Genomic DNA, 63,343 nt, shown 5'->3' on the forward strand with positions numbered 1-63,343 from the left:
ATATAAATTTTGATTGATTGAGCTGAATTTCTATATTACAAATTGCATAACTCGGAAGATAAAGCTCAAAAACATATATCTGCAATTGATTCTCTTGTTTTTTTATTTCTCCTTTCCAACTAAGTTTTCTATTTTTGTATTAAGCTAACCATCTCCATGGCAGAGCAAACAACATCAATTTATATTTTTTTTTAAGAAAAGAAATTAAATGATTAAACATGGGTCTATGATGCTTTGAGGGTCTCCAACATAATTAAATCTAGGATGCTAGTATGTATCAAGAACTTAAGCCCAACTCATTTGGGAAGGAAAGGAAAGATACCCTTTTCTCTATTACTTTGCCTCTCGTTCAAAGAAGATACTAGTAAGTTCTAAAATTAAGAAAGAAAACTGACTTTTGGATAATGCAAAAACAAGTCTCAGGATATTGTCACTTTTTAAGATAGATTTCACTTGTCATAAAATTTCATGAATCTAAAATCTTCTGGTGGTGCTCTTTGTGACAAGCAGATGGTTGAATCAAGATTTGAGGACCTTCTTGATCACTCTAAGTTACTTCTTCAGAAGAAATGACTATTTGGTACACTTGATTACTTCATCACAAAGCAGCTCCCACATAATGTTACTTGGGCTATTTGGTACGCTTGTTATTTTTTAGCATGGATGTTTTCCATAATGTAACTTATTTTTCAAGTTTTATATTGCAATTAGATCTTTTTAAATTCTATTTTTATATTTTTTGGCATCTTTTTAGAGTTTCTGGTGAATTTATATTGGACCACAAGTAATATTTCCTCTTATGATCTGAGCAAGTTTGTAGAATAGATCTGCTTGAGGATATCATTGAAAATGCAAGAAATAACAAGGTAGTCTTGCTAGTTTTTCAATTTGTTTATTATGATCATAAGCTACTAATAGTGCAAGTTTACAGAAATTCTTTCTTATTTAACTTTTTGTTATTAAGAACCCTTCCTCATAATCTTAGGGCAGTGAAAACAAAACCACCTTGCTGTTAAACCTTTCTCATACTCTGTGTGAGAAATTTGTGCTAAAATTTCTCTGGTTTGGTTAATTTTCTCTGCATTGTTTAATTTTTTCTGTGGTGTTCAATTTTCTCTAGATAAATAGAGGGATTTGAATGTTGATCCAGATAAATTTGATGTTAGTCCAGAGAAATTTGAATATTAGTCCAGAGAAATTTGTGAAAGGTTCAAGGGTTTTTTATGTTAGTCCAGAGATTTAGAGAAATTTGAATGTTTGTCCAGAGAAATTTGAAAAAGGTTTATGGGTTTTTGATGTTGGTCCAGAGATCCAAAGAAATTTGATGTTAGTCTAGAGAAATTAGTCCAGAGAAATTTGAATATTCAAAGTCTTGAATCTAGAGAAATTCCAAGAATTGCTTTGTATGTTGAATTCATTATGAATATAGACATAAATATGGTTATTGAATCAAGTCTCTTTTTGTAGTATAAGAATAATGTTAGATCAAATTGCTGAAGACATCAAACTATAGACAACACAAGTGAATTTCTCTGGTTGAAGGGGATTTTATCTAGGATTGAGTAAATTTCTTTGGAGTGGAGATGGAAATTTCTCTGGGTTGAATACAAAGAAATTCTCTGGTGAGATTTTCTCAGTGAATATGCATCCAAATCACTGAAGCCATCAAATTGCAGATAATACAAGTGAATTTCTCTAGTTGAAGGGGATTTTCTCTAGGGTTGAGTAAATTTCTCTAGAGTGGAGAGGGAAATTTCTCTGAGTTGAATCTAGAGAAATTCTCTGGTGAGATTTTTTCTGTGATGTGTCCAGAGAAATTTAAAATTTTCTCTGTGATTTATCCAGAAAATTCTCTGGATCGAATTTTTTCTGAATCGATGTTGAGGGACTTTAGACATCATGAAAATATTGAGTGTCCTTTATACTATAAAATCTTTATACCAAGGACCTTAAAAAAATTCCTCTAGTTACCTACTAAAACACTACCAAAATAAAAAATAGGATTACACGGAAAGAAACTCTCTACTAATAAGACTTAAGAGATCAATAAAAAAAAATTAGAACTAATTAAAATATTTATTTGCAAGATAAAATTTACTAATAAATATCTCTAAAAAAAATTAGCGTGTGAAAATAAAATTACTTCATCTGGTCTAGCCTCTAGGGGAAATTAATTTTTTGAGTTATGCTAGAGATTCCAAATAAATTATCAAATATTTTATCAAACATCTCACATAGATTTGGAACTCACACAAATCACATGTGTATCGGTCCACATCCATGTAAAATATTTGGTAGACTATTTGGTAATTCATCTGGGTTGGGTTTGTAGCATTTTCCTAACTGTAGAACCAAATTCCTCCACGAATAGAGAGGCAGAGAAGAGAAGGGGGGTTTAGAAAGAGAAAGCTTAGGAGTAATGGTGTCTAGGTTTTGGATCTGTACGTTGATCTTCGTTTTCTCTCTCATCGTTTCATCGTTTTCTTGGAAAGAGTCCGTTCTGAGTCTAGATAACTCCAACTTCTACGAGACGGTTGGCAAGCACGACTTCATCGTCGTCCATTTCTACGTTCCATGGTATGTAATTCAATTTTGTTCCATTAATTCTCTTCGTATTGCTGTTGTAATGTGGATGCATTTGATTTTTATGGTTCTTCACTCTGCTGATAATTTGTTGTCACTTTAAATTCAGAATTATGCACTGTTTGGTTTATTCAGTGAAGAAGACTTCCAGATTGAAATAAGAATTCGAAATTAGGGTTGATAATTTGGATTTTTCTGTACTTAGAGGCCTTCAAAATGAGAACAGTTATAACATTATGGGAAATTATATGCCATATGTAACTAAAAGGTGTAACGTTATGGCTAATTTTGCTTGGATTTTAGGTTAGTGCCATTTAGTGATCATTGCTGCTGACTGAAGAGAGGTTTAACACTTGCATGGTGATGTTCATGAATGTGTGTGCTTGTGCTCTTCTTATGTGTTTAACACTCTTTTGTTTGGAGATTATAAGTAGTGCTATGTCCCTATCCATGGGTTTCCAAATAGTTTCCTTTTGCTTATTATGTACAGTTGTTCTTGATGATGGGTAGGTTTGTTGTGCTTTGGCCCTTTTGTCGACTTTTGGTAGTTCTGGGAGCCAGTAGCGATAACAGGTCAAGGGATATCAAAGAGAAAGTGCTGTTAGTCAAGCCTGCATTTTTAATACCGTGGTTAGTCAGTATAGCAAGTAGAGATTCATTCCGCGTCACAATAGAAATTTCTCCTTTTTTTTTAAGCGAAGGTACCCCATCTAAAGGGGCATAGGAGAGTCGGGGGAGGAAAAACCCAGTGGGAAGTAAGTAATGAGGCTAATCACCCCTTTCCCCCTGAAGGGAAGAAGTAATGGGCTCTCCTTGAGCACCATAAAGACTCATATGCTATGATGTATTAAGAAGAAGAAAAAATCAATAGCTCAGAACACACGAGTGAACTCTGTTTTCTGCTTCTGCAGGCGAATCTACGATCCTCAGCCATCTTCCCCTTCTGACTATGTGAATTTACCTCAATGCTTCCAATTGTTTATTTGATTTCCCAATATTAGAAGGAACAGAATGAAACTACTTCCCCTTCTGGAGACATAAAAACAATACCCACACCAATTTTTTCATATCTGAATAAACATAAAATACTTGCAAGCCAGACACATTAACTTTTTCTGGTTGCAATTATAATGTTTGTGTTTTTATGAATGCAATTACTATGGTTACATGAAGTTCTTATTGAAATATTAAGGAAAGCTTTATCTGGTATGCTTCTTATTATTTGTGTTCTGTTACAGGTGTGGCTTCAACAATAAGTTTGCTTCAGAGGTAATATTGAAAGTATCCAATTTCATAGGGGGTATAGATAAGATTTCATCAAGTTTGATTATTTTGTTGATAGCAATATATATACTTCATTCACTAACTAACAATGAATTATATATATATATATATATATATATTGATTTGTAGTATGAGAAAGCTGCAACTGTACTGAGTGGCTACGATGCTCGAATCACCCTAGCAAAAGTTGATGTCAATGAAGAAAAAAGCGAGGGACTTGCAAGTGAATTTAAGATTTCAAGTTACCCAACAATTAAGATCTTGAGATATGGAGGGAACCATGCTCAAGATTACCTAGGACCTCGGGATGCTGACGGTATTGTTGCTTATTTAATTAAGCAAAGGGCTCCTCCTCCTGATGAATTAAAATCCACAGAAGATTTATATTCAGATATGTACCTTAGTATTCCTCTGTCCCACTTTGATCCCTTATGAAAACTTAACTTTTCAAGGGGAGACTTTTAATCACTAAACTTGAATTTAAATTTTAAAATATTAAACTTAAAAATACTTTATTATTATTTTAAAAAATATATATTTATAATTATTTATAAATAACAATTTTGAAAATTTTAAATTTTAATTTTTCAAAGTCGACATGAATTTTGGAACGATAAAAATAGAATAGTGGACACACACACAAAAAAAAAAAAAAAAAAAAAAAAAAAAAAAAAAAAAAAAAAAAAGAAGAAGACGGGGGGACTATGATGTGGACATACAAAAGGAAAAAAAACGAATCATATACTGTAGTAGGAGAAATAAGGTGTGCACCCTTAAAAAGAAACATCTTGTAAAAAATGTTTCGCTCTTTATGTTGATAGTTATACTACTTTGAGGTAAAAATTACGAAGGGCTAATATGGTTTGCATCTCTATAATGATTTTTTTTTTATTATTATTATTTTTGTTTTTAATCTAGTGTATCTCCTACTCAACCCAACTCAAACTCTATAATGAATCTTTTTTTTTTTTTTTTTTTTTTTTTTTTTAATCTAGGTATCTCCTATCCAACCCAACTCAATGACCCCGTTTGGTGTAGCTGTTAAAACAGCTTATAGATTATAGCTTAACAGATTCTAGATTATGGCTTTAATCAGAAGTTGTTAATCTGTTTGGTGTAGTTGTTGGATTATAAATTTAAGTTGCTGAGTAATGTTTGTTAAATAAGCTGCGAAATAGCTTTTTCAATTAATTTTTATTTTTTTTGTCTACATTTCTCATAAAAAATAATAATAATAATCTATAGTCCATTTGAGTCTTTTTTTATTTTTAAAAAAATAAAAAATAAAAAAATTTAAGAGTATAACTATAAATTAACATGTCCACAGCAGAAGCTGATAATTAGAAGCAAGGGGTGAGCAGCTTCTCAGAATCAGCTTTTTTGAGTTAAAATAAACTGTTAGAATCAGAAGCTGTTTGAAATAAGTTTAACCAAACAGTTCAAAATAACTTTTTCAAAGCTAAAAGTCATAAATTGACTCTGAAAAGCTGAAACAAACACCCCCAATACAATTGGGCCTGAGTTGTAATGAAAGTTGCAAACTATTGTGTTATGTTATAAATGTTGTGGATATTTTGTTTTTGGTGTGTTGTAAATATTACAAAATAAAATATTACGGATCAATTTGATGGGACAAATTACAACATGTGTTTTTTTTATATAAAATATTATGATTATATTACTGTCGTTGCGCCTTGGGATGGATACCTTGTCATTGTTGAATATCAGATACAAGTAAAGAGGATTCAAGTCTAGGTAAGAGGGTTGGGTCAAAAAATTCTTATAACTAATTTGAGCAAACAAAATTTCATATATTTAACTAAAAACATAGTAATTTGAGTGGGTTAGATTGAACCCTCTAGTGCAATTGTAGTGTAGCCCCCTATTGTATGGCTTCTTCTTTATATTGTTTGGCATTAACAACGTTGACATCTAAGGTCTCGTTTGTTTGGGATTATAGGGAGGGGATTAGGATTGATAGTGAGGTAAGATTATTGTATGGGGTGTTTGTTTTGAGAGATGGTGAGAGGACTACTAAGCCCTTGATATTAGTAAAGGCCTTGGAAGGAGAATTGGGAAGGAGGAGGTAGAGATGGTATTAGAAAAATACTGAGGGGATTAGAAATTTTTATATTTTTTTATTTTTTATATATTGGGAATTTTTTTTAAAATATTAATGTTTAATTTTTTATATTTTTTTATTTGTTTTATTATTTTATATAAAAATAATTTAACAATTCTTATACTACAACTATCATCAAAACAAACACAATTACTTAATCCTCTCACTATCAATCCTCTCACTAACAATCCCCTCACTATGAATTCCCTCCATTCTACATCTGAAAACAAACGGGGCCTAAAGGACAAATTGTAAGTAGGTGAACAAACAAAATTTCATATATTTAGTAGTCGTTTGATTTTGGCTTTTTTAGTTAGTTTTTTGAATTTTTTATTTTTTTAGTCTGAGACTTTTTTAGTCGTTTGGTATTTTTGTTTGGCTTTTTTGACTTTTTAGCTTTGGAATGACAAAATTATCCTCTACTTAAAAATGATGCTTTTTTGACTTTTTATTTGTATATGGGTCAATCTAGTAATTTTGTAATTTTTTTGTCTTTTTGTGATTTTATAATTTTTTTTTTCATCTTTTGTAAAATGGTTTGCCAAAGGCTTAATAAGTAAAAAAATTCATAACTTGAATGGGTTGAATCGAACCCTCTCACGCAAGTGTAGTATCACCCCTTATTGGGGGGATTTGTTTCAGCTTTTCAGAGTCAACTTATGACTTTTAGTTTTGAAAAAGTTATTTTGGACTGTTTGGTTAAACTTATTTCAAACAGCTTCTGATTCTAACAGCTTATTTTAACTCAAAAAAGCTGATTCTGAGAAGCTGCTCACCCCTTACTTCTGATTATCAACTTCTGCTGTGGACATGTTAATTTATGGTTATATTCTTAAATTTTTTTATTTTTTATTTTTTTAAAAATAAAAAAAATGACTCAAATGGACTATAAATTATTATTATTAGTTTTTATGAGAAATGTAGACAAACAAAAAATAAAAATTAATTGAAAAAGCTATTTTACAGCTTGTTTAACAAATACTACTCAGCAATTTAAATCTATAATTCAACAGTTACACCAAACAGATTAACAATTTCTGATTAAAGTCATAATTTATAATCTGTTAAGTTATAATCTATAAGTTGTTTTAACAGTTACACCAAACGGGGCCATTGTATGGCTTTTTCTTTATATTAATTGGCATTTATAAGAGGGCCAATAGTAAAGGGTAATCCAAAAATTAGATTTATTTTTTAAATTTAATAATGTGACAATGTATTAAAATATTTAAGACAATTTTTTTTTTTCATATCTTTTTTAATTATCAATCAGTTATATCATTTACACATAATTAAGTCTATAAAGTGAATTTATATATCATTTTTCAATAGTAAATAAGTACAACCGTTACAAAATAATTGCTCTACATCATACAAATGAGAATCTATTCTAGTGCAATTCTAATACACAAGAAAGATTCGTAACAAACACATGAATGGACTTATACCATATACGTAAGAGATTTGCACTATTATGAAAATGACATTGTTTCTCTATTGCTCCAATAAAATGCAATTTCCCTTAAGACTTAGGCTAAGTTTGGCATCCTTCAAAAAATCTAAAAAGTCAAAAAGTCACTATCCTATTTAAGTCACATCATCTTGTTTAAGTCACATCACCTCTCTAACACATCACTTCAAATCCAACCCAAATCCAACCTATATTTCATAAAAAGTCAAAAAGTGCACTTATTTAGTCTTCCCAAACTTGGCCTTAAGATTAATTAGTTGAAGTGCATCAAATTGACTCGGATACCTTATTATAATAAAAAAAATAAAAAACTTTATAACAAAATCCTTCCTATATGTTTGATAATTATTTATAAAATATATATTTGATTTAAACCACATATAAACAAAAGGGAGAATTGCAAAAAATAGTAACAACACAAAATAATTGTAATATCATAAAAGTAAAAAAAATTATACATTATTATACAATTTTTCATCTCTTTGTAATTATTTTGAGATTATATCATTTTTTTTTTTTTACAATTGTCCCTAAACAAAATTGTAAGAATTTATGTATTATTGATTGTTGTATTGATATGTATTATTGATTGTTGTATTGATATTTATTACAATGATTCATGATTCCTATATATAGAAGAGGGTGAGTGTGTAGTAGGTGAGGAGTAGGTGAGGAGTAGGTGGAGAGTAGGTGAAGTAGGTGAGTGTGTAGTAGGTAGTAGTGGTAGGTGTGTAGTAGGTGGATTTTAACAGCCCCCCGCAAACTCAAGGGGGATAGGAACTAACCAACTTGAGTTTGGAGAGAGTAACAAAACAAGAAAATACTCTGAAAAATAAAAAATGGATAGGAGACACTGTATGGTCGTATCAGACCATTGGTGAAGACACTGGATGGTGGTGTCATAACGTTGTAGAGGACACTGTATGGGGGTGTCATAACGTTGTAGAGGACACTGTATGGTGGTGTCATAACGGTGTAGAGGACACTGGATGTCGGTGTCAGACTGATGTAGAAGACAGTTTATGGGGTCATGTCGGACCGTTGTAGCAGACAATGTTGTGACAGTTTACAGAGTCTTGCTGGACCCTTGTAGAAACTAACCGGAATCAATGTCGGGACAGTTTACAGAGTCTTGTCGGACCCTTAAAGGAGCTAACCGGAATCAATGTCGGGACAGTTTATAGAGTCTTGTCGGACCCTTAAAAAGTCGCACCCTCAAAAGGTGTGCCCAATCTGTCAAAAAAGGCGTGCCATCAAAAGGCGTGCCCAATCCATAAAAAGGCGTGCCATCAAAAGACGGGCCATCAAAAGGCGTGCCCAATCCATAAAAAGGCGTGCCAGATATGATGGCGAGGCACTTGAGTGCCTTGGCTGGCGCGCCCGTTTGTCGTCTGGCGTCAAGTGGCGCGCGATACGCGTGGCTGCCTCGGCTATTTAACCAAGACGGAGGCTGAGGCTGAGGCAGAAGCTGAGACAGAAAAACTGAGAGAAACCTCTGAAAAATTCTTCGTTTTGCTGAAAAAGATACTCTGTAACACTCTGTTGCCTAGAAAAATGGCTTCGTCCTCCCACGGTCTGCTCACTCTCTTTCTCGACCTCAACGAGTCAACAAGAGAGATAACTGGTGCGGTGGCACTGGAACCTCAACCAAGCGCCCCGGAGTTTGCTCCGTTGAACTTTCCTATGCGGTCTGTGGAGCAAAGAATGGCAGCGCAGTCGGATGTGGAGGCCAATCAGTATACATTGAAGTCATGTGTGGAAACCATGACTGCGGTTACAAATTTGTCGAACCGGCTGCAGAGTAGGACAAATGAGGTACAGCAGTTAAACGCCCAACTGGCTCTGCTCCAACGCATGTATAAGGATGCGCGAGCAGAGTTAAGTGTGCTAAAGGCGGAAAATAAGGAGCTGAAGCGGAAGACCACCGTGATGTTCCGATTTGGAGGTCCGCCATATGCTGCAGTGGAGGAGTATGGGGGAGTGAACGTGCTCGGTGGACAAGGAAACACGGAGGCAACACCGGCAAGGGCCGTCCAGGACAGAGGCAAGAAGAAGAGACCGGCGGCAGAGTAGAGAAGAAAAATCCCGCCTGTGGATGTGGTTGTTTGGGTTTGTTGTTTTTTTTGTTTTGTTGTTGTTTTTTTTTTTTTTTTTTAGTGTAAAATTGTGATCAGGGCGAAGTCCCGATAGAAATAAAATGAGTGTATTGTGCAAATCCGAATGGCTTGAAGGTACAAGACTGAGCAGAAAAATTAGATGAAATGAATTTTTTTTTTTTTTAAATAATAAAAAATTGAGGTTCAAGGAAAAGTTGGGCTGTGGAAAGAAGAAAAAGAAAAATTAGCACCCACGTGAGTTCCATCTAATTTTTATATATATAAGATAAAAAAAAGGTGTGGACGGTGGAAAAATACTTTAAAAGAGAAAAAGTTATATAATATAGTTATCTCTTTGAAACTATATGTTGGTGTTGATCAAAACCGTGCCTTTTTTTTTGTTTTTTTATTTTTTTTTTGGTGTAATAAAAAAAAAGAAAGATAAAATAAAAGAAAGAAAGTGGAGCAACGTGGGTGGGGTGCAAAAGGTGGCATAGTGGGAGCCTTGGATAATAGATGATAATAAACATATATATATATATATATAGATTAAAAGAAAAGAAAGGTGAGTGGGGTATTTAAAAAAAGATTAAAGGTGAGTATCCCTGTAAAGTGATTAAAAACAATGTGTTTATCTGAGAAAGTTGCTGCAGCTCTGGACACTTGAACCTGCTAAACGTGATGCAGTTTTGGCTAATGAAGTTACAAAGAGGTGGACTTCAAGCAACCAGATTCTAGTAGAAATAGCTTGTGCAAGGTCTCCACATGAACTACTTCTGGCAAAGCAAGCCTATCATGCTCGTTTTAAGAAATCCCTTGAAGAGGATGTTGCACATCACACAACTGGTGACTTCCGCAAGCTTTTGGTACCGCTTGTGAGCACATATCGGTACAACGGAGATGAGGTGAACATGACACTTGCAAAATCGGAGGCTAAGATTCTCCATGAGAATATTTCGAAGGAACATTACAGTAATGAGGATCTCATCACGATTCTGGCTACAAGGAGCAAAGCACAGGTCAATGCAACACTGAATCAATACAAAAATGAATTCGGGCATGATATACTCGAGGACTTGGAAGCTGATCCCAATGATGAGTGTCTGTCAATACTGAGAGCAACTGTGAAGTGCTTGACCTGGCCGGAGAAGTACTTTGAGAAGGTTCTTCAACTGGCAATAAACAAGCGAGGAAAAGTGGGATCCAACGGTTGTGATCGGATCTGGTGCTGCGGTGGTGAAGTGTTGTTGAAGAATCTGCCATTGAAGAAGAAATTAGCAAAATTTGGGTTTGTCCGGCGGGCGGCCAAGGCGAGGCTACCGCCCGCCGGTGAAGCAGAATGACTAGGTTCTTAACCTTGCTCTGATACCATGTAAGAATTTATGTATTATTGATTGTTGTATTGATATGTATTATTGATTGTTGTATTGATATTTATTACAATGATTCATGATTCCTATATATAGAAGAGGGTGAGTGTGTAGTAGGTGAGGAGTAGGTGAGGAGTAGGTGGAGAGTAGGTGAAGTAGGTGAGTGTGTAGTAGGTGGTAGTGGTAGGTGTGTAGTAGGTGGATTTTAACAAAAATCTAATAAAAATAAAATACTTTATCAATACCTTGTCTGTTTCACCTTTATACGGGGAATTTTAATATACACCCTATTAAAATAGATGTACCATATGCACTTTTTGTTAGGGAAACTTATCAATAAGTCTCATATACAAAGTTCACGACCCATCTAATTCTCAAACAAGACACTTGCACCAATTAGTCCTATATATTTTTAATTGTTATTAAAAAATCTTCTTTTTTTTTTTTTATAATTTACAGACACTGTTACATCCTACTAGTGCTAGACTTCCATCAAACGGTCACCGGAGACTCATCGGAATGTTTAACATCACCGGGAAGTCGCCGAAGTATCGCTGGAAGTTCACCGGAGTGTTAAGAACGTTAATGAAAGTCGTCGGAATGTTCAGAGCATTCACTGGACGTTAAGAACATCACTGGAGACTCACCAGAATGTCTAGAATATTGCCGGGAAAAAAAAAAGAATAAATGGAGAAATTAAAGAGAAAAAACATAGCAAAATGTGCTAAATATTGATAAACTAAAAGAAAAAAAATAGAACGACAAAAAACAGCAACAATGGAAAAAACATATGCTTTTTTTCAGTTTTTGTAAGATTTAAGCAAATAATCTCCAATATTGATCAAACTAAAAGTAAGTTTTGAAACTGTAAAATGTTACAGCTTCAAAACAAAAATCTATTAAGCATTTATCGTTATTAATCAAACTGAAAAATATGTTATGAAATTGTAAAATTTTATAGTTCTAAAGAATGTTATGAAACTGCAGAATTTTACAGTTTTATACCATGATTCATTCCGGTACAGTTTTAAACCATGATTCATTCCAGTACCAAAAAAATTTGAAACTACAAAATTTTACAGTTTTCATCGCCTGTAACTAAAACTCAAAAACAATTTATTCAGAACTTGAAAATTTTCTCCATTAGAACATAAAAAGAGAAGTGTATAATAGATAAAATGTAGAAAAAAATAAGAGATCAAAAGAGAAAGGCGGATATAAAGAGATGATTGTACTCCGGCAACTTTTTTTTGTTTAGATCCAGCTAAATCTGATGTAGATCTACATCAGATCTAAGTAGATCAACCATGATTCATTCCAGCACCAAAACAAAATTGAAACTGCAAAATTTTACAGTTTTTATCGCCTGTAACTAATACTCGAAAACAACTTATTTAGAATTTGAAATTTTTTTCCATTAAAACATAAAAATAGACTTGTGTAACAGAGAAAATGTAGAAAAATTGAGAAATCGAAAGAAAGAATAGATATGGAAAGAATATTGTACTCCGGTAACCATTTTGGTTTAGATCTAGTCGGATCTCATGTAAATCTACTCATCAGATTTGAGTAAATCTACTCATCTTCTTCGCCGTCGATGGGGATGAAATCACGAGTTGATTTTGATGGTTGGTGGTTGCCGGTGAACTCCGATCAATGGTGGTCGTCGATCACCGATAATAATATATTAGAAAGAGAAAGAGAATAAGAAATGGTCGTCGTCCATGACAAAAAAGATGAGAGAAAAATGCAGAAAAAAAGAAAGAGAGGAAAACGTAAAGACTGAGGCAAAAAGCAGAGAGAGAGAGAGAGAGAGAAGAAAAGTAGGATTTTTGAGTCTACTCAAAGAGTTGTTGGATTAAATAGTGTACACATATTTCAAATAGGACCTGTGGGTAATTTTTCCCTTTTTGTTATGTCATTTCTTCTATAGTTATGATCAATTTTGTTTTTTTAGTTATAACATTATTTTGGTTATAACTCATGAATTCTTTAGTTATATCTCATATTGTATTTAGTTATAATTTTTTTTTCTTTTTTTAGTATGATTTAGAAAATTAAAATTATATCATTTTTTTAATTATAAGGTAAATATGGTACACAACTTTTAAAAAGTGTGCATCACAATATTCTCCATTTATATATGTATTCTTTTTTGGGCAAATACTTTTAGAAAAATTTATTCATAAATCCTATATGAGGGAATGTTGGTCCATTTAGTCCCAAGAATTTTTTTATGAACCAGTCAATCCATTTTGTTTTGGAAAGTTATATTTATTTGATTTGATGCCATTTAGGCCAAGTTTGGCAACTTTCGAAAAATCAAAAAAATTACAAAAAAAATTAAAAAGTTATCACCATTCACAAAAAAAAATTAAAAAATTAAATTTTCACACATCAATTCACACAGCCGTACAACTCATCAAGCGACCCGTGAAGCTCTGTGCTGCGTTTGAAAAAGAAAAATTGCACAGCTTGGTGCAATTTTCACACACTGATGTTCGGCCCAGTAGGGCCCATCACAGGTCCCGTTTTGATAATCTGAACCGTTTAATGTGTAGAACTCGTCGAGTCCTATATGTTTATAAAAAATTACATTGATCGGATGTCAATAACTATATAATCAAATCAGTTTTGTATAAAAATAAATAAATGGTGTTATAATTAACGATTGAAAAAAACACATCTGATCAGATAGCTATTGATATCCGATTAACGTGAGTTTTTAGGGTCATATAGTACTCGACGAGTTCTACACATTGAACGGTTCAGATTATCAAAATGGGACTCGTGATTGCCCCCACGGGCAGAACAAAACCGTTCAGTGTAATATCCGCAAATTAGCCAATAATTTCTTACTATCAATTCAGCCCCTCAGATTGTACGGCTATTGACTTTTCATTTCTAATCTTTTCTTATATACTTCTTTATACAAATTTTTAATACACATTTTTTCATAAAAAGTCAAAAAGTTAACCCAAACATCCATATTTTTTTCCTCAATTTTTTAGTCCAAAAAGATAAAAAAGTGCACTTATTTAGAACATCTCAAACAACCAATGCCCTTTTATAATTCATTTTTCTAATTTTCTAATTTATTTTTGAGATGGAAATGGAAATAGAAATGTGAGGTATGAAAGATTCTTTTAGGGGGATTGATAACTAAAATATTGGTCGTCAAGCGTAGAAATCTATTTTTTTGTTAGTGCAATTTTCTAGTGTTACATTGGAATCTTACATTGCCTTTGTTTAGGATGTGGGTTGATTTTTTGACTTTTTAATTTTTTGACTATTTTATCTTATTAACTTTTTAACCTGTATTATCTTTTTGTGCTTAAAATAACCTGAAACCAACATCCCAAACATAGCCATTAGAGTGCTACATTTAAAAAAAGTACACTAAGAAGTTTTTATGTGTTACATTAATTGGAGTGTTACGCTTGGAAAAAATACATCAAGAATTTTTTTTGAAATGTTATGTTATTACGTTTTAGAAAAGTACACTAAAAACTTTTTTAGTGTGTTACATTAGAGTGTTACGTTTGGAAAAGGTACATTAAGGAGTTTTTGTGTTATATTGAATGGAGTGTTATATTTAGAAAAAAAATACATTAAGGAGTTTTTTAAAAATGTTACGTTGTTATGTTTGAAAAAAATATACTAAACAGTCTTTTAATATGTTACGTTGGAGTTTTACGTTTAGAAAAAAAATACAGCAATAATTTTTTTTGAAGTGTTACGTTAAGTAATTTTAACATTATAAGAAAATCATTAATACGTAATACACGCGTATTTATACTTGACCTTTTATTTAATTCACACCAAAATGAAACCTTTGGGTCTATAAGAAAAAAGGGACACTAGAATGGGATTTTTGAATCTAAAAAAATAAAAATAAGAAAACAATTCATAAACCATTATTTGAGATTTTTTTCACCCATATTTTTATATCATTCAACCTTTTTAAAATTGGATATTAAACCTTCGTTACGTAAGTTAAAATGAGAATTTTTGATTAAAATAATGACAAAAAGACAAAATAAGTTTTTTAATTTAATAAGACAAAATATCACATTCAATGCATAATTATTTTATTTTTTCTCTCATAAAAATTAAAAAAATTAAAAAATTTATTTCAAATAAAACTTTTTAATCCCAAACTAAAATAATTAAAAATTTAAAAACTCAAAAAAAAATCAACAAACATCCCAAACCCACCTTAAAAATATCAACAATGATTCATCCCACTAAAAATATCACCATTAATAGCACTCATGCATTAAAAAAGTAAAAAAAAAAAACACAACTCCAAGACCAAAACATCACATCATTAATGGCGAGACCCACTGCCACCTAATTAGTGGGAGGACTAATTAGTGCTCCCAAGCATTTTTCTAAAAATATTTTCATTTTTACGCCAAACCTATGTACTGAGAGTGTATCCCATGCTATGACGTACCATAAACCAAACCCAGTTACCAATCTAATCCACCACGTCAGCAAAACATTTAAAACTATATTTAGAATTGTTTGAAATGTCTTAAATAAGTGTATTTTTTATCTTTTTACGAAAATATATTCAAAAAAAATAGTAGAGATAATGTGATAAAAAAAAAATAAAAAATATATACTTATCTAAAATAGTCAAACTTAACCTTACTTTTGTGACGCGTCAAATTCCTATTAGACCTCACGTGGTCACCAAAATTCGGCACCCACTACCATTCTAGCTTCATACGTTTCTCAGTCGAAATATATTAAAAAAAAAAAAACAATAAATTATTATTTACACATGTGTACTAGATAATCAGACACTCGCATCATTACAACATCAGACAAATAATAATATTCCACGTGGATAAACAGCCATACACATAGCGAGTAGAAATATTACTGTACTCGAGAAGGTTACACATAAGATTCCTATTTCTCCCAACTCTAAACCCTTCCACGTATGCAAGTGCGGTCTCTTATTCTCACGGCGAAAAGTCTCTCTCTCTCTCTCTCTCTCATCAGAAAGGAAAAAAATCAAGCTATAAAACAAACAAAGCCCCAGGGACAGAGAGAGAGAGAGAGAGAGAGTGAGAAAAAGAAGGGGATTTTTAGAGAGGGAAAGCTTAGCAGCAATGGCATCTAGGTTATGGATATGCACGTTCGTCTTCATTCTCTCTCTCATCGCAGGGACATCTGCTTCTGAAACCGAGTACACATCTGCTTCTGAAACCGAGGACTCAGAGTCGAAAGAGTTCGTTCTGAATCTAGATCACTCCAACTTCCACGAGACTGTTGGCAAGCACGATTTCATTGTCGTCGAGTTCTACGCTCCATGGTAATTCCTTGTAATAATGCGCATGCATTTTTCACTCTGTTTTTGTTGTTACTTTAGATTAGCTTCAGAGTTACGCACTGTTTGGTTTGTTGAGTGAAGACTTGTAGATTGGAATGTGAATTTGAATTTGGGGTTGACAATTTTGGATTTTTATGTATTTTGGGGATTTGATCTACGGAGTTATAATCTAGGTAGATCTTTGAAGCACTTTTGTTGGATTTGTGGATTTGAAACGAATGGTTTTATGTGACATCACTTTTTTAGATCTAGATTTCAAGAATGGATTTTGAGTGATTTGGATTAATGAATTTGATTGTTCTTGTACATGTCTCTTAACAAGTGCTTCAAAATTATAAATCTACCTCCATTTTTGAAAGTTCAAATATTTGACCTATATTTTTTTGGCCTTCTATGGTAGTTTGAGGCCTTTTTAAATGAGAAACAGTTTTAACATTATGGCCAATTTGGCGTGGATTTTAGATTGGTGTCATTTAGTGTTGGTCATTGCTGACTGAAAAGAGATGTTATGTTCTGTTCTTGCATCATGATGTTCATGAGTTATGAGTATCGCATTGTCAGTGACTCAATACTCACGAGTTTACATTCTGTTGTTTAGAGATTATAAGTAGTGCAATCTCAATAATCATGACTGCATGAGTTTACAACACAAGTTTCCTTGCTGACCACCTATTTACAAGCTCACCGTGTTAACTCTCTCTCTCTCTCTCTCTCTCTCTCTGAGTACCCAAATGGTTTCCTTTCACTTATCGTGTGCAGTTGTTTCTTGAACTTCAAATCCAAATATAGGAATGAACATAAAATACTGGCAAGCCAGCCACATGAACTTCTCTGCTTGCTACTGAAATGTTTGTGTTTTCGTGGATGCAATTACTATGGTTACATGAATATTGTGGAAAGCGATTTCAACATGTGGACACTGTTTATCTTGTATGTGTACTTATTACTATTTGTTTTCTGTTACAGGTGTGGCCACTGCAAGAAGCTTGCTCCAGAGGTAATGATAATATCCAATTTCAGAGTTTAGATGAGATTTCATCAAGTTGGATAATATTTTTGATAGTAATATATATACTTCATTCACTGACAATGAATATGTATAATGTATATCTATATTGATTTGCAGTATGAGAAAGCTGCATCTGTACTGAGTAGTCACGATCCTCCGGTCACTCTAGCAAAAGTTGATGCCAGTGATGAAACGAACAAGGTACTTGCAGGTGAATTTGAGATTAGCGGTTTCCCCACAATTAAGATCTTGAGAAATGGAGGGAAGCATATTCAAGAATACAAAGGACCTCGGGATGCTGAAGGTATTGTTGCTTATTTAAAGAAGCAAAGTGGCCCTGCATCTGCTGAAATAAAATCCACAGAAGATGCTAACGCTCTTATTGATGGCAAAAAGATTATTATTGTAAGTGCCTTATGCTTTCTCATCTTCTATTTCCATGAATCACATCCATAATCTTTTGGAGAGTAAAGACAAATTTTGCATTCTTATAGGTTGGGGTGTTTTCAGAATTCTCTGGAGAGAAGTTTGAGAACTTCACAGCTCTTACTGAGAAATTGCGGTCTGACTATGAGTTTGGTCACACATTGGATGCAAAACTCCTGCCACATGGGGAATCATCAGTGACTGGTCCCATAGTTAGGTTGTTCAAGCCATTTGATGAGCTTGTTGTTGATTTTAAGGTATCATAAGCTAATATCGTTTTTAAAGTTCTGTATTATTGCATAATTTATGTTGGTTTCTAATATCATCTCTCTCTCTCTTTCTCTCTCAAAATAACTAGTCTTTTACATTTTACAGTAGGATATGATTTATTTTAATGTTGCAGTATGCTTGCAGGATTTTGATGTGGATGCTCTTGTGGAGTTTGTTGAAGAAGCAAGTACCCCTATTGTGACTCTCTTTAACAATGACCCTAGCAATCAGCCCTTTGTTATTAAATTCTTCAACAATCCCAATGCCAAGGTGAATAGTGGAATCATATTTTTCAGACTTTGTTTATATATTAAATTATTAATATCATCTATATGATAAGAACTTAGGAGCAATGCTCATTTCATTGGCTTCAGTGGTATAGAATGTTGTGAAACTGAATGTTATGAATTATGTCTGTTCTCTTTCGATTTTAAACATGTTGCTTCGACTTATGCTTTTCCATCTGAAAGAAACTGGAAAGTTTGGCCATTTGGGTGACGTGTTGGGATGGCAATTTTCCTTGCCTCGCCCTGCACCTTTTGAGACAGGGATGGAATGTTTTAAATCAGGGTAGAGAATCTAGGGATGGGAATGGGAATGGGAATGGGAATGGGAATGGGAATGGGGTTGGGGTTGGGGTTGGGGTTGAAGAGTCAACCTGCTTTGGGGACATAGACAGCATTTAGTTTCCCTGCCCTGAATAGGGTTCTTTTGAAAAACAAATGCTTTGTTTATTTGTGCAGTCCTCTTATACTCTGCAAAATCAATGTGGGACAATAAGAGTTTGAGAAACGTAGAGGCCTTGGTAACCCTAATGATGCAGTCTCGGTATGAACCCCAAAAATCTTCCAATCCCACATGCAGCATCCCAACTTCAATAATAGCAAGTCCCAAGCCTTCTTCCCTGAGCATTGCAAAGCTGCTGGTATTCCTTGTGTACTTTGAGGCGTAAAAGTGTGCCACATGCGCATACATATATACTAATAAAGCGGCAACAAGCACCTTTTTCGTCAAAGTTAACTTTCTCGCTTTTTTGAGTGGTGATTGGTTGTTGAAATACAAAAACGCACCCAAACAGGGCCACTGCTTTTGGCATCTTATCCAATTTCATTGCGGCATCTTGATAAGACTTCACATTGCTTAACATTAAGGGTTGCTTTTTTCTTTGACCTTTGGCCTTTTTTAAAGAAATGTATCGCTAATGTTTCAGTTTATTTTTCCTCTGAAATTTCTACGATTTTGTTATAATGAATATTTTTTTGGAATGGCTAGGCTATGTTGTTTCTGAATTTTAGCAGCGAGCTTGCTGATGTTTTTAAATCAAAATGTCATGATGTTGCTGAGCAATACAAAGGAAAGGGCTTAAGTTTTCTAATGGGTGATGCTGAGGCTAGCCAAAATGCCTTTCAGGTTTGTATGCCGACTTTATATGCACTTAATGTATCTGGCTGACATTTTGATCATAACCATTTCTTTGAATGAACAGTATTTTGGGCTCAGAGACGACCAGGTGCCTCTTATCATTATACAGACAAGTGATGGAGAGAAATATCTTAAACCGAATCTGGAGCCTGATCAAATTTCATCATGGGTGAAGGAATATAAGGTGGTGCTTGCTTCTTTGAGTAATTGATGATTTGTAATGGACAAATTGCCTATCTTGATAGCTTTCTTGTCTTGAGTAATCTATTTTCTTATTTTTTATTTTGCTTGTAAATTGTAATAAAGATCCTAACACAAACTGACAAAGATTGGTTAGTTTTAATGTGGTTTTCCTTCATGAACTAACTACAGTACATAATTTCAGGAGGGCAATGTGCTTCCATACAGAAAGTCTGAACCGATTCCTGAAGTTAACAATGAACCTGTCAAGGTAATTGTTGCTGACAGCCTTCAGGACAATGTTTTCAACTCTGGGAAAAATGGTATGTATTAACTGTAGTTTGTTCAACATTTTATTTGTTCGTATCCATATTAGTAATTTGGTCCTTATGTCAATTAGAATTCTGGATTGACCTGTTCTATGTTAAAGGTCATGCCTCTTCCCAGAAGTGCATTGTCAATCTGTCATAATATTCGGTAAATGCGAGTTTTTTTTTTTTTTTTTTTTGGGGGGGGGGGGGGTAGCCAAACTTTCTTATTCTGGGGTGCAGACAGTCTCTTCATTTTTTTTGTTTTTTTTCCCCTAACATGACAACGAGTAATGATGTCATAAGATTCAGTGTAATTTTGATGAATACACTAATCGTTTTTGTATAATTGATTTAGAGTTGAGAAACCAAGAAAATTTTATTAGACCTTAATGATTGTCATGTTATCAGTCAATTCATGCTGATGTGTGGTTATGTTTTGTTACACAGTTCTGTTGGAATTTTATGCCCCCTGGTGCGGTCACTGCAAAAACTTGGCTCCAATCTTGGAAGAAGTTGCTGTTTCATTGGAAAGTGATGCTGATGTTGTCATTGCAAAGATTGTAAGATTTATAACCCAAACTAGCTAAAGACTACTTGAAGAGATTTGTTGCTTTGTCAGTATAGATGGTTATTTTCTGCAAATATTATGCACCTGAATTATGTTTCAATATTACTCTCAAAGTACCTTTCCTTTATTGTTATCTCTGCCTTGCAAATCGAAATCGTTTTCTTCCGTCATTTCTAGGTTGCAGGTTCATGTACTGTTCATCTATGGCTTCTAAAAATGAAGAATAAAATCCTTTTCCTTCAAGCTTTTACAACAATATATAGTAAAAATTTTTTTTAATTAATCCTAGCTTGATATTTTAGCTCATCTATGTTGGTCCATTTCCCATCCATTAATCTGCATTCTGCATTCTGCTTTCTGATTGATATGATTTTCTTATTTGTATCTTCTGTTGTGATTTTTCCTGCACCCTTACCATGAGATTTCTTTACCGCATTGAAAGCATTGGTTTGATTACTAAGAAGCATGGACACGGACACGTGGCACGACACGAGTACGACACGGACAAGCTGACACGTTAATTTTCAAAAAATGTAGGACACGACACGTGAGGGACACGCATGAAATATGTAATTTTATATATTTATTATATGTTATATATATGAATATATCATTAAAAAGATAATAAAAAATACAATATGATACTAATTCCTATAAATTTATATAGTTTTTGTTTTATTATTGTATCTTAAGTTGTTTTGTTCAAACTTATAATTAATTTCACATATGTCTAATCGTTAGACACTTGTATTTAAGCGATGGACACGTATGTCCTTCAAGTGTCCAAAGAGTGTTCAAGTCTTTAAAAAAATTTAAAAAATAGGACACATTTTGAAGAGTGTCGGACACGTGTCCTGAGAGTGTCCAAAGAGTATCGGTGTCCGACACGGATACGACACGAATACGTTACCTTCTTAGAAGTGTCCGTGCTTCTTAGTTTGATTACAACTTACTGGTTTCATCTGCGTAGATGTTGATCCTTTTATTTGTTACAAAATTTATTCCTGAATTGCTCCCACCATTTTTGTACTTTGTAGGATGCCACTGCAAATGATGTACCAATTGATATTTTCGACGTGAAAGGTTATCCAACATTGTACTTCAGGTCAGCAAGTGGAAATCTGTTGCAGTACAATGGGGGACGTACCAAAGAGGATATAATTGACTTTATTCAGAAGAATCGGGATAAACCTGCCCAGCAGGAAGCTGGAAAAGATGAGCAGCAGGAACCTGGAAAAGATGAGCTGTAGTGAAGGTATTTTTGTAACTATTACAATTTTGCTTATCATTTAAGGCAGTAGAGGCAGTATTGTCGGATTGTAATCTGGTGTAATTTGAATATATTTTTATTTGTTCATTTTTTTTGGCAATAATTTTTGCCAGCCTAGTTAAATAACTACACACCCACCCAAATTGCTAGTAGTGCAAAAGATACATTCTGACATTAGAGTGAAGATTGATTCTTCAAGAATAATAGTCTCTGTACCATCAATGTTATATCTTGCGAACACTACTGAGGCAACTATTATTATTATTATTATTATTATTTTGTGTCCAATCTTCGGTGGGTAGAGAGCGTTGGATTCCTGTGTGTGGTCTGAGATTGTGGATTACTTGATCTTACAAAGTATCTAGGAGAGCTATTTGGCTTACAAAAGTATCTAGGAGAGCTATTTGGTCCAAGTTAGCACTTGGTAGATGGGATTTCTAGTTTGTCTTTAGTACTTCTGATATACGTGTGGTTTCAATTAGATTCAGGGGAAAGTAGGGTAAATAGTAAATTGGACAATAGTTGTTAACATTGACAGATTTCTTGTGAAGAAAATGTTTGTATACAAATCTATTCGGAAAGTAGTTATTGAAACGTTTTTAATAAGAGAATATATATCTATGTACATATATTTTTTTTTTTGTTATTTGTTACTTGTTGTGGTGGTGGTGGGAGGAGGGGTTGTTTCAACTTTAAGGTATAGATTGATTATTATTGACATGTATATCAACTGTAAAAAGTCAAGCATACACATATTACTTTATATTTTTAGTATTTGAAACCATTGGTGCATTATCATTCTTTATAAGCAAAATGATTTCTTGGACCGGTTCAGATCTTCTTGCTGATAGATATTGACGTCAACCAACTTTGAGATTTATCAGTTTGTTCTCATTTTGCAGGAATAGCTTTCCTATCTGTATTAGATCATGCAGACATGAACACAGCTGGATACATATTTGGCGGCGATTGTACTTAAAAACTGTACTAGCGAGGAAGCAATGGATCATATCTCTTCATACTGCCCTCATACTCTCTCTTATCCTCTTTCAGTCTGAAAATCCTAACCTGAATAAAATGGGAGTTCTTGTTTCAGTTCTAGGGCTAGCTTAGCTCACAATGTAACAATTTTGTGGCTATAGAACTCTTGCTACTTAAAAGTTAGAGAAACATGTTTTGAGGTAATATATTTTAAGTGTCTTTTAGTTAAATTTCATCTTATGAGATTATATTGCTTTTATAAATAGCTGCTTTCTTGCAAATGGTTATTTTCATTATTAGGAAGCGCTATTTCCACTCACTTGATTTTGGTTTAAACCATTCGGTGATTTTTCTTATGAATTTATTCATTTTTATGACCATTGAAGTCTTTCCAATTCACAACACAAAAGATTGCATCCAAAAAATTGCACTAGAATATCTTTCGGACAAATCATTTCAATCTGTTTCCACAGTTTCATTTAATCCATGGATTCATGAATTGCTGACTCTGTTCTGTTAAAAGAGCTTCATATTTTGATACTATGGTGTGCTATTTCCCAATAGTATTGTAAGTCAGTTTATGTAACCATTATAGTGTTTGGCTATGTGCTAAGGTAGTGTCGATTATGATTTATTGTCGGTGGTATTACATGCATTGATTAGTGTATTAATTAATAAATCAATACTAGTTATGATATTATTATTGATTCCATTCATTATATAAATTACAAATATCAAAAAAAAATTTAAATTACGTCACATCATCAATTAGTACATAAGTTAGTATACTAATTGGTATATATAATATTATTCATTCATGTCTCGTTTGGCAAGTTAACATTTTAACTAAAAAATCAAGAAGTTATTAAAAAAGTCAAAAAATTTATAATCTATACTAAAAAGTCAAAGATTTTATTTTTTTTATATTTTTTGCATATCTTTTTGTAAAAAGTTAAAAAGTCATTCCAAACATATTATATTTTTTTATTTCATATTTTAGTCAAAAAAAAAATTAAAAAATTATTAAAATAATCTGTTCCCAAAAGAGTTAAATTCATTTTTTAAGCCGGCTTAACTCTTAACCCATCAAAACCAATGCTTTAGGTCACAAATATTATTAAGGTTCCAAATTTTTGAAAATTATGATTATATAATTTTATGATAAAAAAGCTCCACTCATTAAGAAATGATGTCTAAAATTGTTATTTAAGGAGTAATATTATAAAAATAAATAGTTTTTAGTAATTTCTTTTACTAATTGAAATAAATCTATAATATGAGCGATGATATATAAATTAACAATTTTTACAAATATTTATTTCTTACTCTTTGACGTGATATTTTTCTTACAAACTGTATAATATTTTCTTAATAATATTATTGGAGGAGATCTCGTTTCAAGTTTTTTCTCAATGATCAATCATTAAAAAAAATACTAATAAAAATTATTAGTTTATATAGCATTTTTTTCCCAAATACGTTGTGTGTAACAATAAAAAAATAATACATTTTCATCTTCCTCAATGTTTTGGGATTGGTGAGAAAGTTGGTAATGAGACAGTTCTGAAGAATTTTTAAAATTAATTGAAGTATTTTTAAAATTAATTGAAGTATTAGACTATGTATAATTTTTTTTTTTTGGGGTCATTTTCAAATGCTTGTATTATTAACAAGTTGACATAAAAGAGATTAAGTCGATTAATTATATTACTAATTCAAAAAAATATATTAACGAAATTTGATATGAAAATTTAATTGGAAATTTCATATATCAAAATTTTAGAAAAATAACTTTTAAATGATAATTTTACATAAAATTAAAAATTTGTAAAATATTTCATTATAACTTATTGCTTTAGGTCTCAACTTGTCTTGAGGCGGCCTATTTATTTCTTGATTCTATTGCATGATTACCAATCTACACTACTACTATGATGCGACTTTGTATGACACATGTTCTTTGTTTATCACATGCCATTCATTTTTCAAGTGTAAAGAGATTTTCTATTTCTTTTTCTTAACTAAAGAGAATTTAATAGACTGAGATATGGGGAAAAAAAGATTTCACTGCAGTCTCCGTTTGAAAAGTAGGTTAGTTTTTTAAATTTTTGATTTTTTAAACTATTTTAACTTAGGGTTAAAAGGTCTAATTTGGAAAGAATTTTTTAATTTTTTAACTTTTTACTGAGATGTCTTCATATTAAATGGCCAAACTGCCCCTCAAGTGCTTTTTACATGTCAACAAACTTCCTTACATCCTCCACGTGAGCGTCAATGGACCGGAAAATTATATATATAGTTTTTTTTTTTTTTTTTTGTGAGTTGGGATTTGGCGCATTTTTATGATTTTTTTTTTAATTTATGTTTTTGTTATTTTTCTTTGTGTACACATTAATTTGTTCTTTTTCTGTAATTAATGTTTTTGTCTTATTTATTTTTATTGGTATACAATCCATTTTTTTTTAAATTTTTGAAAAATGGATTTTCATATGTTTTATTTATTTGTAAATAACGTGGCAAATGCTAATTTATATTTTTATGTTTTTATTTTTATTTTTTTTGAAGGAGGAGTATTTTTGTCGTTCTTTTTTTTTTAATTTACGTTTTTGTCTTTTTTTTTTGTACACATTAATTTGTTTTTATATTTCAAAAATGGGTTTTCATGTGTTATATTTATTTGTAATTTACGTGACAAATGCTAATTTTTGTTTTTATGTTTTTATTTTTTTGGATGAGCCGTAAACTTTTGTCGTTCTTTTTTAAAATTTACGTTTTTGTCAATTTTTTTATTTTTTTGGATGCATTAATTTGTTTTTGTTTTTGAATAATGGGTTTTCATTTGTTTTATTTTTTTTCAAATTACGTGGCAAATGCTAATTTCTGTTTGCAAATTTTTTGTTTGTTTGTTTGTTTGATGAGACTTATTTTTGTGGTTCTTTTTTTTTTTCATTTACGCTTTTGTCAATTTTTTAAATTCGTATACATTAATTTGTTTTTTGTTATCACAAATGGTTTTTCATGTGTTTTCCTTATTTTTAAATTATGTGGCAATTGGTAATTTATGATTTTTTTTTATTTTTAATTTTTTACTTTGTTTTTAATTTGTTTGGTTTTTTTGGAAAAACGTTTTTTCATGTCATTTATTTAAAATGATCTGAAAAATCATATATTGCCGTGGCACATGACAAGAAATGATGCCTGTTTTGGTTTTTTCTTAGTCTACCTAAACTGTTGTTTTTATGTTTTTAATTGACGTCGCACATGATAATTTATGTATTAGTTTTTTTTTTCTTGTTTGTTTCACTTTGTTTTCTTTTTCGAAAATGTTTTTTTCTGTGGTTTTTGTTTTTTCAAAATTAGGCAAGTCACGAACTGAAAGGGATTATATTCCCATGTAAACACATACATATTGTACATCATAATAAACATGAATACAGTCTACTCCACGCGTGTTACCAATGTTACAACCTTACGAATATTAGGTGAACTATTATATATTTCCTAACGTTCCGTTATTACGCAAGTACACTAACTTGTCATGTATACGAAGTCGCACCAATGCCATATGCGGGTCCTCATCCCAACCATTAAACCATCCTCCTCATGTTCAACTTCTGGTATGGCATTTACTATTGTCATAGCCTCTTCCTCGTCGTAGATTGGGTGAACAGTTGTTGGATTACTTGTATTTCGCCGTATATAATTATGTAATGCTATTGACACACCCACTAACTGAACTTGCACATTGCAAAGTCATACCGAGGCATGTCCCGAATAAAACCCCATCGATTTTTCTAGGCACCGAAAGTTCGTTCCACCACACTTTGTAACGACGAGTGAACTTTGTTAAATAATTCCCTTGGCGTATTTGCCGTCCTATTCCGTTGACTACTTCAGAATTGTTGTTGGTGGTAAAGGCTGCCTTTGAAAGGTGCTAGGTAACCTACCCGATTTGGATAGCCAGAATCGACAAGATAATATTTGCCTGCAGACAGTACAAGGATTAATGACACAACAATCTACATTGTGCTTCATTTTCAAGTAACGCTGTGTCACAAAAAATTATAGCCCCATCAATTTTGTTCATTGCAATGTGTTACCTTCTTCCGGATGTGGAAATGGGACATTGTCGTTTGTTAGTATCCCGTTGAAGATGCGACTATCATGCATACTTCCTTTTCATCCGCACGAAATGAAGATGAAACACATGTCAAAATCGCACGCGCCCATGATATTTTGCGTGTGACAGTATTTCCTACCAAAATATGTTGCCGTATCTGGCCCCGTAACCCATGCACTTACATGTGTTCCGTCTATTGCTCCAATACAGTCCTTCCAACAACCCAATTGTATTGTTACTCTTACAGGTACATGTAATGGTTATTTTCATACTTCACGTCTACTTAATAATAAACACAAAATAACCGGGCTTCGCACAAATAATTGGGTAATGTTTTTCAGTAGTACCTTGAACGGTAGGTATTTTCGTTTAGACCGCACGTATGGATGTATACGATACTGACTATATGTGGGCCGGCAATGAACAACAATGAACTCTTTCATAGAAGCTAATACGTTATGCACGTGCCGAGACACAGTCTCCCTCGAATGTTGGAACCGTTCTTGGATTTCCCGATTTTGCTTCCCTTTCAACACGTGGATAAACATTGCAACGCTTTCTTCAATAGCTAAGCCATGTGAACGTTGCGATACTTGTAACCCAAAATCATTTACTAATGTCTCACATAAAGGCGCAAAAACTTCCTTCGGCATGCAAACATTTTCCTCAAATCGACCTATATGGCCCGCATATAGTTTGGATATCCATGCATGCCCGGTCAGTATAGAAGTGCAACATGGCGTTTTAGCCATGTGTTTTTCGTACCACTCTGTGACATACTGGCATGCTTGTAGAAATGTCCAGTTGTGTTCTTGTTGCAGCTGTACGACCATTCCATTAAGCATTTTCCTTAAATCGTCATTGTTGCTTCCATCCCAGAGATTCATCACGTCTTTGTTGTTGCGAAACCTACAAGAGTGGCATTGTTTCAATCAGTTTGTGTGTGATGCATGGACTCAAATGTAATAACAGTTTCCAATTACAGAATGCCGACATCATTTTTAATGTTAAAAAATGCCGTCACCAATGTCATGACTACCATGTAATGAAATGAAGTAAACAAATAGTGAACCTGGTCGTTATCTTGAGCATGGGGACTATTAACACAACATAAGCCATTGCTAACACAACCACAAAAGATGACGTCAAACTAACGTAACAGTTTCCCAAACACAACATTTAATTCAAACACAACCATCATATTCCATTCCAAAAAAACATACAACCATTCTTCTATTCCGTCTACGACAAACATGCAAACCATTACTAAACCATAGCTAGCAAGAAAAAAAAAAAAAAACATCGTACAAGTTTCAAACATGCAGACACAACCATCCTGTTTTAGTACAGTTCCAACAATAACATAAGTAAAAGTTTTCCAAAGCAAGAGAATTGGCAGGCATCTTCATCATTAATAACACCACTATATCACATTCGGCGAGCCCAAAAAGGTTTGCAAACGGCGCCGACGTAGTACACTGGAGCTGCTTCTGTGTAAGCCACCCTATAATGTGGTCGTCATCAGGCTGGCACATCATCACCTCCTGGTAATCTGCGCTATCCATAAGTGTCGAGGCGAAATGAAATAGCGGCGTACCAATAACGGATTGAATAGTCGTCAGGCGATGCATGCACTCCGAAATAGTGTACAACCATTCGTTACCTGTGAGGTGCCTCACCATAACCTCCTGATTCTTGGTACGCACCACATCTGTTAGATTGTTCATGCTTTCCGCAATAACTGACGCTCCACTTGTTGCCTTCTTCGACTTTGAAACACTTGTTGATGGCGTCTTTCTCCTTTTTCCATTTTCAATCGAAACAGGTTCCAGTGAAGAATCTGAATCCACGTCCTGTACTCCTGCGGGTATCGGATCAGCAAATGGCTGTGATCCCATACTGCGCACAGAATCAGATGAGTCATCAGCATCTTTAACAAGTTTCTCTCTCGGGGTACAATGGTGCTTACCAGTAGCTGATGCCCCGATGAAGACAGTCTTCATCAAGTCACGATGTTCCAAAGTTTTTTTTCCTGAACTTGGCACACACCTTGTTTATCTGCACAGTTTGAGATTTATGAAAGAGGAAGACGTTACATTTCATATAACAAGTAATGCAGTTAACTTGAAAAGTTTAAATGTACTGGTAACAGACAAATATGAAACGCAAGAAATGTGTATTTACCGATTCCATCTTGTCCCACCACTCCCCAGGTGCCTAAAACATACCGGTGTCACTTCAAACCCTATCCCTGACACTCCTTTGCTTGAATCCATCAACTTTGTCCACGCTTGCCACTCTTTTTTCAAACTCATGTATTTATTCTTTAACTATTTGAGGCCATGTTTTCTTCTTATTTTTTTCTCAAATCTCCTTGCCAAGGACTTGTACCCTACTTGGCTGAGGACTAGGAATGGTTGATTTCCTTTTGTAATCTCATTTGCAATCAACTGCAGGAAAACTCGGATTGAGTCACTGTCACATGAGGCCTTGTGGCTGAACTGATTATGTGTCTCTTCAAGACTGCTTGACTTCTCTGTGACAATGCCTTTGCTTTTGGATTGGGTACGCGGAGAAGTACGTATGGAAGCCATTACTAATGTACGGTTACAAAAGATTACCATCACAAATTCGGTTGTTATATACAAACGCATAAGCCATTTCACATTAATAACAACAAACAGAGAGATAGGATGCTAAGTTAGACAGCATATAACCATTGCACATTAATAACCTACATACACAGGTTCCATGGAACTCAGTAATGGACATAGTTATGATAGTCATTAATACGTCTACTGTTTCATAGTGGAGGAAAGCAAAGGCAGCTTATAGTCATACTAAAACATACTACCAACATACTAACAACCTCGTAACGTGTTTGTACATACTGACAACATCCTAATGTTGCTTACATACGCAACAACAAAATGACAACGACAATGCATAGCACATACACAATGGTCTTAAGGACACGCAAGGAGTGTTGAATGTGTATGACATCAGCCTACAATTGCATGACAATTTCGTCTCTAGGTGACGCATAGTCTTGGTTCTCTCGCCTTGGTTCTTCGCACCAACCAATCCAACTGACATAGGGCTGGTGAGTGCAAATGATGGAACTATTAGTCAATGGGTTGTTAATGTTCACGCAGTTATGATCGGTAAAGAATGGGTCACTCACCATAGGGCAGGGACATGCAAAGTAGGGGTGCCCTGGATTTTTGGTAGAACTGGAAATCTTAACAATATAGGGGCCATGTCCACAAGCACACATTCGTCGTGGCCATGTACTGGAAGTTGCAGTAGAGGTAAACGAAGCCATGCTATTCTTGACAAACATTCGGAAGTGACAATGAATCATATAAGTAATTAGTTTATGTTATCCATTTATCAAGTTAAACATGAACTGAATACACTGATGCACAAGTTTCATAGGATAGGTATACAAACTCCATATTTTGTTCAGCTTATTTTAAAGAAAAGCAGCCTACATTATCATGGTTTCACTGTTAAAGTGTTAATAAAAAGGTAAATATCTAATTTTCTTTTCAAACCTAACAGATAAAAAAGGGCATGAACACCGTGTGTTTACATGACTCAAATGAAGAATTCATGATCAAATTAAGTCAAAACAGAAATTTGTAGCAGAATCAGATGTGATTCACAGATTTCATTCACAGAACCCATTCAGGGGTTGTTTGGGGTGTCCTAAATAAGTGTACTTTTTGTCTTTTTGGACTAAAAAGTTGAGGGAAAAAATATGAATGTTTGGGTTAACTTTTTGACTTTTTATGGGAAAATGTGTAATAAAAAATTGTAAAAATTAGTTTGTAGAGGAAAATTAAGATTGGGAGTTGTGCAGCCGTAATTGTTGACTTTTGGTGAATAGTGTTAACTTTTTAACTTTTTGAATAACTTTTTGACTTTTTAACTTTTTTTAAGTATCCCAAACTTGACCTCAGATTTCAGGTTTCAAATTTCATTCACAGACTCAGATTTCATTTAGCATTGACAAATCAATAGGTATTTCACAGATAATATTCAGCATTGTCATTTTTTTTTTTTAATGACAATGATAAGAAATCAACTTACCAATGTTACTAAAATCAATTTTGTAACAGAATCAGATATTCATTCACAGATTTAAGTCTGGTTTCAGATTTCAGATTTCATTCACAGAATCAAATTTCATTCAGCATTGATAAATCAATTTGAACTTGTGATCTGAAATTTTTCATTTTTAATGAGAATTATAAGAAATCAAGTTACCAGTGTTTAAGAGAATGAGAATTATAAGAGATCAAATTGAACTTCTGATATGAAATTGTTCACAGAATCAGATTTCATTCACAGATTTACACAACTTTCCATTTGTTTAACAGACATGATGGAGACATTACAATGTGTTATGAACAGAACACCGGTTCCGTTGTTTATAGAAATACATGGAGACATTTGTTTCTAAATTCAGAATGTTTCACATGGAGCCATTGGCAGAGTTATGAACACAAAAAGTTAGTTTTCAGAGTTAAGCAAAAAAATTGGTATACAAATTCCAGAAATGAGGGAGGAAAAATGAGAAAACATATGAAATGCATGTTTTATATTTGAGAAAAATATAATTTCAGCATTCAGATTTTAGGTGAGGCACAACAGTGAGATTTATGAAGAAAATAATTTTGATTTCAGATTGGGTGACAAATCAGGATATAGAAATTCCATATTTCACAAAAAATTGGCAGAAAAAAAACAAAAAATTGGTTTTGCAGAGAAATCATAGGGTGGTAGATTCAGACATCGTAATGTCAAGAACACCTCAAATAATCATTAAGAAAAATGTGTTTTCAACCACTAATCGGCCGTGACGTCCAGTTTCCATCACAAATTCAAAATCGGAGTGAGGTTTTGTAGTGAGTGCCACAGATATAACGGTGGCTTTCCCATTGTGCAAACCGAAATGAAAAAAATGTAACCCAAGTAAGTGGAGGAAAATTTTTTAAGCAGCAACAACAATGGGTTGCAAAGATCAACCGAGTAGATCGGGTTGAAGGATAGGGTATTACACAAACACACCCCTCCTCAAAAAAAAAAAAAAAAAGGAAAGCAACCATTACCTTCAAATTCCAGATCTTTGAGAACCTGAGTTGCAGGGTCGCCGCCGATATGAACTCCGGTGGCGCACCAATGTCAGAAGTATCGTTGTTCTTTTTCCCCTCAAGTGCCGTTTGGATCGCCTCGTTTGCTTTAGCTCTAAAGTGGATGACCTAACTGGTGCGAATGTATGGGTTCAAGGGTGTGATCGTGTGAACACCGACCTAGGGGTAATTTGATACTTTCACCCCTCCTTGTATGTAAGTTACGCCCTTGAATGTGTTTTTGTCGGTTTGTGGCTAGTTTAGCCAATTTTGGACTGTAGTAGCTAAATTAGCCCAGAACTCTCTTGCCAAACGAAACTTAAAAATATGAAAATTTTTAATTTCAAAATATGTGAAACTTCAGTGTTTCAAAATGAGAAAGTTGCGAAAAAAGTGTTTCAAAAAAGTAAAACTATGAAATCTCATACTTTTGAAATTGCTACAGTCATAGTATGTGTTTGGTTTGTGTTTGTAGAGTAGTTTTTGAGATAAAATGTACGAAAACCTGTTTGGTTTGTCTTTTTTCAGAAATGATTTTGGAAAATTATTTTGGAGAGAGAGTTTTAAAAAAAGTGATTGATTTGATGTGTATGAACGAGAGAGTGATTTTGGAAAGTAGGTAACCAAACAAAATTTTGAGATTTTTTTTGAAAAAATTTGTTTGGTTTGATTACTCTTGAAAATTTGTTTGTAGAAAATTTTTCCCAAAAATTTTTCTGAAAAACAAACCAAACAAGCTCATAATTTTTTATACATTTCAAGAAATTCTAAAAACACTTTTAAAAATAGGAGAAATAATATCAAATTAGTGTAATTTTATAAAAATAATTACAAATCAATGAAATTTTTTTATAAATATTAATAATTATAATTATAATTTTTTTTATGAGTATGTAATTTTTTTTTTCAAAATTTCAGTAGGGTGCAATAGTGAGAATGCAAAGTATCTGACATTGGTTCACTTCAAAATCGGTTTGATAAGTGCAACTTCAGTTTTGTTCGACCTAGTGAGAATGCAGTGGTGTGTTGTCTTGCGCATTGCACAGTGGGTGGTAAGGGCATCTCAACTTGGGAATTTGATCTCCCCCCATGGTTGTCATCTATTTTGTTTAAGGATGATAGTCTTTTTTGATTGTTTTATGGCTTTCTTTGTCTATTAATAAAATCTGTTATCAATAAAATCTTTTATGATAGTGTTGGCTACATATTTTGTATAGACCAATCACAGTTCAACACGTGGCAGGATGAAGGAAATACGGGAAGACAATTCAAATCTTCAATCGTAATCACACACGTGGCAGTTAGTATTGGTTATTGTGGATCTACATAGCACTGGATTAGCAAAGAGATGTAAGATGACGTGGCTTTAACAATTACTCGTATACTTAAATTCAAAATCAGGAGGGAAGCCTAACTGCAGACATGGCGTAGTGGAGCTAACTGTGAGAAAACATGATCAGCGATCATGAAGGGATGATTCGACGGTTAGAAACTCATTTCGATAGTTATCATTGAGAAGTAAAAATAGCAAAGAAGGCCCCAAAAAGAAGTCCCAGACTCAGATCCAAAGAACCAGTTTTTATCTACTTTATTTCCCTTCCAGTTTTTACATTTCTTGTTCTTTACATTTTCTGTACTTCAAATTCCTACACTGCACTTCGTTCATAGGAGTAGTTTCAAGTAGTTTGTTGCTGTAAACCTCTACGATGCTGTAATTTGTTGCTGCAAACCTCTACGAGGCTGAATTGAATCATTGTAAGTCTTTCATTTTTACTTAATGAAATGCTACAATTGCTCTTCATTTAATTGTTGTTTGCTTAATTCTCCTAAACAAAGCCACCAGTAAAAGTCCTCTTTGTTGAGGCTGAAAGAACTGAAACACAATTGTCTGATAATTGGTTGGTAATTAATCTTTTGTAAGGACTGATTGATCCTTGTTTGGCACGCTTAAAATTACAATAATAACCTTCGAAAGCAAAAAAAGCCAACATATATTTTTGGCACGCCTAGTGGGACTAATTGAAATGGCTAGATGTAGGAGACAAGGAGAAAATGAACGCTTGGAAGAAGGTGTGGAAGGAGAGGTAGAAATACCCAATCCAGAGGATAATGTGGTAATACATCCTGTGGAAGTACCTGTCTTATTAGAACCTATGGTCGAACAGACCAGCACTTCGGAGCAAGTACCACATGTTTAAAATATTAGACGAGGCCATGGGGTTGGACTATCCACTGTTCCATCTACTCAGCCAATAAATCCATGGGGAGGCCTAGTAGATGCCATGGGATAGCAATTAATGAACACAATGGAAAGATGGGCAATATCCTTTATAGATCGAATGAATACCCATCAACCAACTAACACAAGGCATATGGAGGAAATTTCAAATGTCCCTCAGCAAAGATTGGCTAGAGATAAACAGCATATGCAAAATAATGGACATACTAATGGTCAAACTAGTAATCAAAACTATGAAGGACCATCACCTCAGTCTTGGTATGAGCCTCTTTCGAGGCCTGTGACAAATCAAAATGCCTCATCACTTAACAGTGAAGCCATGCAAATTGGTGGATATGGGCCAACACAAGACAATGGCACAAGGATGTTTCCAAATCCCATCTTCGAAGCCATACCTGGCACGAGGGGGTTCACTAATCCTTTGTTCGAATTTGTACCCAGGGGTTTGGAAGGGTTTCCTACGACTGGAAGAGACACAACAGCTGTTCCAGCACCTTTCGCAGGTCCTTTCACAGGACATGCTCAAAGGGATCACCCATTCCCTCAATAGCAGCGAGTACCACAGGGACAACCAATCCCAAATATACCTCCCTATGGACCAAGAGGACCTCAGGCACAAGGTTTTCCACCAAATCCTGTGCTTGTTCCTCCAGTAGTGGTTCAATAAGCACAAAATATGGTCTCTAGGGACCAAATTGCCGATATTGTGAGAGAAATGTGTGGACCTATGGCTCGGGGGGTTCAAACTCCTGTATATAGGAAACCATATCCAGAATGGGTAGATAGAGTACATGAATACCCAAGAGGCTTTAGAATACCAGACTTTGCTCTTTTTTATGGGAATGGAAACCAGTCAACGGTAGAGCATATTGCTAGGTTCGCTGCCCAATGTGGTGAATTTACTAATAATGATTACATAAAATTAAGACTGTTCCCAAATTCTCTAACTGGGGCAGCTTTTGTATAGTATATTAACCTTACACCTGGCTCTATCCAAACTTGGCAACAAATAGAGGAGGCATTTCATGCCTGTTACCCAAAAGACAACCTAAGGGGGGGGGGGGTGAATTAGGTTTTTATAATTAAAATTAATAATACCCTAATAAAAATTATGACTAGCACAATAGATAAACATAATTAATGAAATAAAAATAATTAAAACAAGTGTCTTAACAACTATGTTAGTTAATGATTTTAGCACAGTAAAAATGTGAAATATAACTATGGCAATTTAAAATAAAATAAAGAGATAAGGGAGAAAGAGGCAAACAAATTTGTAGTGGTTCGACTTCAACTCGGCCTACGTCCACTCCTCAAGCTTCACTTGAGATTTTCCACTATACTCTAGCTTCACAGGGTGCTAGCAACCTTTTAACAGATGGAGCAATCCTTCACAGATTTTACACTGACGGTGTTTTTGCTTTCACAGAAAGCTACAAGAATTATCTCTCAAAGATAGATATAAAAATGAAGCTCTGATTTTTCTGTAAACCTCACACAGCAAAGATGGGCTTAAAGCTATAAGGCTCAATGTATAATTTTTGAGAATAGACGTGAGTGATTATAGGTCAAAGAATATTTTCAGATTTTTGTAACTTGTTTACATTAGAGGTTTTGGTATATATAATGAAAATTATAGCCATTTATAGCTGTTGTAGTCATTTGAATTTATAGCCGTTTATAGCCGTTGTACTTCCATTATTACCAATTTGAATATCTTCCACTCTATCATTACAAATTTGAATATCTTCCACTTGAACCTTTTGAACTGCTGTTGTGTTGAACTGTTTGAACCTCTGTTTTGGGCTGTTTGAACTCCTGATTTAATCAAATATTAAATACATTCTAACAACATTTAGGATAAAGGTTTAGGTGAGAAATAATGGGACAAAATAAAATTTGATTTTATTAAAACATAAAATCATCAAAATAAATGTTGATTCTATTTTTCTCTTTCAAATAAATCATCAAAATAAATTTTGATTCTAATTTTCTCTTTCAAATAAATTAAAACATAATTAAATAAATCATCAAAATAAATAAGTCTAACAATCTCCCCATTTTTGATGATAGCAGACAATGATGTTTTGATTTGATTTGGGAGTAAGAAAAGCTCCCCCTCAAGTCATGCTCCCTGAATTCATTTCTAAATACATAGGTTAGCACATGTGTAATAGATAATCTTTAATTAGAGACATGATATGAGACTAAGATATCATACTATAAATATATAATCATCATATTAGTTTTCAAATAATGCCATAATACATAACATCATATAATTTCTCCCCCTGTGACATTATCAAAAGGAAATCATGGGTCAGAATTTGGAGGAGGAGGAGGAAAATGAGAGTGATAAATGGCATCAAAAAATAGAGAATCAAAACATATATATATATATATAGATAAGATTCGCCTGCGTCTCCTTTTTTTGTCGAAAATCACGTCGGACACGTGTCCGAGCTTTATTGACAGCCGATCAACAAAAGCGAGACGGGTCAATCAGTCAATCAACTGCCTCAGCTCTCTTTCCCTCTTGTTGTCTTCTCCTCCGTCTTCTTCTTAATCACTCTCTTCGCCTTCTTCTTTCTCATTCACTTCGTGAGAGAGATAGAACAGAGAGACTGAGCAGAGCAAAAAGGTTGCCAAAAATGACTCTCCTTTCGATTATATCTGTCTCTCCTACTACATGGCCTCGTCCCGTCCCTTTACTCTCTTTCCGGACTTGAATGATCCCGTAAGCACTGCTGGGTCGAGTGCCCCGGCTCCCACTCGTCCCAACCTTCCTATGATGTCGATTGAGCAAATAATGGCAGCTCCATCAGACATTGAAGCCAATCATTTCATACTAACGTCTTGTATGGATACGGTGACTGCAGCCACAAAATTGGCTCACCTATTACAGAACAGGACAAGTGAGCTCCATCAGGTCAACGCCCAACTCGCTCTGCTCCAGTGCATGTACAAGGATGTGCGAGCAGAGATAGGCATACTGAAGGCCGAAAATAAAGAGCTTAAACGAAAGACCACCTCCATGGCCCGATTTGGAGCAACGTCGTTCTTGGCTTTTGATAGTCAGCGGGGAGTCGTCGCTCTCTACGAAAGCATGGGGGCAGGGGCGTCAAGGGTCGCCCAAGGTGATAAAAAGAAGAAAAAAATGATGGAAGAGACGAGTAAGTAAGATCGGCGAATGGCCGGAAAAAAAAAAATGAAGGGTGTTTTTTTTTTTTTTTTGATATGCTTATTTTGATTGGCGTGTGGCCGTAAAAAAAAAATGAAGGGTGCTTTTTTTTTTATGTAAATATTTGTATTTTGATTTGTTTTTGTTTTTATGTTTAAGTATTGAAAAATGAAATTAAAAAGCAGAAAAAAAATAAGAAAATTAAGTCCAAATAAAAAAAAATAATAATGAGAAAAAAAAAGAAATTAAGTCTAATAGCAAAATAAAAAAATAAATTAAATTAAATAAAATAATACCAGCAGAAATAAAACTTAATGGGGTGTTGGTGTTGCTGGAATGGTAATGCAAAAAAAAAAATATCATGAGGGTTTAAAAAAAATCAATGAATGCAAAGTTAACTTTACCTCAAGATGCAAAAAAAATAAATAAATAAAAAAAAAAAAAATTACACAGTTGAGAATAACAAACTGTTAAGGTGAATAAACGTATGAAGGATTTGAGAACATTCAATTGATATAAATGTTTCTATATCAATGTAGCAATACACATATATCATTTTAACAAAAATTCAAGTTTCACCGTCATAACAAAACTTTTTAAGTAGAAATCGACATTCCAAGCTCGCCACGAATAAAATTGAAGCGATCCTAGCTCAGGGGTTTTGTGAAAATATCCGCCAATTGCTTGTTAGTGTTTACAAATTCAAGTACAATATCCCAATTTTGAACATGATCTCTTAAAAAATGATGTCGAATTTCAATATGTTTTGTTCGTGAGTGTTGAACCGGGTTTTTGGTTAAATTGATGGCACTAGTATTATCACATTTAATAGTGATATGATCATAATGCAAATCAAAGTCCTCCAATTGTTGTTTCATCCAAAATATTTGGGCACAACAACTTCCGGAAGCTATATATTCAGCTTCGGTCGTTGATAAAGTAACATAATTTTGCTTTTTGCTAAACCAAGATATTAATGAGTTACCAAGAAAGTGACAAGTGCCACCGGTACTTTTTCTATCAAGTTTGCATCCGGCAAAGTCGGCATCCGAGTAACTAATTAAATCAAATGCAACATTTCTAGGATAAAACAATCTCAAATTTTGAGTGCCAACAAGATATCTAAAAATTCTTTTAACAACATTGAGATGTGATTCCTTGGGATTTGATTGATATCTAGCACACATACAAACACTAAACATAATATCTGGTCTACTTGCAGTTAAATAAAGAAATGAGCTGATCATACCTCGATATTTTGTTTGATCAATGGACTTACCTTTTTCATCCTTGTCTAGCTTAATGAATGTGCTCATAGGTGTTCCAGCTATTATTGAGTCATACATACCAAACTTTTTGAGTAGTTCTTTTGTGTACTTAGATTGGTTGATAAAAATCCCTTCCTTACATTGTTTGATTTGAAGCCCAAGGAAATAATTTAGCTTTTCCATCATGCTCATGTCAAACTCACCTTGCATATACTTAGCAAATTCCTTACACAAGGTTTCATTAGTAGTACCAAATATAATGTCATCCACATATATTTGCACAATAAGTAAATCATCATTTTTAGTTTTAACAAAAAATGTGGTGTCAATCGTTCCTCTATAAAAAATATTTTCAATCAAAAATTTACTTAATCGTTCATACCATGCACGAGGTGCTTGTTTCAAACCATATAAAGCTTTTGATAGTTTAAAAACATGATTTGAAAAAGCATAATCTTCAAAACCTAGGGGTTATTTAACATAAACTTCCTCATTTATAAAACCATTAAGAAAAGCACTTTTTACATCCATTTTATAAAGTTTGAAATCTTTAAAACATGCAAATGCAAGTAACATGCGAATGGCTTCTAATCTAGCAACTGGAGCAAAGGTTTTATCGAAATCAATATCTTCTTCTTGATTGTATCCTTGTGTAACAAGTCTAGTTTTATTTCTTATAATTGTGCCGGATTCGTCAAGCTTGTTTCGAAAGATCCATTTGGTACCGATAATGGTATGATCTTTAGGTTTTGGCACAAGTTCCCACACTTTGTTTCTCTCAAATTGGTTAAGCTCTTCATGCATAGCTATCATCCAATGTTCATCAAACTCGGCTTCTTGAAATTTTTTAGGCTCAATCTGTGAGAGAAAAGCCAAATTACTACAAATATTTATAAGTAAAGAGCGAGTTTCAATACCTTTTGTAGGATCACTTAGGATTAAATCCTTAGGGTGATTATGAACAAACTTCCATTCTCTTGGCAAATCATCATTGTTTCCTCATTCTTCTTGAAGTGGGAGAATAGGTTATTTAATATCTTTGTTTAACTTACATGGTTGGTTCTCTTCTTTGTAGATACTTGAATCTTCCATATTTTGTTCCAAATCTATATTATCACTAACAATTTACTTTTGAGCAGAGATGTTAGTTTCATCAAATGCCACATGTATAGATTCTTCCACAACAAGAGTTCTTTTGTTAAAAACATGATAAGCTTTGCTAGTTAAGGAATAGCCAAGAAAAATTGCTTTATCAGATTTTGAATCAAATTTACCTAAGTTATCCTTACCATTATTATGCACAAAACATTTACAACCAAAAACGTACAAGTGACTAATGTTGGGTTATTTATCATGCCAAAATTCATAAGGAGTCTTTTTGAGAATAGGTCTAATTAATGCACGATTTAAAATATAGCATGCAGTGTGAACGGCTTCGGTCCAAAAATATTTAGGAAGATTATTTTCGCAAAGCATTGTTCTGCTCATCTCTTCTAAAGTTCTATTCTTTCTTTCTACTACACCATTTTGTTGAGGGGTTCTAGGTGCTGAAAAATTATGACCAATACCATGCTCATCACAAAACAATTCAAATTTCTCATTTTCAAGTTTTCTACCATGGTCGGTTCGAATATTAGTAATAAGAAAGCATTTTTCATTTTGAATTCTACGACAGAGTTTTGTGAAAGAAGAAAATGTTTCATCTTTGTGTGCTAAAAACATAACCTATGTAAATCTTGAATAATCATCAACAATAACAAGACAATAACGTTTACCACCTAGACTAGATGTCCTTGAGGGACCAAATAAATCCATATGTAATAGTTGTAAAGGTCTAGTTGTGGAAATATGATATTTTGATTTAAATGATATTTTAGTTTGTTTTCATTGTTGACAAGCACTACAAAGATAATCTTTTTCAAATTTAATTTTTGGAAATCCAATGACTAAATCCTTTTTCAAAAGTTCAGCAATTAAATCCATATGAGGATGACCAAGTCTTCTATGCCATAACCAACTATTTTTATTATTAACATATAAACATTTAACATCACTAGCATAGAGATCATTAAGACGAAAAACATAAACATTATCATAGCGATTACCAACGAATAAAGCTTTGTGATCATTTATGCTTTCAATTGTTCAATGTGATTTATCAAAAATAACCCTATTACCTTTATCACATAATTGACTAATACTAAGTAGATTATGCTTAAGTCCATCAACAATTAAAACATTTTCAATAGAAGGGTTAGGAGAAATACCGATGCTACCAATACCGATAATTTTTCCTTTCTTGTTGTCTCCAAAAGTAACAAATCCTCCATCTTTCGATGATAGTTTAGTAAAGAATGATTTATCTCCGATCATGTGTCTGGGACATCCACTATTAAGATACCACGTCCCTTATTTAGCTTTGGACTTAAAATAAACCTACAAGATGACAATCAAGTGTTGGTTTTTGGTACCCATAGTTTCTTGGGTTCTTCTTGGTTAGTTTTGTTAGATCCCTTAACAATCCAAATCTTTTTAATTCCCATGTTTATATTGTTTTTGAATGGACAAGAAGATATATAATGACTTTTCTTTCTATAATAATGACAAGTAATATGAGGGTGAGTCATGAGAGATGCCTTTTTCAAAAATTGTATTGAGATTCTTTTATTTTTTAATAGGGTCATATCCAATGCCCGCCTTATCGATAACACATCCTTGATTTCCAAGAAGTATGTTAAGATTATCTCTACTTTTTACAAAATTTTCAAGTGTTTTTGTTAAATCATCAATATTGTTTTGTAAAACAGTTTTCTCATTAAAGATGGTGTCAAAATCATTTTTCAAAACAATTTTTTCTTTCTTTAATTCTTCTACATTAATAGATAAATATACAACAGATTTCTTCAATACATTATTTTTGGCACAAACTTTTCTAAATTCATTTGATAGTTTATGGAATGCACTTTCAAGTTCTTCATAAAGAGTAGTTACTTCATCTTGAGTAGAGTCTTCATCTTCAAGAGCCATGAGACATAAGTTGGCTACTTCATTTTGAATTTCATAACTTGAGCTTTCATCTTCACTTTCTCCCCAAGCTGCTACCATGGCCTTTTTGTTTCTTTTGTAGTCTTTTCCATGATTCTTCAATTTTGGACAATCCATCTTCATATGTCCAGGGTTTTTGCACTCATAGCAAATTATAGGCTCTTTCTTGTTATTTTTGTTGTACTCTTTCTTGAAAGGTCTTCTTCCTCCATAATTGTTTTTCTTGAAGTGCTTTTTGAGATTTCTACTAAACATGACATAGCTTTCATCCTCACTGGAGTTTTCATGTTCTTCTTCATTTGATGAGGCTTTGAATGTAATTCCACTTTTCTTTTTGTTTTCAACATCCTCATGTCCTTTCATGGTGATTTCATGAGTCATAAGGGAACCCATAAGCTCATTCAATCCAAGTGTAGAGAGATTTTTGGCTTCTATAATGGTCGTGACCTTTGCTTCCAAATTCTTTGGTAAACACCTAAGAATTTTTCTTACCAATTCACTGTTAGTATAAGTTTTGCCAAGAGATTTCAAAGAGTTTACAATTTTAGTAAATCTAGTAAACATACTTGAAATAGATTCATCAGAGTTCATTTTAAACAATTCATAACTATGAACAAGCATATCAATACAAGATTCATTCACTTGGTTTGTACCTTCATACGTTACCTCAAGTTTGTCTCAAATTTCTTTTGCCGAATCACAACTTGAAATTCTATTATACTCATTATAGTTTAATCCACAAACAAAGGTGAGTTTGGCTTTAGCATTGGCTTGCAATAATTTATGATCTTTCTTATCACATTCATCTTCAGTTTTAGATACACTAATATTGTCTACTAATTTGGTAGGAATTTTTAGACATTTGGTGACAATAATCCACATAGCATAATCAGTGGCTTGTAGGTATAGGGTCATCTTATCCTTCCAATGACTATAGTTGTTTTCGTCAAACAATGGTGGCCTATTTGTTGCTTGTCCTTCAGCTAAGGTTGCCATGGATCGAAACGCCTAGATGGTTAAATCTAAAACAAGAGTATAGGCTCTGATACCAATTGTTACCCAAAAGACAACCTAATACTACAAAAAAAGTCACTTTTAGCTACTAAAATATTGGTCGCCAACTGTTTGTTTTTTGGTCGCCAATGACATTCTATGACCAAAAATATTGGTCACTACATTTGTCGCCAAAACCCTGTCGGGAAAGGTCTTGGAGGGTTTTGTCGACCAAAAAACCTTTGGTCGGCAAAAAGCAAGTCTTTAGCGACCAAAATTTTGGTCGCCAATAGTCGATTATGTTTCTTGAAAATCATACATTCACCAACCAATGTTTTAGTCGCCAATAGTGAAGAAATCGCCGACTAACACCTTTAGTCGCCAAAAGCAACCAATCCCCGACCAACACCTTTAGTTGCCAAAAGCTTCAAACATGAAAAAAAAAAAAAAAATCGTTATAGAACAATTTGATCCGCTCTTGTGGAGACTTGAACCGCCAACCTCCTGCACCATAAACCTTATGCACCTCACTCTTTCCACTATACCTCTATAGCACCACATGATTATATATGCAACATATATTATTTATATAGTACATACATTCATATTCATATAAAAGTATATGTATAAACATAATTATTTTATTGAACATAATTTATGTAAAATAAACTATTTACTAGCAAAATAAAAAAAGACCACTTTTGGCGACTAAAACCAATTCTATACTTTTGCCTACCAAAGTCGGATTTGGTCACCGAAGATGCACTTTCAGTTACCAAAATTTTGGTCGCCAAAAAATTTAATTCCCGCCTTAGGATTTTAGTTCTCCCGCGCTAAAAATGACCACTTTTGGCGACAAAACTTATTTTTTAGTCGCCAAATGTAGACTTTTGGCCACTAAAATTTTTTTTGTCACAAAAAAACTTTACTTTTGGCTACTAAAATTTTTTTAGTCGGTAAAACCCATATAATCAACGACCAAACTTATTTTTAGTCGCCAATTATAGATTTTTGGCTACTAAAATTGTTTAGTCGACAAAAAGCTTTACTTTTGGCTACTAATGCTGTTTTGGTTGCTGAAAACTATACTTTCAGCGACCAAAATTGTTTTGGTCGGGAAATTTAGTCGTCGAATGTGCTTTTTCTTGTAGTATAAGAGGGGGGTGAATTAGGTTTTTATATTTAAAATTAATAATACCTTAATAAAAATTATGACTAACATAATAGATAAATATAATTAATGAAATAAAAATAATTAAAACAAGTGTCTTAACAATTATGTTAGTTAATGATTTTAGCACAGTAGAAATGTGAAATATAGCTATGGAAATTTAAAATAAAATAAAGAGATAAGGGAGAGAGAGCCAAACAAATTTACAGTGGTTCGGTTTCAACTCGGCCTACGTCCACTCCTCAAGCTTCACTTGAGATTTACCACTATACTCTAACTTCACAGGGTGCTAGAAACCTTTTCATAGATGGAGCAATCCTCCACAGATTTTACACTGACTTTCTAAGTCAAGAACACTGAGTGTACTACACTCTTACAAGGTTGAAAAGAAGGTGTTTTTGCTTTTACAGAAAGCTACAAGAATTATCTCTCAAAGATAGATATAAAAATGAAGCTCTGGTTTTTCTGTAAACCTTACATGGGCTTAAAACTATAAGGCTCAGTGTATAATTTCTGAGAATAGATATGAGTGATTATAGATCAAAGAATATTTTCAGGTTTTTGTAACTTATTTACATTAGAGGCTTTGGTATATATAATGAAAATTATAGCCATTTATAGCCGTTGTAGTCATTTGAATTTATAGCCGTTTATAGCCATTGTACTTCTATTATTACCAATTTGAATATCTTCCACTCCATCATTACAAACTTAAATATCTTCCATTTGAACCTTTTGAATTGCTATTGTGTTGAGCTATTTGAACCTCTGTTTTGGGCTGTTTGAACTTCTGATTTAATCAAATATTAAATAAATTCTAATAACATTTAGGATAAAGGTTTAGGTGAGAAATAATAGGACAAAATAAATTTTGATTTTATTAAAACATAAAATCATCAAAATAAATGTTGATTCTATTTTTCTATTTTCAAATAAATCATCAAAATAAATTTTGATTATATTTTTCTCTTCCAAATAAATCATCAAAATAAATTTTGATTCTATTTTACTCTTCCAAATAAATTAAAATATAATTAAATAAATCATCAAAATAAATAAGTCTAACAATGCCCAATTTTTCCAAACGGAGCCAGAAGTTTCCATGGCAGACTTGGCAAGGTTGAGTCAAAGGCCTAATAAAAAAGCTGTTCAACTTGTTGCCAGATTTAAAAGAGCACGAAATAAGTGTAGAGTCATTCTTCCAGAGCCTGAATTTGTGAGATTGGCTTAAAATGGCTCAGAGTTTAGGTTTCGAAAGAAGTTTGACTCAACTGAGTTTAGAGACTTAGTGGAATTAACCTATAAGGTGTCTAGGTATGAATCATTCTTAGAGGAAGAACAAGATCGAAGTAATGCATCATACAAGATGTGTTATAGAGATCCCAACTATGAAATTGATGCAACAGAGATCGTAAGGAAAGAGCCTGTGATCTGTGAGGCATTAATTCATAAGGACACTACAATAAACCGGCAGTTTAAAAAGAAAGACCTTTATAGGAAATATTCTTTCGATTTAACAAAAGCAGATGACATTTTTGATAATTTGCTTGCTGCAAATTTCCTAAAGCTACCAAAAGGGGCCAAAATTCCTTCCCCACAAGAACTTAAAGGAAAAATGTATTGTAAATGGCATAAATCTTGGTCCCATTCAATTAAAAACTGTATTATTTTTCGGGACAGGATCCAAGAGCAGATTCGAAAGGGGAGTTTAAAATTCCCAATTAAAGTAGAAAATGCTATGGGGATTGACACTAATCCATTCCTAGAAATTGGAGAAGTTGCAGCCAATATTATTGTGCCAAACTTCCAGAACTTATCCTTGAAGAAATTGGAAGAGGTTAATGTGCAAATGCATATTACCAGCCAGACTACTGTCAAGAAAGATGCTAGAGGTTCACTAGCTGATGAACAGGGCTTTGCAGACCAAAGGGAAGAGTCTGATGATGAGGCACTGGATGATGACTCTTTAGAGGCAGCTGTTATAAAAAGAATGTGTCCCAGATGCAAATTGAGCTACAAGTGGTTGAAAGGGCTTTCGATTGATAGAAAGTAGTATTACAAAGATGTGCAGAGGCGTCCTAAACCAAGCAGTGCCTATAATAAATGGCCATATCCAACTGGTCCTAGGCAGTAGCCATTCATGGTTGAGCCAACAACCACTAGAGTACACTCCAAGGGCAAGAGACCCCTACATGAGTTCAGACCACCCAACTATTACAGAATGGAGGGCAATCATCCTAAAAGGAGACTTGAAGTGGGCTCAAGTTATGGGATCAAAGTTAGAGATTGACCCCCCCAGATCAGCCTCACACAAAATGAAAAGTGGCCACCTTCATGGAAGGCCTGAATTAGGCCCAAAACAGGGAGTCAGGGCTAGGCAGTGGCCTTCACAGGTAGCTTTAAAACTGGCTTCGAAAGAAGAATAAGATAGTTCAACAACTGAGCTAGTGGGTTTATGGATACTTGGAGTTCTAGATTGGTTTGTCATGTAGAACAAACCTAAGAAAATACTTACCCAAAGAAATGTTGTTGGAGACCACGGTAGGATGGTTAAACCTCCCTTGGTGGCTCCAAATAATTGGGTGTTACTAAAGTATCCAAAAACAAAGGAACCAAATATGGTCCCAGTGATTTCTAGATCCCAAAGGAGGAAGATCCAGCGAAGGTACACTCAGTACCAGAAGGATTTGAAGGAAAGTGGGGAAAGCTCTTCATTGGTCCAGCCAAAGGGCCAGACAGAGGGAAGAAAAGGTCCAAAGTTAGATCATAGTCCAAAATCGACTCCTCAAGACAAAAGGAGTTGCGACAAAGAGCAGTTGGCCAAAGTTCACTCCGAACTGAAAGCCAAAGAAAGATCCAGTTTAGCAGGATTGGAAAAGGCTTTGATGGAAAGCGATAGTGAGACAGAGGGAGAAGTTGGCCTAGGCCAGAGGAAGGAGATGGATGACGAGGACATGTTTGAAGCCTTCATGGCTGAACATATATTTTTGGTCGAAAAACCAGTAGAAATAGACCATTCGAAGGAAGTCATTAGTACTAAAGTGCTAGAATGCAGCATGGAAGATGTTTCTGAAGTAATTGAGCAAGTTGGCCTGGAAAAGAAACAGATATAGCCAGTGGTCCAATTTGGTTCGTTTTCGCTAGTGTCAGTGAATATGGTGCATATACTACCACAGGAGTTCCAGGCTGAGGATGAAAACCAAGAAGGTCAGAAGATTGACCCAATTCCAATTTCTAGTGAGGACTCACAGGTTAGTATGGTGCAAGACGAATCCGAAGTGGCCACACCAATAGAAATTGGAGACGAGAGTGAGGAAGAGGTGAGTATTAACCTCTCATACCCTTTTGAGTATCCTACAACATCCATGACACATCATGTCAAACCCTTGTATATCAAGGCCTTCTTTGATGGGATACAGATGAACCGAGTATTGGTGGATAATGGGGCAGCAGTAAACCTGCTTCCAAAATCTTCCTTAAAGAAACTAGGAAAAAGGAACCCCAGATTAATCCCAACCAGCACAACCATTACTGGCTTCGCTGGGGACAAACAAATGGCTCAGAGTATTTTGTCCATCAACCTGAGTGTGGGAACCAGGGACTGCATGACGACATTCTTCGTTATCGACAACAATGCTAAGTATAATGCTCTACTTGGTAGGGATTGGATTCACACCAACAAATGCATGCCTTCCTCTCTATATCAGAAGATAATGATGGCCTTGTGCAATGGAGAGACAGAGGAGATCAATGCAGACCCTCATCCCTTCATAGCTTGTGTAGATTTTGCAGAGGCCAAATTGAATACTGAAGGAGTGACACCACTCAGTCTACTGAGAAAACTTGATGGATCAACCGAAGTGACGGCTGATGAGGAATTAGCACACCTGAAGCACTTAGTCCAGGAAAGTGCTGATGAAGAATTTGTAGCCAATGATGACAATGATGCCTGGTTATAGGCAAAAAGATGGAACCCAGGAGGCCAGAAGGTGCAAGAGCAAGAGAAATAAGCCATGGTAGTTGGCAAGCAGGAGTAGCAACAGGTCAGGTTTTTGGCCTTTGATAAATACTGCGCATTGGACATTGAAACAAAAGTCCAGGAGATACAGAAAGAAAAAACCTTATGGACAAACTTTGTCTATGAGGAGGAGGGCAAAGATGTTGAATCAAAGAAACTGAAAGAAGAACAAAGTAAGGAGATTGCTTCGAAGACAGAAGAAATAAAAAAAAGAAGCATCAGTGAGTTCTCAGATACAAGACCCCTTAGAAGAAGTTAACTTATGGGAAAGTTCTACACTGCAACCCACTTACATTAGTGCTTGGTTAAGTACTCTTGACAGGGACTAGTTGTTGGTGGTCTTAAAGAGATATAAAGATTGTTTTGCATGGTCTTATAATGAACTGCCAGGGTTGGACATGTCATTAGTAGAACATAGGCTCCCTATGAAGCCTAATTTCAAGCCATACAAGCAAAAACCAAGAAGGATGAGTCCTGAAGTGATTCAGAAGGTAAAGGAGGAAATTCTTAGGCTCTTTAAGGCAGGCTTTATTAGGACAGCCAAGTATGTTGAATGGCTATCCAATATTGTGCCTGTAGTTAAGAATAATGGTAAGATGAGGGTATGCATCGATTTTAGAAACCTGAATTTAGCAACTCCAAAAGATGAGTTCCCCATGCCCATAGTAGATTTATTGGTGGACAGTTCAATAGGGCACAATATTTTATCAATGATGGATGGGTACTCTGGTTATAACCAAATCTGCATTGCAGAAGAGGATATCCACAAGACAGCATTCAGATGTCCTAGGAACATTGGCACATTTGAATGGGTTAAAATGCCATTTGGTCTGAAGAATGCTGGGGCCACATATCAAAGGGCTATGAATGCCATCTTTCATGATCTCATTGGAGGATATTTAGAGTGTTACATTGATGACATTGTAGTAAAGTCCCAATCCATGGAGGAACATTTGTTTCACTTGGAAGCGGCTTTTGAAAGAATGAGAAAGTTCAAGTTAAAACTTAACCCTCTCAAATGTGCTTTTGGCATATCAGTTGGAAACTTCTTAGGCTATGTGGTACACAAAAAGGGAATACAGATTGATCAGAACAAAGTCAAAGTTATCATTGAAGCTAGACCTCCATCAAGTAAGAAAGAAGTACAAAAATTCCTTGGATAGGTTAATTTTCTTCGAAGATTTATTTCTAATACTGCAGGGAAAACTAAAGTATTTTCTTCCTTATTAAGGTTGAAAGATGAAGAGAAGTTTGTGTGGATAGCAGAGTATCAAACTGCTTTCGAAGGAATTAAAGCCTACTTGGCCAAGCCTCCAGTGCTGATGCCACCAAAGGGTGATAAGCCCTTGAAGTTGTATATTACTGCGGCAGAAGATTCATTGGGAGTTTTCTTAGTCTAGGACAATGAAAAAGGCAAAGAACAAGCAGTTTATTACCTTAGTAGGTTTCTAAATTCTTGTGAATGCAAATATTCAATTGTAGAAAAGCTGTGCCTTACATTGTATTTTGCTGTAATGAAACTAAGATACTATCTTTTGCTTATAACTGTCTTGGTAATTGCAACCACAGATTTGGTTAAATATATGTTATCTAGACCTATGTTGAGAGGAGAAATTGGCAAATAGATACTAGCTTTATTAGAATTTCATCTAGAATATATCCCTCAAAAGGCAGTAAAAGGACAAGTTTTAGCTAATTTCTTGGCAGATCATCCATGTCAAACAAAAAGCCAAGAGATAATGGAGCTTGGTATAGTTAGTGTTGAACCATGGAAAATGTGGTTCAATGGATTAAAAGCCAATGATCTAACTAGAATTGGTGTGGTGATTAAGTCACTATAAGGGGTAGAAACCACACATGGTTTCAGAGTGGATGAAATTACTTTTTCCAATAATCAAGCTGAATATGAAGCTTTAATAATGGGACTGGAAATACTTATTGGATTATAAGCTCAAGAAGTTGATATATTTGGAGATTCTCAATTGGTAGTTAACTAGGTGAAAGGAATTTTCAATTGTCAAAGTGCAAGCATGTTTCCATATTATGCTGTTGCATTACATTTGCTTTCTCAATTTCAGATAGCAAATGTGACTTATGTCCCAAGATTCTTGAATAATAAAGCTAATGATGTGGCTCAGAAAGTTTCGAATTTCAGGAGAAGGGATAATACTCAAATGAATATAAGCCAAACAACATATCAAAAAGTAATACCACCCTTAAATAAAAGGAATGTGGTCTTAGAAGTCAATTATAATGACTTACAAGAACAAGATTGGAGGCATCCAATAATGCAGTATCTAGCTGGCCTATCTTCGAAATCTAGTAGAAAAATCAAATTGCAATCTATGCAATACATAATGTATAGTAATGCTCTCTACAAAAGGGGGGCAGACGGGTTATTATTGGAATGTTTAGGCCCAAAGGAAGCATTGACAGCCATGGTTGAGGTTCATAAAGGCATCTGTGGTGCTCATCAGCCTGGTATGAAGATGAGATGGCTGTTTCGAAGACATTCCTACTACTGGCCAACTATCCTTAAAGATTGCATAGAATATGCTAGAGGTTGTCAGGCATGCTAAAAACATGGCACAATAAGACATGTACCCATAACTGATTTGCACGTGGTTGTAAAGCCTTGGCCGTTTAAAGGATGTGCTATGGATATGATAGGGAAAATACATCCACCCTCTTCGAAGCATCATTGTTTCATCTTAGTGGCCATAGATTACTTCACTAGGTGGGTCGAAGCTAAGCCGTATAAAGCTGTACACCAGACCGAAGTCATTGGATTCATTAAAGATCTGATCCACATATTTGGCATCCCACAGACTATAACTGTTGATAATGGGACTGTATTTGATAGGAAGATGGTAAAGTCTTTTGTGGCAAAGTTTGGAATTAGCCTTCTTAATTCTACCCCCTATTATGTACAAGCCAATGGTCAGGTAGAATCATCCAACAAATCTTTGAAAAAAAGAATACAGAAAGTTGTGGAAGACAATTCCAGGAATTGGCATAACTTACTATTGGATGTATTATGGGCATATAGGACTTCTCCAAGATCAAGTACATGAATCACTCCTTATGCTTTGGTATATGGGTATGATGCAGTACAGTGTTTCAGCTGTTCCTTTACAATTAACTCTCTACTCTTAAGAGATGGGAACAACTGAATGGCTGTAGCCAGTCCTTGGTTAGTAATTTGCAGCTTGGTGGCAGTTCGATTTAAAGCCAGGTTGACTGCTGATAACTCTTCTTCAAGCTGAGCTTTCTTCTCCAATAGTTGGGCTCGAAATTGGGAGACAGAGGAATGTTGTTCCTTTAGTTCTGACACTTTAGCATGTATCTGGGAAACAAATCTCTGGTCTCTCAGCAATTTCTCTTCTGTAGCTCTGGAAACATGGCAGATGTTGATATAAAAGTCAATGGTAGTTGCTGCCTGACATAAATGACTTGAAATAGTCATGCTGGATCGCTCAACAACCTTGTAGCACTGGAGGAAGCTATTCTTGATTATAGGCCTTTTCCAGGCTTCGAAGGGGATCCTCGAGAAGAATATCGACAACTCCAAACAACTATCCAAGTCTAATGAAGGCAAGGAAGTCCTACTAGTAGAAGAAGAGCTCTCAAAAATTTCTAATAGAGAATCAGGTAGGACTAATGGCTCAGTTTCATTGCTAGCTGTTGGAGTGGTGAAAGGCGTGTCAAAAAGACTAGCTAGCCTAGCCTTGAAGATGTCCACCTCTTCCGTTAACATGAAGGATACAGAAAGGGCTCTGGTAGAAGGAAGAGATAGCTGCATAGGAATAGGAGAAGAAGGTGAAGCATCCCTAGCAATCTCTATAGTTTTGGCTACCAGTAAGTTAAGGGAAGAGGGACTGGAGCTAGATAAGATTAGTGGACAAGGAACTGGTGAGCTACCAGTGTCTTCTCTATAGGAATCAGCTATCACCGGAGATGAAGTAATAGCTGGAATTTCCTCAGGGAGGGAAGGAGCAGCAAGGCTTAAAGGGAGAACAAATTAAGTAGAGTTGAAGGATATAAGAGAAAAGTATGGAGTTAAGCCGAAAGATAGGGATGGAGGAATGCTTTGCCTCAAGAAAGGTATGAAGAATGTAGGACTAGGGAGTGAGAGTATGGCTTGAATTGGCTTCACATTTTGAAGTCTTTCAACTTCAGATGAAACTGAAGGAGTCTTTATTGAAGGAGAAGGTCGAGTAATTGTTGCTGCAAAAGAGGAAATACAAAGTAATGTTAAGTCTCAGTATCAAGAATTTGAGAAAGGAAAATGGAGACACGAAAGGAAATTACTGGTTTCAGAAGTGGTGGCAATGATGGGAGAACTACGAAGGGAATAATGCTTAACAGTGTGTTGCCTTCTTGCAGCTTCTCTTTGGGTTGTATCAGCAGTAGCAGCTTCATCCCTTAGTAGTTGCTGCTGCCGCCTTTTTTCAGCCCTCTGAAAAATAAATATTTCTTTAGAATGTTCCTTCTCCACTGTTTTGGCAGCTGCCTCATGAGTAGGATCTTCGACCAAGTCAGAAGGAGAAACGGTTATCTTCCTTTTCTTTTTCCTCTGTAGTGGTATTTCCTGCTCTTTCTCTTTTTCTGTCTCTTTCTCTGTAATCTGAGACTCAGACTCCTCAGGAGGGAGTAGTAGTTTTCTTTTCTTTCTCTGCTGGTGTTTGTCTTTGAGAACAGCCAAAGCTTCGGCTCTCTTGGGAGATTCTTCTTGTGGAGACCCTACACCAAGTAGTATGAATATGAAGAAAACAAACAGAAAATTCTGAAAGAAAGGAAACCTAAAAGTGCATACCTTCTGCAAAGCAGCTCTGGTAACTCTGGAAGGAGGGAGTGAGACTATAGGAATAGTCTTGGTAGTTGTAGAAAGAGAGGAGATGGTCCCAGTTTCTTTTGGTTTAGCCTTAGAAGGCACACCTAGCCCTATTAGCAAATCATGAGGATGTATTGCTAGATGCACTTCCATATTGACTGTCCACCAATTTTGAAATCTTTTTAAAACTGAGCTAGAGGGGAGGAAAGGGGGTAAATTTAAACTCACTCAAATTTTTCAACAATTTAAATGTTGCCTCCTCTAGTTTAGGTTTGGGTACTTTTAGGTCTCTGACTGTAAGATGGATATTCGAGAGACTGCAGAGTGGAATGAGAATTCCTTGGATAAGCCCAAATTGCCTGGCAAACTGGGAGGGACAGTGTACCTCAAATATGCACTTATAAGCTCGAGGGTTTAAAGTACCAATAAAAAGTTCCCTCGGTAACAAAATAGAGGCCCACATATCCTTATGCAATGGGCTGGAACACTGTCTATCAGCCAAGAATGTCCTTAGCCAAGTCGGTCCTTTATTGGCATCGAAGGGGTAAAAGAAGGTGGCAGATAAGGAAACAGGAAGCTGGTGGAAAAAAGTAAGATAGTAGGCGAAAGAAGCAGGATAAAGGGCAATTCTTGCATACTTTTCTCCATAAGTGCTAGGGTCTTGAACTAAGAACTTCAAACACTTGGGATGTAAATCAGTGAAGTATGCAAAGAGCCAGAGTTGAAGCACCCAGAGGAGACCTTCCTGGTTGATATCAAGAGGTTTCTCACATAATTGGGAGTAGGCTCTATAGACATGGCCTAAAAGATAAGGGGCCAAGGCTATTCGCTTCTTCAAAATAAGGGCCTTTGCAAGTGGGGCAAACTCAGGCATGATTTGTTGAGATAATGTACAAAAGAGAAATTTATACAACCAATATAAAATAAAGGAGAAGAGCTCTCAATCACTCACAAGGCCCTCCTTTTTATTCTCAGCTTTCACGAAGTCACTGAAGGAAGAATTCAAAGGTGGAAGAGAAAAATCAACCGAAAGGTCTGGATAGCTAGGTGTAAATGGAGTACCAAGTGGTGAAGGCCCTAAGAGATGGAAGATATCAAGAACGGTGGGAGGCATCATACCACACCGAAACTGAAAAAAATTAAAGGCCATATTCCAAAAACAAAGAGTGGCATGAATCAAAAAAGGGTCTTCAGGAATGATAAACCTGGAAAGACGAAAGGCATCGAGAATACAGAGCTCTTGTAGGTTCCATTCTCTTGCAGGCACGACCCTGTCGTACCACTCCTCCCACTCAACCCTCAATGTTGGCCAGCAACGATGAGGTTGGTTCACCCTCCAATTTCCCCAGTCAAGCCCCCTTCATGGAGAAGAAAGTGGTCCTCTAAACGAGGGTACAAAGCGGGAAGTTGGGCGGGAACCTCTCGAAAGACAGGACCTAGGACATATTCTTGTTTTTTTGTTGTGGCGAGGAATAAAGAGGCGTCCGTCTATGGCACTCGGTCCACCAGCTTTAAATTTAGCAATTTCTTCCTCAATATATCTTTTCAAAGCCATTGTTGAGCTTATACATTCACTGGCTGGTACTTTCAAGGAAGAAGACTCCATTGGTAAGGAACATCAAGAAAGAAAGGGTCAATAGAGATGAAGGGTTTGTGTGTTAGGCATACGAGTGAATTGAAAGCACGAAACAAAAGGGTTTTTAAACCTTTCTGTCTGAAAAAATATACCCAATCATTTTAAGTGGGTTGAATTCATAAAGGAGTGCTAAAGGTACGGATACGAAAGGTTTCCCTCAATGTTGGTAATTTGGGAGGGAAATGTATCTCAAACACTAATGTTGGCTTCGAAATAAAATGTTTGGCTTCAAAGCCAAGTTTTGGCACCAAAATCAAGTGACAAACAACTTCAAAATTAGGAAGTTGACTTCGAAGCACATTCCACACCTAAGGGTGCAGGAATGCCCAGGTATTTGTTTACTTCAAAAAGATTAAAGACTGGCTTTTAGGTTTCTTGATGAGAGTAAAATCTTTCAAAGAAAAATTTGAAATACCTTACAGTTAGAGTTTGTTTGTTCTAGGCTTCAAAACCAATAGTTGGTTTAGCAGTATACAGAAGGAATCACTTTTTTGGAATAAAATAGTGCAGTCCTTAAAAGAGGTTTCTATATTTTGGAAAATATAGACTGTTTGTTCGAAGCAAAATTAGTTGATTTGAAATTGCTTGAGTGTATTAACCTTAAGTTGGGGAGTTGGATATGATCAAATCAAGTTTCGAAAGACAAAATTGTTGAATTCGAAGCTCTGATTCTGAAAGGAGACTTAAGACTAAAGTTGTCAATTATACTCCATATGTTGGGAAAATTCAAATTGGGTTTCCAGTATTTCATTGAGTATGATCGAATTAAGTTTTGAAGGACAAAATTAGTGAATTAGAAGCTCTAATTTTGTTTGCTTTTGACAAATGGGATAAAATCAGACCATGCCAAATAAAGAGATAACATCTTAACTTTATTAAAACAAAAGCAATTACATCAGAAGCCTTTTTTGGCTATATACTCAAGTTCATAAAAATAAGGAACGGAGTAAATGACAAGGTCATGTAATTTGTTCCAACTATGGTCAATAAACTTATGTTCCTTTTTTATTCTATCTTCTGTCTTTTCCAGGCTAGGCTACTGAAGTTGATATGCTCTTACTTGATAAAAAAAATTTTCGGCCTTTACTTTAAACTCTGTTTCTTTTAACCCTTGTTCTATTTCATCAATGTCCAAGTCATCCCAGTATGCAGAGTCTTTATTCTTGAAATCATCATATTTGTCGATGAGGTTTTCTGTTTCATACCGGGTATAAACTCGACAGGCTGAAATTTGGTCCAAAGATCGAGTGGTGGCCACATAAATTTGATGCCAATGAGGAAGCAGTGGGAGTTGGTCTAAAAACATCTGGATTTTTGCATAGGCGATAGGGTTGAGGACATGACCCCGGGTTATAACATCACAAGCCCATCGAAAGTTCTTAAGAGAAACATCATCCTCGAGAACATTAAAGGGCAAGTGAGAAAAGACCGCAAGCAGAAGTTGGGCTTGATATCGCTGAAATTTAGTAGGGGGAGATGGAGGGCTATAGGAGGGGAGAAACTGGTCCTCAAAGAGGGCAAGTCTCAATTTCTCCATCCAGTGAGGGTTTTGCGAAAGAGGAGGTGCATGAGTTTCTATCTCGAAAGAAGGAGGGAATTGGGGGTTGCTGACAATATCAAGCCAGTCAGAAGAGCAAAGTTTTGCCTTTTGGGCTAAGAATGATGGGCTATACCCTTGAGCCTCTTCTGGACGACGAGTGGCTTGTACTATCTTCGTAGGCATGGAAGATGTGTACTATGCTACAAATAAGTTGTCCTCCAAACGGCGTTGGTAGTCGATGGGTATATATGGGTAAACCACCGAACTCCGAGCAAAGGGAGGGAAAGTTAGAGGATCAGCAAATTCGACAAAATAATGATTGATTTGCTCTCTTAACTTGGACTCCTTAGGTTCTGGCCAGCTACTCCAACCAAAAGCCCCAGAAGAAGAAGAAGCTACAACCTCATCCTATACAGAAGGTTTTGGGTCAGAAGAAGAGCTTCCAATATCCATGTTTACAAAATTTTGGGTTAAAGAATTATGGACAATAGGTTCGTAATCCAAAGGTTGATAGTCTGCAAAAGCTTCCATGACTTGAATATAGGAAGGTGGGTGAAGGAGGCTAATCAATGCATAAAGGTTCTTTGGAGGATGAACATCATTATCAAACAACTCTTCATATGCTTGATCGAGGTAAGAAAAGGTTTGCTTGGCCATGAAAGCTGTACCAGTCTTTTCGAATACTGAGATAGTGGGAATGTTCAAAGGATAGAAGAGAATTTAATGTTTCATTGATGAATGACGGTTGCATTTCTGAAAAATGCAAAGCCTATGCACGTTCTAAGATGTTGATAAAACACCTTGATCCACTAATATCACTAAGTATTGGGTATATTAGTGTAGGGGGTAATGTTGGCTACATATTTTGTACAGATCAATCACAGTTCAACACGTGGCAGGATGAGGGCAATACGGGAAGACAATTCAAATCTTCAATCATAATCACACACGTGACAGTTAATATTGGTTATTGTGGATCTGCATAGCACTGGATCAACAAAGAGATGCAAGACGACGTGGCTTTAACAGTTACTCGTATATTTGAATTCAAAATCAAGAGGGAAGCCTAACTACAAATATGGCGTAATGGAGCTAACTGTGAGGAAACATGATTAGCGATCATGATGGGATGATTCGATGGTTAGAAACTTATTTCGACGTTTATCATTGAGAAGTATAAATAGTAGAGAAGGCCCTAAAAAGAAGTCCTAGACTCAGATCCAATGAACCAGTTTTTATCTACTTTATTTCCCTTCCAGTTTTTACATTTCTTATTCTTTACATTTTCTGTACTTCAAATTCCTGCACTGCACTTCCTTTATAGGAGTAGTTTCAAGTAGTTTGTTGCTGTAAACCTCTACGAGGCTGTAATTTGTTGCTTCAATCCTCTACGAGACTGAATTGGATCATTGTAAGTCTTTTATTTTTACTTAATGAAATGCTACAATTGCTCTTCATTTAATTGTTGTTTGTTTAATTCTCCTAAACAAAGCCACTAGTAAAAGTCCTCTTCATTGAGGCTGAAAGAACTGAAACACAATCATCTGATAATTGGTTGTCAATTAATCTTCTGTAAGGACTGATTGATCTTTCCTGACACGCTTAAAATTACAATAATAACATTCGAAAGCCAAAAAAGCCAACAGATAGTCTTTTTTTGATTTATTATTTATTGTTTTATAATAGTCTTTTTTGATTGTTATTCAGTTCAAAAAATAAAATAAAATAAAATAAAATCTGTTACCATTTGACACAAAAAAGAAAAAAAAGAAAAGCCCCTTAAAAATATATATTTCAGAAGAGAGAAATTTTATTTTATTTTTTTCACATGATTCATATTCTATTGATGGACCTCATGGGTGGCTAATGTTTTTTTCAAATTTAGATTTGAGCCAAAGCGAAATTCAATATGTGTATGTATATATTTATTTTTTCTACAAAAAAATATGGTATATATCTATATTTATTTTTAGTAAAAATAGAAGGAAAAAAAAATCACATTTGGTACATTCATAAGTTTGCTGAGGGGGGGTGATGCCTGATAATGAGTCTCACTGAGGGATTAGGGTCGCTGCTGTGCGGCTTGCAAAGTAGTGATTGTTGTGCGGTTTATGAGAATTATTTTAGATTTTATTTTCATGAATGGAACCATTCAATTTTTAAAGAATATTGAGTAGAATATATTTGTAAAAAAGTAAGTTCATCGAATATCGATAGACATTTCATCAACTCGCATTTATATATATGAAAAAATAAATATATATAAGTATTAACCTGAATACAAATGTGAGTTAATGAAATGTCTATCAATATCTGATCAAATTGATTTTTTATAAAGGGAAATGGCTTTTGTCCAATCCTTAATCGGACTGGATCGTGCTGTTGGGCCCGTGCGGGCCCACTACGAGTGTCCTGTTTTGATAATATGAACCGTTCAATGTGTAGAACTCATCGAGTACTATATGCCTGTAAAAAATCACGTTGATCGGATATCGATAGCTATGTGATCAAAACAGATTTTTGTCAACCGTTAATTTATTCACCGTCCAATTTTTTTTTATACAAAATTGATTTGATCACATAGCTATCGATATCCGATTAATGTGATTTTTTACAAACATATAGTACTTGACGAGGTCTACACATTGAACGGTTCAGATTATCAAAATGAGACCCGTGGTAAGCCCCCACAGACCCAACAGTACGGTCCAATTCGATTAAGGACTGAACAAAAACCATGCCCTTTTATAAATATATTGTACTTAATGTTATTTAAAATTTAATGATTTAAATTATCAAAATAAAATTTAAAATAATTTTCACACACCATAACAGTCACTGTGTAAGCCGAGCTGAGGGAATCACCAAAGGTCGTGGGGTGATAATAGACGTTAAAAATCAAAAGGTAATTAAGGTTTCATTTGAGAATATGTAATTTTAATTAAAAAATAAAAATTCAACTTATTTCTTTTCATTCATTTTATTTTTTACATATACATATATATTTTTGTAAAAATAAAAAAATATTTTCTAAATATATTTAACTTTTTTTATCTCATATTTTAATTAAAAAAAATAAAAAATCATTGAATTGCCAAACGTGGCCTTAAAAACGTTACAAAAAACCCACAACCGCTTCTAAGTTTTGGTAGACGACGAAGTTGACAAGACTACTGAATTGTTCAGATAAGCTCCTCCTCCTCTCTCTCTCTCCGCCGCTGCTTCTTCACATCACATCTAAGGTAAAGTTTCCGATCTCCCTTTCCTGTAATCTTTCCTCAACTTTCTCATAAAAATTACTAGAAATTCAAATTAATATCAAGAGATTTGACCTTTGCTCTGTGTTTCATTTCTTAAATTGAATTGTTTCTGATGCTTAAATTGTTGTAGTATTATTCAATTGATGCCATTTCTATGCATACATTGTAGGAACATAGTGATTTATTGAGCTTATATGGCTTCGATTGTGGTTAATTTGCCTTGTAATGTTGGAGCAATCAAGGGTTTGGATTGTGCAAACTATGTGGGTTTAAAACCATCTGTGAATCATAATTTTGTATGTGTTCGTCCCCAAAGCAAAGCATGTAATCGTCGTCGATTGTTGATTGTGAGAGCGAGCGAAACGTGTGATGGACCGATGAGGAAGATGGGTTTGAGTGATGAGGAATGTGAGGCTGCTGTGGTAGCTGGGAATGTGCCCCAAGCTCCTCCTGTTCCCCCAAAACGTGCTCCACCAGCTGGAACCCCTGTTGTCCCTGCGCTTGTGAGTGTTATTTTTACTGTTACAAGTTGCAACTTATCTTTTTATTGACAATTATTCAGCATATCAATTATAAAAAAGAAAGTCTGAGATAGTAGTTGTGATCAATATTTTGTTTCATTTAATATAATTTCATATTAGGGTTAATTTCACTTTTATCACTAAACTATTGTCATTGTCCATATTTCCTTTCTAAACTATCAATTTAGTTCTTAAAGTTTCCAAAGTTAAGTACAAATGGTCCAATGGAAGGCAGTACAATTGTCATGTAAACCTAACCTAATCGACAAAAAAGTAGTTTTACCATATTTTTTTGTTGTTGATAGAAGTAGTTTTACAACTTAGACAATATAAATCGGACAATCAAATACTCATCTTCTTATTAGACAACTTAACACCTATCTTCTTCTCCACTCCTCATTTCAAAATAATGAATATTTTTTTATTATATAGTTTAAATTGTTCAAATTTTAAAACGATTTTTTTGCCCCTCAGATTAGGCTTTAATGATTAAGGATTTGGACAACTGTCTCCAGTTGGACCACATTAGCTGAAATTAAAAACTTTAAAAACTAAATAGATGAAATTAATAGTTTACAGATGAAATAGAAAAAAAAATAAATAAAAATTTTGATAGTTTAAGGGATAAAAGTGAAATTACCCCTTTCATATTAATCATCGACCATTAAAGTTAGGGTGCTTCTTGTTGGATAAATGCCAAATATCATGCCAATGCCTGAACTTTTGTCATATTAACATCACTCCAATGAATATAAATTGAGGGTATTGTGCCATTTCCTTATCTTGGTTTTGTTTGGAATTATCCTTCTCTCTTATATTTTATTTTATTATTATTATTTTTTAGTTTTTAGTTTCTTTTATGTTGGTTAATTTTGATTGTATCATATGGACGCTTTTGCACCATGTTGGTTGGTGCCAGCCACTTAATAGGCGCCCTCGTCGTAATAGGAAATCACCAGCAGTGAGAGCAGCATTTCAAGAAACAATCTTAACACCTGCGAATTTCGTATATCCACTTTTCATCCATGAAGGTTGGTATTAGTCTGGACTTTCATCATTTGGTTTGCTGTTGTCTGAAACTCCAAAATGTGACCATCTTTCCCCCGCCAACATGCCCTGTGTGTGTGTGTGTGTGTGTGTGTGTGTCTCATAAACGCGCACACATCTTTCTCAGTTTGCATGATATTTATTTCTGATATTGCTGGAATTACAGGTGAAGAGGACACACCTATTGGGGCTATGCCTGGATGCTATAGGCTTGGTTGGAGACATGGACTTGTGGAAGAGGTCAGTAAGCTCTAGTTAGTTCTATGTTCTTGAAAATGGCATACTGGAGCTTGTAGCTGACCTGTTATCATGTGGACCCACTTAAGAAATTGTTCTGCTAGAAATCCTTACTATTCTATACTCCTAGTCTTGGATAACCAAATTTGAAAACTTTCTTGAATATGTGATAAAATAATTTCCATTTTATAAACATGTTTTAATAGGATGCCCCAAGCATATCACCTCAACTCAATCTAGCCTTATTACCTCAATGCTATTGTTGGCTACATGTATCCTTCTTTTCCATGATCTTTGTAAGATGTGCCATTAATTATAAATGGAAGATGCTAAAGATAGCCCAATGTGTGATAGTTAAGGTTGGGAAATGTGTAAAAAGTGTATTGAAATATGAGTAAAGTGTATAAAAATATATATGATGAAAATATGTAAAATGTGTATTGAAATTGTAACTTTTTTGGCATTATGTGAAGCTTAACAGATGCCTGTTCGGCAGTGGTTAGCAGACCCATTATAAATAACTTGTAAGGTGTCGTTGCTTCAGCAATCTTTACAGTTCTAGATATTAGTTTGCCTACTGCGTCTAAGTGCATCTCATCTAAGTACATCTCTCAGTACTTACTTACCATCTGGTTAGCACTGAGCAGTTAGAATTTTTTTCAAGTCAAATGATGTGGTTAATAAAAATGTGGTATTTTGTTGTCTTTTTGCATGTAACAAGTTTAGGTTAGCTTTTATGAACATCTCATTGTGTTTCTGCTTTCAGTCAGTGAAAAACTATTTAATATTTCGCAGAATAGTTTTTCAGTGGACCTTTTTGTTTTGTTTTGTTTTTGTTTTATTTTTAATGCAGGTGTCAAAGGCCCGGGATGTTGGTGTTAACAGTGTTGTGCTCTTCCCAAAAGTTCCTGATGCTTTAAAGGTTCGTATTCACCATCTAAATTTCGCTTCCCATGATTTGTATAATTTAACATGTTTATGGCCCTCCAGTCTCCCACAGGTGTTGAAGCATATAATGATAATGGATTAGTGCCTCGAGCGATACGGTTGCTCAAAGACAAGTATCCTGATCTTGTAAGTTATTATTATTATTATTATTTTGAAACTTCATAATTTATTTTCTCAGTTAGGAGGGCTAAGGGAGTTTTGGCAACACTTTTGGTGCTTTTGATGTGCTGTTGTCAGGTTATCTACACTGACGTTGCTTTAGATCCATATTCCTCTGATGGCCATGATGGCATTGTTAGAGAAGATGGTGAGAAATATCTCTATATCTTTGAAACAAGTGCAACGCTGGATTTGGTAACACTTGAAACCAAGTTGTGTGAATATTTTTGTGAAATCAATATGAACAAAGATAAATTGAAAAGTGATTCAAAAAGAAAGAGAATAGATTTCTTTCTTCTGTAGATTTATTTTCATTCTCTTCTTTGACAACCTGTAGGAGTCATAATGAATGATGAAACTGTGCATCAGTTGTGTAAGCAGGCCGTCTCACAGGTAATTTCAGATCTTATATGGTGCAAATTGTATTTGTGTATACATCTTCAGCACACATGTAAATCTTCATAACTTGTCTTACAATTGTATTTTTATCACTGACTTTGTTTTAGACTGATATGTGAAATGGGGTAAAATGTTGTTTTCAACTGCTTACAAAGAATTAATCTAACCTCCCCTGGAGGCAAATGATACCATTTCTTATGGGTTTCCCTTGCACATTCAGAAAGCTTTCCGGAGATTTTGAATCACTGTCTCAGAAATTATGTGACTTGTTTATACATTTGTTTCAACTAAATGTTGTGACCTGACCAGCTTTTGATTTTATTGCTTGGTTTACTGTATATGTAGGCCCGAGCAGGAGCAGACATTGTCAGTCCCAGTGACATGATGGATGGTCGTGTAGGAGCAATTCGAGCAGCTCTTGATGCTGAAGGTTTTCATCATGTGTCTATCATGTCATACACAGCAAAGTAAATTGCTTATTTGAGGCTTCTTTCTAATTGGTTTTTTCCTCCTCCTCATCATGCATAAATTACTTACTAAATCTGACATATCCTACATAAGATGTTAATCTTTATATTATTGTTTTTATCTCATACTTATTTAAAATAAAATAAAAAATAAAAAAAATAAAAAGAAAGAAAGAAAAGAAAAGAAAAGAAAAGCTCTCATCTCCAACCTCATCTAAGAAATTTTGTTCTTTTGTCATGATTGAACTTGAAGTTGCTTTCAAACCAACTTTTTACAGTCCATGCTGTTGACAAACACTTTGTGTTCATTAAAAATAAATAAATTAGGGGGGCATAAAATGCTCCTTATTAGTTTGTGATCATCATTTTACTGAGTAAAATATGAAATCTGGCAGTGTTTTGGTGGAGAATT

The 63,343-nt window shown here is 34.6% G+C and overlaps 4 protein-coding genes across 4 annotated transcripts in view; all 4 read left to right on the plus strand.

Moving 5' to 3' along the window:
- Positions 1–2,315: 2,315 nt before the first annotated feature.
- On the plus strand, positions 2,316–4,375 carry LOC114315296 (protein disulfide-isomerase). The gene is made up of 3 exons (XM_028261915.2): positions 2,316–2,577; positions 3,822–3,852; positions 3,997–4,375. The coding sequence occupies exons 1-3, from the start codon at positions 2,420–2,422 to the stop codon at positions 4,300–4,302; spliced, it is 495 nt and encodes a 164-aa protein (XP_028117716.2). The 5' UTR covers positions 2,316–2,419; the 3' UTR covers positions 4,303–4,375.
- Positions 4,376–6,187: 1,812 nt separating this feature from the next.
- Positions 6,188–10,945, plus strand: LOC114315318 (annexin Gh1-like). The gene is made up of 2 exons (XM_028261937.2): positions 6,188–6,240; positions 10,197–10,945. The coding sequence occupies exons 1-2, from the start codon at positions 6,188–6,190 to the stop codon at positions 10,897–10,899; spliced, it is 756 nt and encodes a 251-aa protein (XP_028117738.2). The 3' UTR covers positions 10,900–10,945.
- Positions 10,946–15,875: 4,930 nt separating this feature from the next.
- On the plus strand, positions 15,876–22,940 carry LOC114315294 (protein disulfide-isomerase). Its single transcript, XM_028261912.2, has 11 exons — positions 15,876–16,255; positions 17,240–17,270; positions 17,400–17,687; positions 17,777–17,965; positions 18,123–18,248; positions 19,251–19,388; positions 19,465–19,584; positions 19,786–19,903; positions 20,339–20,451; positions 21,497–21,714; positions 22,632–22,940. Exons 1-10 carry the CDS (start codon positions 16,053–16,055, stop codon positions 21,707–21,709), a joined length of 1,539 nt encoding a protein of 512 aa, XP_028117713.2. The 5' UTR covers positions 15,876–16,052; the 3' UTR covers positions 21,710–21,714; positions 22,632–22,940.
- A 36,057-nt stretch (positions 22,941–58,997) lies between these two features.
- LOC114306410 (delta-aminolevulinic acid dehydratase, chloroplastic) overlaps positions 58,998–63,343 on the plus strand; it is a 6,634-nt gene continuing 2,288 nt past the window's right edge. Inside the window, exons 1-9 of the mRNA XM_028251646.2 lie at positions 58,998–59,135; positions 59,323–59,656; positions 60,594–60,705; positions 60,888–60,961; positions 61,812–61,880; positions 61,949–62,032; positions 62,144–62,213; positions 62,403–62,458; positions 62,810–62,931. Coding sequence (XP_028107447.2) covers positions 59,348–59,656; positions 60,594–60,705; positions 60,888–60,961; positions 61,812–61,880; positions 61,949–62,032; positions 62,144–62,213; positions 62,403–62,458; positions 62,810–62,931 — 896 coding nt within the window. The 5' untranslated portion in view covers positions 58,998–59,135; positions 59,323–59,347. The remainder of the gene's footprint in view (positions 59,136–59,322; positions 59,657–60,593; positions 60,706–60,887; positions 60,962–61,811; positions 61,881–61,948; positions 62,033–62,143; positions 62,214–62,402; positions 62,459–62,809; positions 62,932–63,343) is intronic.

This window comes from Camellia sinensis, chromosome 6, assembly GCF_055761805.1.
Source record: "Camellia sinensis isolate YWXY chromosome 6, ASM5576180v1, whole genome shotgun sequence".
Classification (NCBI taxonomy): Eukaryota; Viridiplantae; Streptophyta; class Magnoliopsida; order Ericales; family Theaceae; genus Camellia; species Camellia sinensis.

Bases quoted from the DNA above. Each gene is read 5' to 3' on its own strand.
- LOC114315296 (XM_028261915.2), top strand. From the start codon at position 2,420: ATGGTGTCTAGGTTTTGGATCTGTACGTTGATCTTCGTTTTCTCTCTC. The intron at 2,578-3,821 runs GTATGTAATTCA...GTTCTGTTACAG, and splicing joins GTCCATTTCTACGTTCCATG to GTGTGGCTTCAACAATAAGT. The intron at 3,853-3,996 runs GTAATATTGAAA...ATTGATTTGTAG, and splicing joins ACAATAAGTTTGCTTCAGAG to TATGAGAAAGCTGCAACTGT.
- LOC114315318 (XM_028261937.2), top strand. From the start codon at position 6,188: ATGAATTCCCTCCATTCTACATCTGAAAACAAACGGGGCCTAAAGGAC. The intron at 6,241-10,196 runs GTAAGTAGGTGA...TGTTTATCTGAG, and splicing joins CGGGGCCTAAAGGACAAATT to AAAGTTGCTGCAGCTCTGGA.
- LOC114315294 (XM_028261912.2), top strand. From the start codon at position 16,053: ATGGCATCTAGGTTATGGATATGCACGTTCGTCTTCATTCTCTCTCTC. The intron at 17,688-17,776 runs GTAAGTGCCTTA...GCATTCTTATAG, and splicing joins ATGGCAAAAAGATTATTATT to GTTGGGGTGTTTTCAGAATT. The intron at 19,585-19,785 runs GTGGTGCTTGCT...ACATAATTTCAG, and splicing joins CATGGGTGAAGGAATATAAG to GAGGGCAATGTGCTTCCATA.